Raw genomic sequence first — 72,089 nt, 5'->3', positions numbered from 1 at the left:
TCTAGTTAGTTCTTTAATTTGGTTTTTTATGTCTGCGAATTGAGTAATATTTAAAAAGGGGATATCATTGTACTCTGCTGCTTTCTTAGCTTCTTGATCTGCCTTTTCATTGCCCTCTATGTCACTGTGCCCCGGGATCCATATTAGTGAAATTTTGATTCCTGCATTATTTGCTAGGTTAATTTTTTGCAGTAAAAGTTTTGCTATATCTGTGGAGTTGGAAGTGTTTTTGAGGCTCATGAGTGTTGAAAGTGAGTCTGACAAGATAAGATTGCTTTTATGGAAGTTACCATGACCTTCATTAAGTAAAATGTGTTCTACTGTTTTAAGAATTGCTATGGCTTCTGCCGTATATATAGAGCAAATTTTGGGGAGTTTGAATTTGATAGTGAAGTCTTGGTTGATAATTGCGATTCCTACACCTTTTTCTGATTTAGAGGCATCAGTGTAGTATCGATTTGCATTTTTGTGATCCTGGAGTATTTCGTTTAAGGTATTCTTATAGATCATAGGGAGAGTCAGCTCTTTTTTGAATTTAGTTAATTCCAGGTTTATATCGAAATTGTAGGACCATGGGGGGAAATCGGGGGGTTGAACTTTAATTATCGCATTGAAATCTATGCCATGATCTTTGGCGTACTTGTTGGTTTCTGTAATACATTTGTTTGCTGGGTTGCTAGAGTTTCTTGTGATGCTAGCTGCGTAGAGTAGTGATTTTTCTTTGTGTCTGAGCTCAGAGGGGGGTTCGAGTGCTAGGTTCCGAATGCTTTCAATGGGACTAGATCGGAAAGCTCCAATGGCGAATCTTAAGCTGGCGTTTAAAGAAGTATCAATTATTTTTTTGTGGAGGGGTTTGGCAGATTGATAGATTGTTGAACCGTAGTCCATTTTCGCTCTGATGAGGTGTCTGTGAATTTTTATGAGCGTATCTTCGTCTCCTCCCCACGTGGTGTGACTTAACATTTTCATGATGTTGAGACTTCTTGTCAGTGATATTTTGAGTTGTTTTAGGTGTTGTAACCAATTGATTTTTATGTCGAAATGAACTCCGAGAATTTTAATTGTGTTTACATTTGGGATGTAGTTGTTATTTAGCTGGATGTTGATGTGCTTTTGACTTCTTTTGTTGGAAAATATAATACATTGAGATTTTAGACTGGAGATCTTGAAACCGGTTAATGTTGACCATTTTGCGATGTTGTTTGCTGTATTTTGTAAGAAGTAATGTACTGTTTTGAGATTTGGGCTTTTGCACCAGAAATTGAAGTCATCTGCGAAAAGATTGGCTTTGACAGGAAATGTTATGGTGTTAGTTATGTCGTTTATTGCTAAAAGAAAGAGGGTGACCGATAATGACGAGCCTTGAGGAATTCCATTTTGCTGAGTGTAATTTTTTGATTGGGCATTTGTAAGTGTGATTGAGAATTGTCTTGAGTTAAGAAAGCATTTTATGTAGTTGAACATGTTGCCGTCCGTAAGTATTTTTGAAAGAATTTCTAACACTCTATATCTCCATACCGAATCATAGGCTTTGGCGATGTCTATGCTTATCAATCCAAGATACTGATTAGAGTTGAGTGCATCGTTTACTTCTGACTTAATGATGGTAAGGCTGTCAATTGTGGATCTATGTTTGCGGAAGCCGCTTTGTAGGTCAGATAGAATTTTTGCTTTTTCCAGGAACCAAATCAGACGAGTGTTCACTATTTTTTCAAGTATTTTAGCCATCGTGTTTAGGAGGGAAATAGGCCTGTATCCTTCAGGTGAGTGTTTGTCTTTTCCTGGCTTTAAGATAGGTATTATATTGGCTGTTTTCCAATTTACGGGGATTTGCCCTTTTCTCCATATGTGGTTGTATATGTTGAGTAGGTGTTGTTTAGTCGATATACCCGAGTTATGTAAGAAGCTATAAGGAATTGTGTCGGGGCCCGGGCTTTTACTATTGCATACTCTCAGAGTTTGTTCTAACTCATCCATTGTGATTTTGAGGTTTAGGTTTATCTGGTCTAGGTTATTTGGTTCGATGGTTGACTTGATTTGTATGCTCTCGTTAGGGATCTTTATTTCGTTTATAAATTTTTCTTCGTATAATTTATCGCTAAAGTTTTCATAAAAGAAGTTTCCTATTGTATCTGCTACTACTGTTTGATCGGTTATGGTACTCTGGTTGGCTTTTATAACTATGTCGTTGTAACTTGATAAGCCTTTTAAAGATTTTATTTTTCTCCATACCTGTGCTGGGTTTGTTTTTGCATTGATGGTGGATGTGTATATGTTCCATGATTCTTTTTTACTTTTTTTAATGAGGAACTTGCTTTTGGCTCTGAGTCTTTTGAGTTCGATGAGATTTTCGGGGGTTTTATTTTTTTTGAAATTTAATAGTGCTTTATTTTTATTGGATACTGCTTCTTTTATTTTGTCATTCCACCAGGGTACTCTGGGTTTTTTTGTTTGATTAGTTGTGCCTATTGTCTTTTTTGCAATGTCAGTTATGAGGTTTGTAAAGGTTTGGGTAGTTTCTTCTATATCAATGATGTTGTGTTCAATAATTTTGTTGATTTCTTCTTCTAGCAGGTCAGTGTAAAGGTTCCAATTTGGCTTTTTTAAATTCCATCTATATTTATTTAATTGTTTATTATTTATTTGTCTTTGTGTTATTTTAATTTTGATTGGAATGTGGTCGCTACTATATATTTCTGATAAAACTTCCCATTCAAGCCTCTGCGCGATTGATGGTGAGCTTAAAGATAGGTCTATACAAGAAAAGTTGCCATTTCCAAGATTAATGTGTGTGGGGGTTGTGTCATTTAAAAGTACTAAATCTTCATTATGTATAAGTTTTTCAACAGTTTTTCCTCTCGAATCGGTAGTGTTTGAGCCCCAAACCATATTATGTGAGTTGAAGTCTCCTACTAATATAAAGGGCTTAGGAAGTTGACGTGTGATATTTTCCAGATCTGATAATGAAAATTCAGTTTGGTTCGGTAAGTAAATGTTGCATAATGAGAATTTTTCGTTGAGTTCAATGGATACCGCTAATGTTTCAAGGTTGCTATTTATTTTTAATTCTTTGGTTGGGATGTTTGATTTTGTGTATATTGTGACTCCTCCACTGGCTCTAACCGATGTTATTCTATTTTTGCTGAAACCTACGAAATTTTTGAGGAGGGCGGTGTAGTTGTCTTTGAAATTAGTTTCTTGGAGGCATATAATTTGGGGATCATGGTTTTGGATGATGAGTTTTAGCTCTTCTTGTTTCTTGAAGAAGCCATTTAGGTTCCACTGAATAATTTTAACCATTTTTTTTTTTTTTTTTTTTTTTTTTTTGTTTTTTTTTTTTTTGCTAATTGTGTATTGTGTGTATTAATAAGAAAGTATCAGAGAGAATTAGATTCAATTGCTGAAGCATCCATGGAGGCTTCATTTTCTATTGTTTTAAAGAGTTTGCTCGTTATCCGGGATATATTGTTTTTAGCTTTAACAGTTAAAAGTGAGGGTCTGATTTTTTCAAGTAATTCCAATATGTGGTTTCCTGTTGTTTCGTATTCATGGATTGTATTTAAAAAGTGATCCTGGGTTGCAATAATTTCTATTATATGTTTAAATTGAGGGAAGTTTAAACAAGTATGATTTAGCTCTTTGAAAATTTGGCTGATGGGGTCTAGATGGGTGTCCAAGTCCTCTGAAAAACGTTTGCGCGAATTTGAGCGGGAGCGATTTTTTGGTTTATTTGTTGATTCTGGTTGAGTGAAAGGTGATTCATGATTCGTAGGCTTGTTCTCAGATGTAGGTGTTTGTTCGGTTGTTCTAATTTTTTTGTGTTGGTTTATTCGCTCCAGGAGGGGTGACTCTTGAGTAGTTGAATATAGAGGGCTAGTGGGGGCTGAGGATATTGTTGTTGACGGGGCCTGTCGTTTGAGAGCTGAGAATTCGGAGATATCATTCAATATAGGGTGAGTTTCATCTGTAGTATTATGCATTGTAGAATTGTAAGGAGGTAGAGGGATATCAGTTTTGTCGATTATTTGGTTTTCTGATGTAGGATTTGGTTCGATTGTATTAATCTGGTGTGGAGTGGGAGAGATTTCCATATTATTAAGAGTCGATTTTTTGCAAGTCGAGGAAGTATGTCCCGTGGATTTGCAAACAAAACATGTTATTTTGTCATCCGTGAAAAATATGCGAAATTGTGAATCATTTGCAGAGATTAAAAGTGAACTGGGAATTCTTGGCAAGTCGTCATATTTAATATACATCTGTCGGCGAAAACTAAGAATGTGATCATAACCTTCTGCAAATATTCCAGCTTTGAGGTGGCTTATTTGAGAGACTGGGGTTATATTGATCATTTTGAGTTGGTCAAGGATGCTCTGGTTGTTGATAGAAGGGCAAACATTAGATATTACTATCCTTTTGGCTGGGTTGTTGAGTCTGCGAATTTGTAATTCTTGATTGTTTATTATTATGAATGGATGGGTTTCTATTAATTTATCTAAGACTTGTTTGCTAGATAAGAATATGCAGAAACGGTTGTTGGAAATTCTAGACACAAAAGTGATATTTTTGGGGGACACTATTTTCCCAACTGCTAACACATATTCTTTTTGTGGGATGCCGTCAATGGAGTTGAAGACTATCGCCTGGTCTCTCGACGGAGTTTTATCGTTTGCCGTGATTGTTGCAAATGTGATTTCGTTTTTATTGTGTTGTGGAATATACATGTTTTGTGAATTATCTGAAGTAGTCGGTACCGGTGGATAATTAAATATGGTGTGGTTGTTATCGATATTGCTGATGAGTTCATTAGCGATAGAGGCATTATGTGATGTAGATAGTGGGACGGAGGTACTGAGATTAGCGACTACGTTATCGCTCGCTAATGATGTACTCGGACTGGATTGTTGTTTTGTGGTTTGATTGTTGAGTTTAATTGGCGAGGTGGTATTTTTTACAGTATTATTTGCGGGTCTGTTTGTTGTATTTTTTTGAGGTTTTTGGGTTGTTGCACCTATGTTTGGAAGTTTCATCCTAGGTGAGTGCCCTTTGGGAGGGTTGGTGGACATATTTGGGGGTTTTTGGGTCAAATAATGTTCATATTACCTGAAGTATCGAAACGATTTGGATATGCTATCGGAAGCTTGATAAAAGCGCACTCGCGATACACACGTGTTAAACGTTCGAAGGTTGAACACGTACTGCTATTTATTATTATTATACTAATATAATGTGCATTGAGCACATTTATTTTAATCGTAAATCATATTATATATGATACACCTATATTATGCTACTTGTTCTAAGGTTAACTAAGTTAGGTTATTAACTCTTGAATTAAAGACGATTTTATTTGTATTATTTTTTCCTTTTATATTTGAGTTTCATATTAAATTATGTTTAAAATTTCAGTATACATATAACATATAAGTAGGCTGTGATTGCTGTGAATGACGTGGGTGATCAGTTAGTAGTTGCTAGTTTATCATAATTTTTAATGCACGTATATTAATGTATATAATTATAAATATGCACACCTCTAAATTAATTATATTATTTTTATAAATTTATAAAATAAAACATGTAATTTATATATATTTACATAAATATGTGTATCATCATTATTATTGTTTTAAATTAAAATTAAATACCTATATAAGATATATTATATAATTATTTAATTGTTTTGTTTATACTTTTTTACATTTACCAATGGTGTATTAAGAATGTTTCTTTATTTTTACAAGAATAATAACATATTAATAATAGTTTTAATATAATATATAGTTTTTTTAATTTTAATATTCTATTAATAATATTATCAGAATATTATTTCATTATACTAACTTTAATATTATATATAAAATATTTACGTAATATTATTTTTCATATAATTATTTGATATCAATATGATGTTTGTTTTAAAACATTATTTTTAAAACAATTATGTTATAACAAATTAATATTTATTTTAAAATATTATAATTTTAATGAAATAATAATATTATTATGATATTATCATTACGAAAATGCTATCTGGGACATAGTTATAATTTTAAAATTTTTTTTCTTATGAATAGTAGTTTTGAGGGTTTTGTGAAGATTTCTTCAAAGTTTATTTTAGGAAATTCTCTCAAATCTATTTTTAAACAGATAATTCCGTGGATAACTGATAACGACGCGCAACGTACCTACGCAGAATAGCTCGCTTAGTCGCAGCTGCCAGCTAGCGCTAATGTAAAACGTATCGTATTAACAGTAATAAATACATTTATTTTACTTTTAGTTTTTGTTAATATTTATTTGATTATTATTCTTAAGTTACTGAAATGGTTATCAATATTTAACGTATGACGACTTATTGACTTATTAACGACTTATTCGACGTATTGACGAGTATAATTGTTAATTTTTATATAATATTGTAGTGCGTTTTTCTGTCCGTTCTATTTTATTCAAAAAAATACTCAATAAGTAAGTAATTAATTAATTGAAGTAATTTTGAATTATATATTATACGTATTATTATATTATTTAATTTTTACTGAAAATAAAAGTGTTTTAATGTTTAATAAATTTGTTATTCGTCATTAAATCATAATTATTCAGTAGTGGTAATTATATTGATACCTAAAATGACATAAAGCTTTTTAATTACTTACTCTAGTTTTTAGTACATGCTTTTTAACAGTAATTATAATATAAACTTCTTTTAGATTAAATTTATGACTCCCCCGACGGGACCCACCTTGACGCGGTGGGGGAGCTTGCGGGTCTTTAACTAGATCTTACCGAGCGGTCCCAGCCCGACTCGGGCTATTCACAGAGCCTTACCTTAACTGGTTGGGCAGGTCCGCTCCACCTGCAAGCACCTGCAAACGGAGATAGGTGAAGGTAACACCGACCTAAAATCCCCCTGGCGGTAGGGTTAAAACGCAAGTGAAGGAAATCACTTTAAAAACCCAATATGGACGCTTTCAACAGAAATATTGTTACCACATCAGGGGATTCGGACCCCCAGATGCCGGCAGTCGGGAGTGAGCAAGTGGGCTCCCGGAGGCCGTCATTCAGCGACCACAGGACTACAGAGGTGGACAGCCAGGCCCCTGCTAGTCTCAAAGTTACTAGTGCTGATGTACCTAACCTGGGTGATCTTCAAGTAGATACTTACCAGAGTTCTTTGAAAGCGCTGAAGCAATCTCTCGCAACGCAGGACGCGGGTTACAAGCTCCTATATCAGAAGGTTCATATCCTGGAAACCTGGGCCGTTAAAGTCCGAAGTCCTGAAGTGAAAATCGCTATCGATGGAGTCATAAGCGTGGTTACAGGGATTAAGAACTGCCGCGAAGAAGTCCACAAATCTTTCAACCAGTTGGCCCTGCGGAATCCTAAGGACGCCGAGCTTCAGTGCAAATTGGAAGTGGGTGGTCGTGGCATCAATTATAGAAGCAAATCCACCCAAACAACGACCGAAGTAGATAACGTACCACAGGATACTATTTCCAGCGAGTCTATAACTGCAAGAAAGACGACTGAGGACGTCGGTACTGATACTCCGTGCTGGTGGGAGGCTCCCCCTCCACGGCAGAGACAACTAACAAAGCAGGCAAGTAGGGTAGAAGAATCGGAACCGCCTATTCACAGTAAGGTAGAACGGAATCCGCGGTCTCCACCTTCGGATTTGGAGAAGGTAAAGGAGGGCGAATTCACGGTTGTCAACAAAAGGAAGCGGAAAAAAGCGAAAGGCAAAAATAAAGAGTTGGTAGCTGAAAGAACAAATGATATCTCACCGAAGCCCCCTAAGCCTCTAGATAGGAACGCAGGAGGCCACCTAAGACGCAGGCGGTCGTACTGGAGAAACCTACGAGCATATCCTACGCTGATGCTGTCAGAGAGGTTAAGGATACTGTTAGACAGGAGCTACTCTCGTTTGAAATTACGACCAGAAGGGCTAAGACTGGGAGTCTGGTTCTGGAAACATCGAGCAAAGATCACGCTGATAACTTAGCCAGCGCTTTGGCGCGTCGCTTCGGTGACACTTGAAGGGTTAGACGACCATCGCCGAGTGTCGCTCTATTACTAATTGGAATAGAAGATTCAGTAGATGAGAGTGAGCTCACGAAGATCCTGGAGGCGCACGACCCCGAACTGAAACCGACCAACGAGGTGCGAATACGGGAAGGCAGGAATGGTGTAAGAACGGTCATTGTTAGAGTACCACTCCAGGCTGGATACAGACTCATCGACGCGAAAAGTTTAAAGGTTGGTTGGGGGTACTGCAGAATCAAAGACTTTGACGCCAAAGTACGAGCATGCAACAAATGCAAAACAGCAGGGCATTCATCTAATTTGTGCCCTGGTCCTGAGAGGCGAAACTGCTTCCGATGCAGGGTTCCTGGCCACTTGATTGCGGCCTGTCCCTGCCCCGCCAACGGCTCGGTGCCCGCCTCTACTGAGGGTGAAGGTAACGCTGCCGGTGCTAAATCTAAGGAACTAGCACACCTACCTGAGAAGCAACCCTCATCATCACAATGACATCCTTTTTACAAATTAATTTGAATCGCTGCAAGGCAGCACAGGCACTGGCGTTGCAACAGTGCAGAGAGAACGACATCAACATCATGCTTGTTAGTGAGCCTTGTCCTGTGAGAGTCCCGTTATGGCATTACGATACCTTGGGCAACGCTGCGATAGCCAACATTAGCGGACTCTCGGTGGACGTCGTCAGCTCGAGTGATGCTGGCTTCGTCTGGATACAACGTGGCTCATTAAGAATATATTCGTGCTATTGGTCCCCTAGGCCTGATCCAAACCTCACGCAGTACAGGGCATTCCTGGTAGACCTAGAGCAAAGTATCCGTACACATACTGAAGAATCTTTAGTATGTGGCGACTTTAACGCGCACCACTCGGACTGGGGAAGCCGATCCAATAACAATAGAGGAGATGCTCTCATGGATGTTATACAGGCCCTTGGCCTTATCATATGCAATACAGGCACAACTGCCACCTTCCAGCGCGCCACAGGCTCATCCGTGATTGACATCACGCTGGCCACACCACGTTTGGCAGCTTGCATTATTAACTGGGCAGTATTAGACCTGGTCACGCTGAGTGACCATTTTTACATACAATTCACGGCTGGAGGTAGTAATGTTAACGCTGTCGGAGAAATCCAAAAACGAAGATTTCATGTACAATCCCTGAAGTCTTACTTCACAGCTGGACGAATCATTGCCCAAGATCACAGCACCGACGTAGATGTTTTATCCGGGAAATTCAACTCCGCGTTGAACGATATATGCGGCCGATCCGGAACATACGCAGGTAGCAAGAGGAAGAGCACTTACTGGTGGTCACCGTCCCTTGGTGAGCTTCGCAAGACAGCCAATCACTTACGTCGGGTCTTCCAACGTAAGCGCCGCCGTCTTGGCCCCATGGCCTGCGCTGAAGAGGAATCCGCCGCCAAATCTGCAAAACTGGCTCTCGTCAAGGGAATAAAGCGTGCCAAAGAGCAGTCATGGAAGCAGCTGTGCGATGAAGTAGAACGCGATCCCTGGGGTAAACCTTACAAAATAGTAATGGGCAAACTTTGTGCGAGGACTCCTATCCCTGGTCTCAATCTCCCAGGTAGACTGCCGGCTATAATTAAGGAGCTCTTCCCAACGCATCCAGTGAGACCCCCCGATACCACGGGCCCCTCGCCTTTTGATCCGGCACAACGATTCGACATACAGGACATACGCTCAGCCTGTGCGAAACTAAAGAGCGGGAAAGCGCCAGGCCCCGACAACGTGACGAACGAAGTTTTAAAGGTATTAGCAGCGCATCAACCAGAAATACTCACGAGGATGTATAACGAATGCCTCCTGCAAGGCCGCTTTCCTACCTCGTGGAAACAAGCCAGATTGGTCTTGCTCAGAAAGGGTGATAAGCCATTGGAGTCTCCTTCGTCATATCGTCCTTTATGTCTGCTCAACTCTACGGGTAAGCTCTTCGAGAAGCTCCTTGAAACCCGTATTAAGGAAGATTTGGCACGAGGTGACGACCTAGCAGACTGCCAGTTCGGGTTTCGGGAAGGCCGCTCTACCATCTGCGCGGTGAACAAACTGTTGTCTCACGTTGAGAGCTCGACAGGCAAAAAGGTCGGTCTGTTGACGTTTGACGTGAAAAACGCGTTAAACTCTGCCTCGTGGGAAAAAATTCTCGACGCCGCAGAAGGGAAAGGTGTTTCCCCTAGCATAATGCGTGTCATACGCGACTACTTTAAAGATCGCACACTTATTGCGGCAATAAACGGAATAGAATCGATTTTACCAGTTACCAGCGGTGTTCCACAGGGCTCTGTTCTCGGTCCAACTCTGTGGAACATCATGTATGACGACCTGCTTCGCGAGCCACTCCCTATGGGAGTCGAATTTCTCGCCTATGCCGATGACGTGGCTCTCGTCGCTAGCGGTAAGGATGTGATTGTGTTGGAGCGTCTACTCACTGAAGGCGCCAACACAGTCGTAAGATGGATGAACAATATGGGGCTCGAACTAGCCATCCAAAAATCAGAAGCTATGGTGATTACCAAGACCAGGACGCACAATGATCTACACATTAATATAGGCGGCGTAGACATAAAGAACGTTAACAAAATAAACTACCTCGGGATCGTCATCGATCAAAGACTAAACTTTACTGCTCACGCTGCACATGTCACCGCCAAGGCTGGGAAAGTGGCCAGAAATCTAGCGAGAATACTCCCGAACATCAGTGCGGCCACTCCGAGGAAGCGCAAGCTACTGGCCGGAGTAACACACTCAATATTATTATACGGCGCCCCAATATGGTCGGGCAAGATGGCAAAATACGGTCTATTTGAGTTAACAAAGTGTCAACGGAGGATGATGCTGAGGGTGGTATCAGCGTATTGCACAGTCTCGGCAGATGCAGCACTGGTGATCGCAGGCATCCCGCCAATTGACCTACTTGGCTCGGAAAGACAGGCACTGTCCAAAGCGAAAGGCGCAGGGGCTCGAGAAACGGACTGTCGTGACAGGACGCTCTCGGAATGGCAAACACGCTGGACCTCCTCTAATACAGGTAGATGGACATTCAGGCTAATCCCCGATATCAGAGCATGGGTACGGAGGACTTTTGGTGAAACTAATTTCCACCTAACTCAGGCACTGACAGGCCATGGATGCTTCGCCCAATATCTTCACCGCTTTGGAAAACTCGAGTCCCCGGAGTGCTGGTACTGCGGTGCGGAAATGGATGACGCGCAACACACCATCTTTGTGTGCGACGCATGGTACAATAGGAAACAGCAACTATGTACCTCTCTCGGAATCACAGAGATGAGTCCACAAACTATGGTCTCTCTGATGCTCGAATCAATCGCAAACTGGTCAGCTGTCAGCGAATTTGTATCCTTCGTTCTATCCAAAAAAGAAGCAGAGGAAAGGCGTAGACAAGCTGAAGCATAATTATCAGAATTTAGTTAAGTAGTATAATATGTGGGCCAAAGGCCAAAACGAGGGGGTTAGAGGCTCCCTATTTTGTTGTAAACTTATAATGCTAATTGTAAATTGTAAATATTTGTCTGATTATCAATAATAAACGATGGACATCAAGGGGTGAAATGACTAGCGTCGGTACCACCCTTGATGTTCGGTTAATAACGTAAAAAAAAAAAAAAAAGATTAAATTTATGAATAGAAAGCTTAGCGGAAGTGCTTATCGGAAATTGAGTAAAATTAATAAAGATAATGTGGAAAAAAGTATTAAAAATAATATGAAACTTGATGTCATGTTTCAAAGTAAGTTTAAATTTGGATAGTATTTAAATTGATTTGTGTATTTTTACTGTTAAAAAATTGTTTTCATTGAATGCATAATATAAAAAATACATTTATTTTATTTGTAGGCATTGTTCTTTAAAGAACATTTTAAGATATTCTAGAAAACAAACTTTTTACATTTTAATATTTTTTTATCGATTTTAACTATAACTTATAAGATTAGTAATAATAAAATTTAGTTGAAAATATAATATCAATTAATAATATTAGTAATAATTTCTACCTTATTTTAGAAGTACAACAAGTAGACACTGTCCATTCTGCTGCCAGTGAAATAATAGATAATGACAGGTAATATATTTTATAGATATTTTACATTGTAATATTTTATAATAATGTATACTGTAATTATTTTTTCTTTGTAAAAGTCATGTTTTTTAAGATTGAAGAAAATAATGTTTATTGATTATTTTGTTTAAGCAATGAATTTAATGATTCAGCAAAAAGTGTGAATTTACCACTTACTAACCAATCTGCAGTGAAATGTTCAATCATTACAGGAGTACAAGATACAAATTTAAGCTTAGAAACTCAAATTAACAATGAAGTAAATATTTTACAAGCACCCAGTTCTTCAGATTTGCCAGGGTAAATAATTAAATTAAGAATTGTACCTAATATTATTAATAATATTTTCTGATAAAAATATCAATTTTTTTTAGAATTTTTGGATTAAAATAATAATTATAATCATTATTATTTATTTTTGAAATTTGTATTTAGTGCTGACCCTGCTTTATGGACATTAAACGAGGAGACCAGAGATTTTATCTGTAGAAATGGATTTAATCAGAACTTAGATGGCAATTTTTCACAATCTAAAACACAATACCAGTATATACGCCAAGGACAATTTAGATCTCATAACAGGTACCTAAGTAAAGATTTATTTAAAACAACATTAATTAATGGAAAAACATATCAAAGAGACTATTTGTGTTACTCAATTAGTACTGGTAAAATATACTGCATCCCATGTTATTTGTTTGAAAATACTTCCAATTTTTCACGTAAGGGATTTTTGGACTGGAAACATCCAAATAAAATTAATAATCATGAAAATTCAACCATGCATAAAACCTGTACGTTTAAAATGAAACATCGTTCATCAGATTTTGGAAGAGTAGACTTACAACTTACTTATAAACTTCAAACGGAGACTGATTATTGGATCAATGTGCTTAGTAGAGTTTGCTCTGTTGTTAAATCATTATCTAGTCATGGTCTATCATTCAGGGGTGGAGATGATAGTTTTGAATCTTCTGGTAAAAATAATGACAATTTTATAATGGCTATGAAACTTATTGCTGAATATGATCCCTTTTTATCAAAACATATTAAAATATGGAAATCCTGGTAAAGGAAATACATCCTATATGTCCTTTTTTACTTACGAACAATTTATTAAAATTATGGCTGAAAAAGTAATAACTACCATAGTAGAAGAATTAAAATCTTCAACATATTTTTCAATTAGCGTTGATTCAACACCTGATATATCGAATATTGACCAGTTGTCATTTGTTGTAAGATATGTTAACAGTGTTGGAGAACCTGTTGAACGTTTTTTGGGATTCATAGAAAATATTGGACACAAAGCTGAACCAATAGCAGAAACTATTTTTTCTACATTAAATAAGCATAATATTGATATTAAATTTCTTAGAGGGCAATCTTATGATAATGCCGCCAATATGTCCGGTGCCTACTAAGGGTTCAGGCTCGAATTAAGTTAATAGCACCACTTGCTGATTTTGTTCCATGTTCTGCCCATTCCCTAAATCTTATTTGATTATGTGCAGCCAGCTGTTGTAGTGTGGCAAATAATTATTTTTTATTTGTTCAAAATTTATATGTTTTTTTTTCATCATCTACACACCGCTGGATGATACTAAATAAACATACAGAGTCAACTCTAAAAGGACTTTCAGTAACTAGATGGTCTGCTAGAAATGATGCATGCCAGAGTCTTAATAAAAATTGGATAGCTGTAACAAATGCATTGCAGGAGCTAGTAGATTCTGATAGTGAAAAACCACTTACATGTAGTGAAGCCAGTGGATTGTTACGGAATATAAATAAATTAAAAACTGCATTTATGACATCGTTATGGTGTGATATTCTTCAAACATTTAATAATGTTAGTAAAAAAATTTCAATCTATTCAAATAGATCTCACTTCTGTTGTTGAATTGTATAATACACTAATTGAATATATTAAAACACTACGAACAATGTTCAACACCTATGAAAAATTGGCACAAGACAAATTTGAAGAAAATGTTCCTTAGTTTGAAACAAAAAATAGAAAAAGAAAAAAACAAATTGACGAATCAAATGAACCAGATATTGTATTTTGTGGCTATCAATACTTTAAAATAAATACTTTCTATCCCATCTGTGATAATTTGTTAAATGAACTATTAAAAAGAAAAGAGGCCTATGATAATTTATTTTCAAAATATTTATTTATTTTGAAGTTAAAAGAATACAGTTCATCTGAAATAAGAAAATCCGCTAAAATGTTACGTACAATTTATAATGAAGATCTAGATGAACCATTTGATAATGAATGTATTCATTTTCAAAGTTTATTGAAGTCATTGGATAATCCGCCAACAACTTTACTTCAAATGAGTTTATTTAAAAAAAAAATTGATCTGGTTACTACTTTTCCATACATTAATATTGCATTACATATGTTTTTATGCACACCAGTCTCAAATTGTTCAACTGAAAGATCATTCTCAGTTTTAAAACGTATCAAGAATTATCTACGATCTACTATGTCATCTTAAGAGCTTGGCAATGCTGAATTGAATCATCAATAACTTGTAAATTAGATTTTAGTGAAATTATAAAAACATTTGCTAAGAAACAAGCAAGAAGAAAAAATATTTAACTATACTTATTTAAGTTTTTTATTACTGTTTTAAACAAATAATGTTATACATATATTATGATAACTTGTTATACTTAACCTTGTGTTAAAATATAATTATACTAATAAATGTTTTAATTTTTGGAATTTATTTTGATATCTATCATCCTGTTTGCTTAGGACATAAATATTTAATATAAATTATAAATTTACATATGTACAGTAAAACCTCTCTATAACAGAATCGTTTGGGACCAATATTTTTTCCGTTATAAAGAGTTTTCCGTCATAGAGAGGTAGAAAATTTTATATTATTTACACCGGGACTATTGACATTTTCCGTTATAAGGAAGATTCCGTTTAATAGAGGATCCGTTATAGAGAGGTTTTACTGTATTTGTATTTTGTATATTAAAATAGACCCTCTAACCCTCCCCCCACACTCTCTAACAAAAAAAAACTGGGTGGAATTTTTTTATGTACCCTAGGGCGGCGTTTCTTAAACTGTGTTGCGCGGAACCCCGGGGTTCCGCGGAGATCACTTCAGGGTTCCGCGAAGCTTAAGTAATTTTTTTCAAAATTTTCAAGAAAATTACTTAAAAATGCCAAACTAAATATTATTAATGGGGAAAAAAATGTTTGTATATTAAATAATATTGTATATGTCATATGGAATATTCTATCTTTACTTCTACAATTATTGTGTACTTATAGAATATTTAAACGTCGTTGAAAAAATACTAATTGGTTATGACTGTTCGAACTCGGTATCTTTTTAATTGCCCGCCGGTTCAGAAAAACGTACATCTTCCCTCCCGCCGCCACAAAACTCCGCTATCGTCTCATAATTATCTCATGTGCGATATAATCGTCGCGAGACAGATATGGAACCGGCTGGTTTTGCCCGTCGACCTTTTTTATATAATATACGTGGTCAGTGTCCTTTTGCAACCACCGGACGGTACATATCTGGGTGTGTTGCCCGTCGCCTTCACGCGTGTTGCGATGTAAAACTTTTTTTTTGGAAGGTAACCTAGTTGGTTGTTCCTCCACATTGTTTTTTTTTTTATATATAATTTTGTGCGTGTCGCCGTGTGCCGCCGCTATAAACCTTGGTGGTTATTTTGGTCGTACCATATACGTGCGGATTCCATTGTTTTTGGACCAGTATCTTCCGTCAGTGGACTGACAATCATCTTTTCATATCCGGAGGGAAGTGCAGAAGTTACCAGGTCGTCCTTTTGGTTGTTTATATTTCTTATATTTTATTATTATTGTGTATCACGCTACGTGAACCTGATTATATACTTTCTCCAATTTTTATTTTATATGTATATATATGTTACGATATTTTCAGTAACTTGTTTTGGGCGCCCTTTTTTTTTTTATTTAATCAATTCTTATATTAATCATTGTGGTGAAATATATGTTTTTTTTTATTACACTGTATTTCTATAATTGTATATATTATACTGCTTAGAGCAGCGTTTCTCAAACTGTGGGTCGCGACCCTCTGGGGGGTCGCGAGTCAATTTTTGGGGGCTCGCGAGAAATTTTTTTAATTATACAAATTGTAAGAAATTTATGTATACACTATAGAACTATAATAGAAGTATAAAGTAATATAAGAATATTATTGCGGGAATTATTATGATGGGTATTTTTGGTACGTCGTTATCGCAAAAATATTTCGATAAAATATGACGATAAAGTCGGTACTCGGCAACTATATAGTTGTCTGTAAAATTTCAGTTAGTCGTTACGGCGTCGTTAGTTGTTACGCTGTATCATCTCCGGCTTGTAATTTTAGTTAATGTGTCGTGCACGTGTATTAGTGTGTTGTACCGCGTGCGTTCGTTTTAGTGCGATCGATTGCTTGGTGTGATTAAAGCTCTATTTCTGAGACAGTATATTTATTTACAAAAATTGTATGATGGACAAATGGTTGGTAAATAAGCGAAAAATTGAAACTGATGAAAACGAACCTTCAACTTCGGTTTTAAAACGTAAAAAAAAGACAAGAAAGTATGATTCAGAGTACCTAAAAATTGGTTTTTCTTGGAAAGAAGATAATGATGAACAACGACCACAGTGTGTAATTTGTTTTGAAGTACTTGCAAACGAGAGTATGCGTCCGAATAAATTACGTCGGCATATTGAGACTAAGCATCCTGATCTCATAGATCATATGTTATTTTGTGAACCAATTATTCGAGGTACTAGTGAGGAAATATTCAATACACTCAATACTTATATCAATAAAAAAGGTTAAAATGTGTTGGATTATGTACGGTGCTAGAGCTATGTGTGGTAAAAATAGTAGTGTTATAACTCGAATGCTTGAAGTTAGTCCGAATGCATCATGGACTCACTGCAACATTCACAGGGAAGTTTTAGTATCAAAAAATCTGCCAGATAACTTGAAAATTGTATTGAACACTTCTGTGAAAATAGTCAATTTCATCAAAACAAGGCCACTGCAATCACGATTATTTGAAAAGTTGTGTGAAGAGATGGGAAGTTCTCACAAATCTCTTCTTTTGCATACTGAAGTACGTTGGCTATCAAGAGGAAAAGTATTAACAAGACTTGTAGAACTCCGCGAAGAAGTTGCACTGTTTCTTAAAGAAAAAACTGATTTGGTAAAATCGTTGCACAATGAAGATTTTATTTTGAAGCTAACGTATTTAGCCGACATATTTGCGAAATTGAACGAACTAAATTTATATTTACAAGGTACAGAAGGAGACGATATATTTGCAGTCCATGAAAAAATTAGAGGTTTTATGAAAAAACTTATTTTATGGCAAAAAAACATTGAAAAACAAAATTATGATTGTTTTGAAACATTTCAAACTTTCATAACCGAAAATAATATAAAAGTTCCTGTTGACATAATTAGCCAAATCACTTTGCATTTAATTTCATTGAAAGATAACTTTAACTTTTACTTCCTTGAAGAAATGGAAAAATGTCAAAAAAATAAATGGGTTGTGAATCTGTTTCAGGACGCTATATTAACAGGGATATCAACAAAAGCTGACGAAGAACTCATTGATATATCTGAAGATACATCATTAAAACTTAAATTTAACCGAAATAATTTGATTGAGTTTTGGCTATCAGCTCAACAGAAATGTCCAACTCTTTCAACTGAAGCTTTAAAGGTATTACTACCTTTCTCATCATCATACTTGTGTGAAGTTGGATTTTCGGCCATGGTGGGCATCAAAAACAAACACAGAAACAAGCTCCAACTATCGCACTCCTTGTGTTTGAAAGTAGCTAAAATTGATGTCGATGTTGGTGCTGTTATTAAAAGTAGCAGGAAACAAGCTCATTCATCTCATACGCCTAATTATTAATTAATAAGTGTCATATTATTATTATAAGTATATTATTATAATTATTATTATTATTTTAAAGTAGTAAATAAATAATAAAAAAATGTATTTTTGAAAATACTTTTTTGATTCTGTAAATGTAAAATTATGGGGGTCGCGATAGATTTTTGGAAAACAATTTGGGTCGTGGTCCTAAAAAGATTGAGAACCACTGGCTTAGAGTAACCCTTTTTATCCTCAGCACACCGCGAGTCGTGGCAGCAAATGGCTCGGAATTGCACGTGCTGTCCCGGCGACAACAATGACCGTCCGCGATAGCGTGAACTTAAGAGAAACAACCGCCGATAACAAAAAGTATATGAGTAACATAGGTACTAGTACTATACATGTCCCAAATACCTCGGTCTGAAATTTGATAGGACCCTAACATATAACCAACACCTGGAGGGAACGAAAAATAAACTAAAATCACGTAACAACATTATGGCTAAGTTAGCTAGCACCACCTGGGGCTGCCTCAACAAAGTACTCCGGACTACAGCGCTAGCGTTGGTTTATAGCGTAGCCGAATACTGTGCACCCGTGTGGGCTAGAAGCGCCCATTGCGCTAAAATTGACGTACAACTAAACCATACCATGCGTATCATATCAGGTACAGTCAGGTCCACTCAGACAATATGGTTACCCACCCTTTCGAATATAGCCCCCCCAGACTTAAGGAGACTATCACACACCACAAAGATATTACATAAGCTAAAAAGCCTGCTACCAGTTTTGCCACTGCAAATTGACATTCTCGAACATCCGCCATTACGCCTTAAGTCTAGAGCTCCCATATGACATGCAGAAACTCAAAGCGAATCAGTTGAGTACCTATGGACGAGACGCTGGGAACAGTCAGAAACCCGTAATAAAGACCTGATCAAAGAACCATTTAAAAAAGTCCCTGGCTGGGATGGCACAAGGGCTATATGGACAACGCTTAATCGAATAAGAACGGAACAAGGAAGATGCAACTACCTACTTCACAAATGGGGAATGGTAGACTCTCCACTTTGCGAATGTGGAGAAACGCAGACAATCAAACATATAGTTGAGTCGTGTCCCACCACAATGTTCAAAGGAGGATTAACAAAACTACACGAGGGCGGATCAACAGCCATAAAATGGCTTGAAGAACTAAATACTCGTCTGTGATTTCAATTGTTATTAGTATTGATGTTATTATAATTTATTATACCTACTATAATCTACCATACTAACATTTTATATATTTTATTACTTGTTTTTAAATAGTTGACTAGTTATCTTAATTATCATATTTATTTATTTGTTTTAATTTTACTAACTTTATCTATAATATTTCTCACGCTATCTAAAGTCGAATATGTCATATGCAAATATAATATAGTACTATACATAAATAATATTTGTATGTCGTTAGTAAAAATACTAATTGGTCACGACCCGCGACCGTCCGCGATAGCGTGAACTTCTGAAAAACAGATAAACAAATAAAATAATGTTTCAATTCAACCTCTCAATACAACGCGACAGTTCACCGCGTGTTTTGTGACCTGTACGTTATATTCGAATGCGTTGTGTTATAAATTTATTTTTTTTCTCAAAGTTAGTTTTGTTTTTTTTGTGTACAATATTATAGAGAGATGGCTTAAAAAAGGAACTCTGAAACGTTACTCTCCAGAACCTGAATATTTTGCGGTGAAATACTTTAATCGAAAGCGTGACGAACTATTAAAATCAATAAACTGTATGGTTCAAACCACAAAAATTATGAATGAAAAAGCAACCGAGGCTTCTTATTTAGTTAATTATCGGATAGCTCAACGCGGTGAGGCTTACACAATTGCCGAAAGTCTTATAAAACCTTGTGCTATGGAGATGGTAAAATGTATGTTAGATGAAAAATTGGCAAAAGAAATATCTAAACTCCCACTATCAAATGACACAGTAGCTAATCGTATCAATGATTTAGCAGCCGATATACAGAATGAACTTATTTTTCGTCTCAAATCGTGCAAATTTGCATTACAAATGGATGAATCTACCGATGTAGCTGGGCTTGCAATATTAATTGTCATCGTTAGGTATCAACACGAAAGCACATTATTGAAAGATCTTCTTTTATGCAAATCTTTACCAACACGTACTACTGGAGTTGAAATATTTGATCTTCTAAATTCATTTCTAGAAGGAAATGAAATACCATGGGAAAACTGCGTTGATATCTGTACCGATGGAGCAAAGGCTATGAGTGGTACAATTAATGAAGCTGTACAGCGTATTAAAAATGTTGCCAAAAACTGTTCTAGTAGCCACTGTATGATACATAGACCAGGCACTCGCTGCAAAAAAGTTATCTATTAGTTTTAAGAAAGCTCTTGATGAAGTCGTAAAAATCATAAACTTCATAAAATCTCGGCCTCTTCAAAATCGTTTATTCAAAATCTTATGTGAGGACATGGGAAGTGTACATACTTCTCTTCTCTTACATACCAAGGTCAGGTGGTTATCTCGAGGAAAGATACTAACTCGTATTTTTGAATTAAGGGACGAGGTACGAGCCTTTTTTTTGGAACACAATTTCGAATTAAAAGATCGATTTCTTGATCAAATGTGGCTACTTAAAGTCGCCTATTTAAGTGATATTTTTACAAAGATCAATGAGCTTAATTTCACGCTTCAAAGCAGACAAGTAAATGTTTTTACTGCACACGAAAAAATTCATGCTTTTAAGAAAAAGTTAGATTTTTGGAAAATTTGTATGAGCTCCAACGAGTTTGATTGCTTTCCAACAATTAAATGCTTTTTGGAAGAGGAAGTGGTCGAAATAAATGAGGTTTTTATTGAGGAAATTATTCAGCACCTCACTGGATTGAGTGAAGAATTTAACCAGTATTTTCCAAATGACCAACAGGTGAAATATAAAAATGAATTGTGGATTAAAAATCCATTTATTGTCAATACACGACCTCCAGGCATGTCAGTAAAAGAATATGAAACCTTTATTGAATTGACATCTGATTCATCACTGCAAAAAAAATTTAAATCAATGCCATTAGTAGAATTTTGGTGCAGTTCAAAATATGAACACAAAATTGTCACAAAAGGCCGTGTTGGCACTTTTACCATTTGCAACCACTTATATGTGTGAAACGGGGTTCTCCACGTATGTATCGACAAAAACAAAATACCGCAACAGACTTGATGCTGAACCTAATATGTTGATACAACTTTCATCAATAAAGCCCAATATTAAGAATATTTGTAATGATAAAAAACAATTTCATGCATCTCATTAAGTAATTATTATTAAAGTAATATTATATACAATTTTTATTACTTTTATTATTTTTTTTAACACATATTTTTTAATTAAATACCTGTAACACAATATTAGTATATGGAATAATTGTATTTATTTTTTTTTTTTGCAAATAATCCTAAAAAAATCTTAAAAGCTAAAAAACAAAGTAGGGGTTCCACGATAAAAGTGGACATCAAAAAGGGTTCCACGGATAAAAAAGTTTAAGAAACGCTGGTTTAGAGTGTTTCCGATGTATTCTTCTACATTATTTAATCGTATACGTCTCAATGACGTACCAAGTCGATTATCACAGATACATATCATGATATCGCCCCAAATGTATGTGATTAAAAGTATTAAAATGACTCGAGAGCAGACTCTCGTGATCTGTTTTTTTTTAATACACGTGAAAAACGGGCGCGGACAAGACAAGAAAGACCTGCTCTCGGCTACAGCGTAGAGAATGCGACGGAAAGAGGTCTCCAAAGGCCGGAAAAACGGGCGAAAAGCTGGGGCCTTAATGAAAGAACAATAAGGATCCTGTACAAATCGGTGTTCTTGCCGCGTATGGGGTATGCGGCCTTGGTATGGCCCGAGCGTTGCATGGCCCAGTACTGACACAAGACACGGGTAAACACCGCTCAAAGACGCCCGTTACTGGCAATGACAGGCACGTGTAAGACCACGTCGACGATGGCGCTCCAGGTCATAGCCGGAGTACCTCCCCTCGACTTAGAACTAGTTCGGCTGGCTAAGATCGAAAGGGATAAGGCGCCGTGAGGAAAGGAAACAAGCCGGCGTCAGACGTTGCTGGAATGGCAAAACAGTATTATGACACTACCATACGCCTCTGGCAGGAAAGATGGGTTGCCAGCGACAAAGGTAGGCGGACGGCGGTTTGGTTCCCGGACATCCGGCACAGACTGGAGAAGCCGTGGTTCGTTCCGGATCACTACATCTCGCAGTTCGTGTCTGTCGTTTCAACCTCCGAGGCGAGGCACGTTGCCGATGCGGTCTCCCAGAGGTAACCGCGGAGCATGTGCTATTCTATTGCTCAATATATAGCCAGAAAAGAGACAAGCTCGCAGCTGCAGCGCAAGCGGAAGGTGTGGACTAGCCGTGCGACTGCGATACCATGACCTCTACGGAGGCCATGTTTCTTGTGTTCAAAACCTTCTCCCGGGAAGTTCTAGAACGTAAAGATGTAGGGGACGACCCGGACCCCTGATTTTAAAACCATAGCGGAATGGGCGTGTGGCTAGAGGGCGTACGTGCAGGACACGGCGCACTGCCAGAGACATGCGGATCGTCTCCCCTTTCCACACGGGCATAAACAGTGCTAGACTTGGCAAAATTAAAGTAGGAGGACTCTGTTAACTTTAAAAAAGAAGAGCGTCCCCATCACTTGTTAAACGTTACTAAGCCGTGGGGCCTACGCCCCCACACCACTTATACCCCTCTTTAAATCATATGAAAAATATTTATAAATAAACAAATTTAAAAAATTGACTATAAATATTATATTTTATATTTTAATTATAACTAATATTTGTTTATAACAAACTCAAAAAAGTAACTAAATAAAAAACAATTGATGATAACTATTTATTTAAATAATTCCATAAATTATCATAAGACGTATCTTTCTTATCTTCCAATTTTAATCTTTTTGGACAACAGTTTTCTGCTGCATCTCTTTTACCTTTTAGTATCCAAGATTTTACGTAGCTAATTGGTATAAAACTATTAGTGGTTGGACCTACACATTGTATTAATAACATTGATGAAATATGGTTAAGCGTTAATGCATTTCTTTTCTAAGTGACCGTATTATTCATGGTATTAAAACTTCTTTCGCATTCAGAAGATGAAATTGCTATTGTGTTATTTGCAACTATTAATGGTCTTAATGAGTGAATTAGTGATAATTTTTTCGTGTCCTAAAACTCTCGAAAACCTCTAATGGTAGATGTTTCATCTACTTGAAATTTTATAGCCAACCTTCTTACATTCTTGTCACCATATTGAATATCATACTTATCCGGTCAATTTTGCACATTCAGTACATTCAAGTCTTTAAGGAGCTTATTATATTTTTCTTTAAATACTTTACCTGCTGTTGTTGAATGAGATGCTTGAAAAGTAAATAGCCTAGAACGCATGTTGTTGGCTAGACTTTTGAAAAACTGTCCTGAGTTAATTTTTGGAACACTATGGTTATTTGTTAACGGAACATCTTTAACCCGTCATAACTCGCACTGTTTCTAATGTTATCTTTGCTCGCACGGGGTATTTTTTTTCCATGTGTTGTTTAAATTAATAGATAAAAGTATTGTTATAGTTATAGTTATAGTAAATGAATAGATTATAATTATTATTACTTTTATTTATACTTAATTTATATTTATATAAACAAAATTTTTTAAAATTATTAAAATAAAATTATTTTTACACATTATTATTTAGATACTTATATGGCGTAACAATCGGGACATACTTCGATTATATGATCACGGCATATTAATTTAACACACGTTGTACAAACCTTTGTTGTTTTGCGATCACGAGTTCTTTCACAAAATGAGCACCGGCCTTTTGAGCGTACATTTTGTATGGTTTCTTGTACATCGAAATATTTTTTTATCATTGATTTGACTTGTAAGCGAACAGCTGGAATTGTAGCACGAATTTTTACATTTTCTTGCATTAACTCTTTACCTAATGCTTTCAGAAACTGGAGACGAGTTATTTTATTCTTGGTATTTTCTTGATATATTATTTGCGCATTTATTCCGCCATTGTTCATCAATGCATAAAATATAGTCAACGGCCAACGTGCACTAGCTCTTGCAACACTGTAGTTTTCTGACATAAAGTCCATGGTGTCCACACCTCCTTTTGTACAATTATATGCAGTTATTATTTCAGGTTTTTTTTTTTCAGCAGTAGTTTCGTCAATTATTTTTCCACTATGCATTGTTGAAAGTAACAATACAGTTTTCTTTTTGTTCGCTTTATAAGATACTAAAGTTTTATTTTTTTGAAATCCAAAATATGATCCAAAAACTGGTCGATTTTTATTACATACAAAAGAAGGCGGTACTTCTCTTTTATTTTTTTTTAGAGTTCCAATAATAGTCAATTTATTATTCAACATATCTTTTGCCAAAGGGATACTAGTAAACCAATTGTCCATTGTTACGTTCCTACCTGTTTTCAAAATTGGGAGTACAAGACGTTTGGTTACAGAAATAGCTGAATTATCTACACGAAATGGTCCGTCAGGTTGAACTCCAGTGTACACTTCCAAGTTCGATGTGTAATAGCTTATACTGTCCACTAGTGCAAATATTTTGATGCCATATTTCGCTGGTTTGTTTGGCATATATTGTCTAAATGGGCAGCGACCTCGAAAAGACTGTAATTTTTCATCTAATGTAGCATACTCAGAAATTTTATAGTTCATTTTACAGTTTTGTACAAAATCATCAAAAACTTTACGTATGTGAGTCATTTTATCGATTTTTTTGCGTTCCTCGCGACTTCGATAATCGTCAAATCTGATTGATCTCAGTAAAAACAAAAATCGATTTTCTGACATAGCACACATAACAATATCAATTCCACAACCATCATTTGACCAAATATCTCGTGTTTTTCGATGTCCGTTTTTTAGAGCCCCTATAAAAAATAAATAAATAAATGAATATTTTTTATAAGTATTAGTTGATATTGAAATCTTGAAAAAAACCCACTTATAAAATGTTTATAACTATATATTACTATCAATAATGCTAACAACACAACTATACTTACCAACAATGAGTTATACAGAAATAAGTACGTAAATTAGTAAGATAAGATAATAGTTCTAATCGTGGTTACATTACTATTATTGTGCAATCAAATAGTATCAGTATATAAAGTGTATACAGTATAATAATAATATATATATATATATATATAAAAATAAAACTTGGGAAATAAATGTGTATAATAGATAATAATAAAAATAATATTTACCTATTGTATATAATATTCCAAAAACTGATTTTATTTCGATGACATTTGTAGGTCTAGCGTCTCTCTCCCTTCCAAATTTTGATCGAATATTTAGGTCTATATAAATATTAGTACATTCAACTATATGTTCAATCATTTCCAATGGGAAAAATAAATTCCATGCTTCTAAAATAGTTTTTGTATTTTTGGCAATTTCTGTCACACCATGTTTTTCAGTTACATGGTTTACTGATGCGACTCGAATTCTTTGGTTTGGTGGTCTACGTGACCATTTAGTTCCATCCTTTCCCACGAAATATTTTTTGCGTAAATTCAAAGGTAATTCATCATCAGATTCATGATAGGACAAATCTGAATTAGAATAATCAATAATACTGTCAGAAGAATTGCTTTCTAAATCTGACTGTTCTGTGTCTGTAATATTTTCACTCATATTTTCTGTTGTTGATTCTTCAGCATCTTCATCATCTGACACACCGCCCCAAACTTCTTCATCACTGAACGTATCAAGAAGATGTTCTATACGTCGTCTTTCAAATTCGTCCATTTTAAATTTTGAAATACGAGTAAGAATAAACAAAAAACTAAGAACAAATTACGTGCACAGGAAAAAATAATTTCACACACTGACACCAATCACTTAAAGACGTTCTAGCAAATTAACGACAAACCAAGATAACCCAAAACCGATAACATTTTATTTATAAACCTATTATAAGAAGCTATAGAAATGTACAAACATTTATTTTCATTCAAACTATCATAATTACATAAGTAAAAATAAGCTGGGGTCATAATTTACCCCGTGCGAGTAACGACGGGTTAAACATTAATTTTGAACATGCATCAACCACATCTTCTGTTTTTGGTCCATATGGTTCAGACATGGAATCAAACACACAAATTGCACGTTCAATATAATTATTTGCTACTGAAAGAGATATATTCCTATTTTGGAGTTGTAAAGATAAGTCTGCCAGTTCTGATAAAGCATCATACATTATGCCTAAATAAATACAATTGTATGTAAAAACATCATACATGTTTTTGTTGTTATTTTTTTTTGACAATAATGTACTGCAAGTTGTGTAATAATAATATTTAATATTCCTATACTACCTAATTATTGTATCATAAATACGTGAACTTCTCAATTTTAAGTATTTAAGTGTATGTGCATGAGTACATTACATTTATTTATTTGTTATAAATCGTTTTTATAATTTAATTATTTTTTAATATATTTAAAAAATATTTAATTGTTTTTTTGATTTTGATTTTTTTTTAGAAGCGTGTAAAGACCAATAAATTCCAAAAAATTGTCTAAATTTTAATGAAAAATATCCAACAGATCGAGGTTTATTTTAAGAAAATATTAATGACATCTTAAAAAGAAGTATACTGAATTTTGGACCTTATAAGCCAACAACAAATTTTCCATCAAATATCCACGGAAGACAGTTTTCTACACAATATTATCAAGTTACTATGAAATCTGGGTTAAAAATGCCTAGACTCTGGTTATGTTACTGAATTGTTCTTGATAAAACTTATTTTGAAATATGCTGGCTCTTCGCTAATAGGACTTATGGAAATTTCAAATCTGAATGGATTAATGGCATTAATGACTGGCAGCACTTGTCTCAATGGTATACGAAGACACGAAACAAGTTGTGAGAGTACGGGATTTTTACGGTCCCAATAAACCACCCATGAGTAAAGGGGAACACTTTACTCACGACCTGTGAGCCGCACCGCGTGATGACCCAAGGGCCAAGTCGTTGGAACTCACAGGCTTTGATACACACAGTGACGAATGAACGTCAAAGATTTATTTAAAGAAGAAAAAAAATATAATATCAATAAATAATGAGAATATAGAATATTAGGGTGATCACGTGGGTATAATTTAATGTTTAACATAATGGAATTAATAATTTAATGTGGCTCTCGCACACAGAATTACAATAGTTTGATAATAAAAGGGAGCATACTGTTTTAGTATAATTCCGGGAGGCACCTGACAAACATTAGGAATAATATAATATGAGGAAACAACGAATCTTCGGATCGGCCCGCGAGGTTCGACGGACTGTGAAGATGATATTTTATTATGTTACCTCGCCGACCGTTGGGTTACCGTCCGGCATATCGCTAAGGACGGTAAATACGGGAGAGAGAAAAAGAAAAAAAAAAACAGGCCTATTAAATAATATGCATATTAGAGAACAATATAATAAGGGTTTTGGGGGGAACATGGATTTTCGGAGAGATATATTACGCAATTGACGTGACCTCCACGCTGATGACTGGAGTTGTTGATGTGATTGATTGACGGCTGTGGTAGGCTGGTCGGGTGACCGTCGACACACATACACGTGATCGACATGGCCCACCGGCGTCAATCACTGGTAGGACGGCGGCTTCTCCCACATCGGGCCCGCGTTAGTGTTTAGCCCCTCATGGCGGACGTTACAGCGTTGATGTAAATGAAAAAATAATAACAATAAAAAAGACTTTGTCTTTTCGGTCGGACGTTCGACCACGAGGGTGAGCGAGCCAAAAAAAAAAGAAACGGTAAACAGCTGAGACGTTGATGTCTGGTTCAGTCAGAAAAAATGAGTGATAACCGCTGGCCGACGGCGTCCGGTCGCTGGTTGGTGTTGTCCAATTGATGTCGTAGTGGGGAAGGTCAGGGTAGGTATATTACGGGACTTTACAATATTTTGGGGTGTACGGTATAATTGCCTGCGGGCCGTACCGGCGGACGCGACGAAAGCGCTGGAGGCGACGGGCGGCGGACAACCGCGGCACGTCGGCGACAATCACTGCATGGTGAAGGGGGGGACGGGGAACATTAATTGCATAATACTGCGGTAATTTCTGCATTAGTGCGCGATAATCATAATAATGTATAAATAAGGTACGCTTATTAGTGGCAATATGGGTACAGGTATGTTTGTATTTATAATAATATTGGTACAAAAAATACTGTGACGTTACAAAGTATTCAACATTTTGATGCACTTAAAGTTCATAATTTGTTGGTCAAAAATCAAACAGTAGATGCAAATTTAGAAAGACAGTATTCAGAAGTAGCTACCAATTGGAGAAATGTTCTTAAACGTTTAATACAAATTATTCTTACAATAACTTAAGGAAATACTTTTTAAGGGCAAATGAGGTAAGTTTAAAAATTCAAAATCCAACTGAAGGGAATTTTTTGAGGATTGTAATATTACTTGCTCAATTTGATCCTATTTTAAACAATTTATTAAGTAATGAATAACAGAAGATAAAGTATTTAAGTTGGGCTATACAAAAGGAATTGATTGACATTTTAGCGATAGATTTGAGGCGTACAATTTGCAATTATATTAAATCTAGTTGTTTTTTCAGTTATATTAGATTCCACCCAGGATATAACAAAAAAAGATCAAGTAAGTCTCGTTATTCGGTACACTAAGGTAGATTTTGAACAAAAGATTGTGGAAGTAAAAGAATCCTTTTTGGGATTTTTTTGTGTTAAAAAAACATGGTGCAGCTGATCAGTGGCGTAACTAGCAGCAAATTTTTGGGGTAGCGAACACTTTTATACATTTTTAACCTTTTTCCATTAGCACAAATAGGTGGCTATGTGGGCTAATAAAAAAAATTACATTATAATTTATTTATAAATTGTATTTATCATATCACATTTCAGTTTTAGTGACTAGTTTAAATAAATATAATAGGAACTCTTACAATACAAAAATTACTAAAAATAATTACTATTCTAAATCTATTTTTCGGTTTTTGTTCTTATTAAAAAGATTGATTATTTGTTCGTTGTTTACTTCTCTTTGTCTTTCGATGTATAATATAGCCATGTTAGAAAGACGTTCTTGACCTATAGTAGTTCTCAAGTAGTTTTTTAGTTTTTTTAAACAAGAAAATGACCTTTCACATGATACGCTGCTAGTGGGAATGGTTAAAAAAATTTGTAACAATTCAACTATAATTGGGAAACCATTTTGAATATCTTTGTTTTTCAAATATAATATTCTATTTTCAATGTTATTTACTTTGCCATAGCCTTTAAACATTTTGTTAAATATTTTTAATTCAGCAGTTAAGTCATCTTCATTTGGTCCATAGAATTTGCACACTTCTTGAATTGAAGATTGACTAGGGCTTTCATTTGTCAGTGTTTCCATCAGTGAGTTTAATATGGAAAGATCATTTTCGTTGAATCTATCTTTGATTTCTTTCATGACAATATCCAAAACTGGAAAATAAATGGAGATCCGGTAATAGGACTTTTCATCATGAAACTCTGGAAAACATGACCACCTCCAAGTTTTTTATAGGAAATCTTTCTATTACGAGGAAGGTTTGGTGGTAGAAATCCATTATTTTTTACCAAATCTTGCGAGGATTCCCAACATTTATTGAAACTTTCATCTGAACGTAAGTCTTGCAATGAGTCGTAAGTTTTGATTGACATTTCCTTAACAAGTGCATAGTTTATTGATGGTGACTGTAAATATTTAGAGAGTATGTTTGTTTGTTTAAGCACAGTTTTTAATAAAAACAAACAAAATATAAATTCAAAATTAAGTATGCAATTCAATAAATTGTTTGCTTCTGATCCATAATTCACATCATTATCAGAAATATTTTGTAGTGTTTGAACAATAACAGGCAAAGTGTTAATAACTGAATTGATTGCTTCAATGCGACAGTTCTACCTTGTATCGCTTAAAGATTTTAATTTAGTTTTTTGAGACACATTTATTGAACTTGTTGATAATATTTTTTCAAAAACACTATTTCTCTTTGATGATGCACCCATAAATGAATATAAAGTTTGTAGAGTTCCAAATGTATTTCTTACAAATAATGTTTGTTTCGAAAGGTCTACAAGACATAAATTTAAAATATGTACATAACAATGCACATAAATAGCAAATTTATTTTCCGATTGGATTCTAGCTTGGACACCTGTATATGAACCTCGCATAGATGCAGCACCATCGTAACACTGTCCTCTGATGTTTTGAATACTTAAATTATTTGTTTGTAAAAACTGTTTTATAAGATTTACTAACGTTTCACCATCAGTTTTATCGGTGCGATAAAAGCCCAAGAAAACTTCATGGGTAATAAATAGTTTTGAAACATATCGAATACATATGGCCACTTGCTCATGCTTAGCCAAGTCCTGTGTTTCATCAACCATAATACTAAAAAATTTGGAATCCTGGATATCTCTAATTATTGATTGTAAAACATCTTTCCTCATGTACTCTATAAACATATTTTAGTATGAAGGAATGTAGGATTTACATATCTAAAACTTTTTTCTTTTTCAATAAAGTATTGTTTAATAATAGTATTATCTTTAGCTCTTAATTCCATAAGTTCCAAGAAATTACCTTTATTTAACGAGTTACATCTTCCCGATGACCCCTAACGGCAATACCTTGTCGACAACAGTACAATAAGCTATCTAACAGGCAATGAAAATATAATCTATTATTTTCAACTTCTATGCTATATTGTTTGTTTACTTGGACGGTCACATCACCAACAATTACAGTTGATTTCAGTCCAGCTATTTTTACTGTAGATTCTTTGTGAGGAATACTAGATTGATGTTTATTAAAACTTCTTATAGCTTTAGGCCAGTTTTTAAAGCCAACATTAACAAATGCTGGTTCAGTATGTTGACCCCTACATGCTTTGTTAGTTAGACTTGGAAACGCTCTACATGAATAACAGTAAGCTGCCTGACTAGTAGGACTGTACTCTAACCATGGATATAAATCATACCAAGAGATAAGAAATGATCGGTTTTTGTTCACTTCAAACTTGATATCCTTTGGTTGAAATGGTCCTTTATTTTGTAGTACTTTTTCATAAGCTCCTTTAATGTCTGATGCTGGATCGTCTTCATGTATGACACTACATCCAGAATATGAAGCACATTCTAAAAAAAAATATGTGTTGAAATTAATTATTGTTGAGAATCTAGAACATTTTATCATTTTATTCAATTAGTAAGTTAATAAAGTTAATTTAATTTTTACATTATTTTACAGTTTATATCTAATCAAAACTACAACACAGTTTATATTTTAAAAATAACATCACACAAAAGACAATTTTTATAACTATTTACCTGGATCTGAATCTGGTAGTAGTGATGATTGCGTTAATTCCGATTTAAATCGTGTTCGTGGATTGTATGAACTACCTGTACTTTCAGTACTGTGATCCCTGTTGGCTTTTGTTTTAGAGCCAGAAAGCCATTTTAATAAGCTCATTTTGACGAAATACTAAGATTTGTCAAGTCAATAAAAATGATAAAAAGTTTTGAAGTAAAACCACAGTCCACGCTACAACAGTACTACAAATAATAATAACAAATCAAAATTCAAAATGATAAAACAAATAACAATTTAAAATGTTAACAAGGATAAACCATTTTCTCGTTAGTCGTTATTGTAATGTAATGTTTTTGAATTATCATAGAATACAGATAATGAGATAACATAAAAATGTTCATGTTATCAATTGTTCTGTGCTACCAGTGCTACCACGACTGTCTGGGTTATATTTTGTAGTTATACTGTTATCACTTATCAGTTACTCTGTGACATGATAATTCACAACTAATTTTTTTTTCATGATACGCTACGATCTATAATACGACGATTTTTTTTTATCAAATTATATAAATATTTTTGGGGTAGCAAAATGATACTCTTGCGACCCCATAATAATTTTGGGGGTCGCGACCGCTACCCCTCGCTACCCCGTAGTTACGCCACTGTATGGAGTATATACCACACGTCGCACTCATCAACATTGAAGACTTGGGCTGTCCTCGTTTGGATCAAATATGCGATGACGAAACTCTACCTTGTTGTATTTTCCATATGGAATTTAATCCTAAACAATGTACATTTTATAAAATTTTTGCTATAAGAAAATGGTTTATCAATAATTCTTAAAAATTGTGAATGTATGTACATTTTATTTAATAAACATAATATTATATTTTAACAATGTTTTTTATTTAAATTTATCTATTATTTTGCATAACTATACAAATATATACATAGTATTTACAAATAAGAAATATAGACAGTTTAAAATCAAATTATTTAGACATGCATTCCTGTAGAAGTAATCTCATCATATCTTTATCAGATTCCTCCCACTCACGCCCAGCAACGTCTACTGTAAACTCACGATCTGGCCATTCAACAGTCTCATCATCATTTTCAGATTCAATTTCGCCTTTCCTATAAAATTATAAATATTATAAGTAAGATAATTTAAAAAAAAAGTACAATCGTATTAACTTACTCTAGACTATAATGTCCATGTGCCAATGTATGTATTTTGTCCTCTAGGATAACTCTCTTATCATCATAGCTGTTGTATGTTAATTTGCTTGATTTTATTGTCATCAGTTGATGTTTGAATGACCTAATTGATACATTATTCTTATACGCCTCCACGCCAGCTTCTCCAAACAAACATTTTTTGTGATCGTCGAACGTCATATGGTTATCGACGACATGCTTCCTAATCCCCTTCGCTTTGATTTTCTCTTTTCCACCCAAAATGAAAGAGTATGATTTGGCTCTCAACGCACAGAATTTAATCATTATAATACCTTTGGTCTCATCAGAAAACAGACCAGGGATCTTTTTACGCTCACCTACATAGCAAGGGTGATCTGTCGATAGGTCAGATGTGTCCATACGATCTAACAAATTCGGGTTGATGGTCAAGTCTCTATAAAAATCTTTCGTTTTGATATGATACACTAGAGAATCTAAAATAATATATATATTACATACACAACAATTTTTTTTTTTAATATTTATTTACCTGTATCGGTGTACATTAGCTTAATATTATCTCCATAGTGTTTTTTCATAACGGTATAATGGTAATCGTACATCAGTGTTTTACTGATGTCTAATACTGAAAAACCTATAAAAATAAAAAAATAAATATTTAAAAAAATTTTTTTTTTTTTTGAAAATGTTGAGTTAATATTAATTACCGATATAGATAGGTTTGCTGAATTCAATAATCTTATTTTCTAGTGACACGGCATTCAAATTTTCGGTATAAGATGTACTATGTTTAAACGTGCTTTTATTTATAAGCTTTTGTAATCGCCTGTCATTGGATACCAATTCCATTTGTATCCTTTTCCTCATGCTCTCCATTGTCTTTCCTTTACGAGTAGATAAATGTTTTCAAGTTAATAAAGTTATATACATACATATATTTTGTTAACATACCAAATACAGCGTTATTCATAAGTTTAAAAAACTCCCTCTCAAAGTCATTCGTAGCGTTCTTCCTCATTTCAGTATTCAAACTGATATATTCGGCTAACCAAGGAGATTGATCGAATTGTACGACTCTATGTACCTATATATAGATATTTTATAAATGTTAAATTAACAAAAAAGAAAAAATTTACTTTTTCCACTACCTATCAGCCCATTAGCTATAGCCTGCTGAAGATTACGATAGTGTATTATATAGTTTGTCTTCCTCTCGAATGTCGCCATCAGTTTCTTTACCTTTGAGCTCGCAGGTATTCCGTTTTGAGGGAGGAATGGTAAGTAGTTATGCTCGTCATGTAGGTTTACAGGATATGACACATCTACCTCGTATATCCGGCCTATGGGTGAAGCCTCATCTAAATCGTCGAGTCCATCCAACTCTGGCTTCACCCATTTAAAATTAGCATAAGGCATACTTTGTGACATCGCCCAGCCGTACAGGTTATTACCTAAAATAATATCCTTGAGAAAAAATTAATGTATACTTACAATCCTGATACACCAACCACGAATCTTCCTTCGAATTATCATAATCGGATACTTTCTCGTTATTCACTTTAGCATAACGCATACTTGCCTGCACCAGTCCACCTCGTATACCTATTAAAAAATTATTTATTTATTTTAATAATAATAATAATAAAATAATTTTAATACCAACCATTTTCAAACATCAACAACATATCATAATCTGACAACAGTTCCAGCTTCATTGAGGTGTATTAAAGCATACAGTCGAATGAAAACCCTGGAGCGGTGTAATAGTATGCAGGATCTAAGTTGTAGGCCTTCATACACACATTACGGAAATTTTCGAAAATGTCAGCCAGTAGCAGCATATCGATTTTCAAATACAAATCTGAATATTCACCAATCGTATTACAACCAAAATGTTCCCATACTTTTAACGCGTGCTCGTATTCTTTATCTTCAACCGCCGACTCGGTTAGAATACTATAGAATTCAGCTTTATCCGGTAACGCATTTTCATTAAGCTTACTCCACGCGTCTGTATATTCGTAAGGGAAGACACCTTTACGGGTTACAAGATTCATATCATCGGTGGAAAAATGCTTCCCCGTCTCACGGAACTTAGAAAAGTCAGGAGTTAGCAAATTTTTAGCAAGCGTTGAAAGTTTTGAGGCCATAAATCTGCAGGTGTCTATGAATCTGATTGTGAAGGTGTTTGATACGTATTTGGAAGAGGAAATAAACTTTTCCTCACTGTTGGGTATAACCGTAATTCTTTGCGTATCATATCCTAACTCTGTCACTATGAAATGAGCATCATAGTTTGAAAGGTTATGTAGAAAACATGGGACAAAAACGGGTGTTTGTAGTTTTTGGTTACACGCATTGCAAAGAGCCTGTCGATATTTCCCAGAAAGATGGCAGTGGTCGGCTGTTTTTCGATGTTGTATCTCATGAGGTGGTGTAAACTTTATACAACACAGATTACAGTGTGTTGCCGCCTCATGAACCTCTCTGTCGAGTGCACTCATATTTATCAATACATTTGTTTTCAACAATTTCTCTATCTTTAACGAAATTTCAGTAACCATTTCCACGAAACGTCCCGCTACATCCTCACGTTCCTCACTACCACGATAAATAATAGGTTTAGTCGGTATGTCATAATCTTCGAGTAGACTCAATGGAACGTCATCAGAAGCCTTAACGAAAATACCGAAACTCATAGGCTCATTTTTATAAATTATGTCTGTGTTTTTCCCCTTCTTTTCACCATCGGCTTTCAATAGTAGGGCTTCGAAGTCAGCATATATAACGATTGGATGTCGTACCATGTTTCTCCACGCATCAAACTCGAGACAATCCCCTTCTGCCGGCATAACTGGTAATATTGGTTTATGTAAACCACATATCAGCTTATACTGGTCTAACGCAGCCTGTTCACTCAATTGATATTTTCGAGGTCTGTCATCAAAACTCGTAAAACATCGTTTACAAAAAAATAATTTGCCTTCATATCTAGTTTTTTGAGATCGAACGAGTCTTGAAAAATTAGATATGTATATGTAATGCGTATTATCATTTTCTGTCACTAATAATAGATCAAAGTGATCTCGTTTTTCATGATCTACAACTCTGAGTGGGAAAACCTCATATGTTGGGAACTTTTTCGGTGGTTTAAATTGTTTTTCAATTCCAAAAATATTGATGGATACGAATGGGTTGTTTCTTTCAAAGATTTTTATATCAGATAACGATGTTTGAAATGAGATACCATCGAAAATATATTTCCCTTCGTGTTTGTGATAATTTTCACCAATACGGTTCGTATAATCCGTCACATGCTTAGCTAATATAGCCCACTTGAAGCATTGTTGATCTGTATTTTGTGGATTGATTGTACCCTTTTTTCTTTAGATACTATCTGGTAAGGATATATAAGATGAGCCTGACATTGGCGTATATTTATACACTCTTAACAATAATCCATCTATAGCTTCTAACGTGAATCCACTTCCTCTACCCGTATAAGTCTCTTCTTCCGTTAATAATTTTGTAAAAGATTCCTCGACAAGAGTCTAATATGACTCTCTAAACAACTCGAGTGAAGATGTTTTGAATGCGCGATTTTCTGAGGAATTTTCCACACGTGGTCTATTATAAGTGGCTTCTAGTTTTAAATTAAATTTGATAGCGTTTTTCTTAACATGAGTTTTCAGTATATCGATTAGATCGGATTTTAATGAGTGTAGAAAGCCCTCATAATTTTGAAAATTATTCAAATTTTTTGCGAAATACCACACTATTTTACGGCTCGCGGACGATGAAATTTCCGTAAACCCGGAGGTCTTCACCATATCCATGCGTGCCTTTTTCGCCCTAGCAGCCGACATGGTGTTGGCGGTGGAAACACGTTTACCGTTAACGCTAGTGGTGTAATCTTTAAAATAAAATACATGATCCTAATTAAATAAAATGTGATTACGAATCTTTTTGAAAATCTATTGACCTATCTATTAAAAAAAAATTTGTTATGAAAAAATCTTTTATTTCGGGCCCCAATAAAAAAAAAAAAAATAAAAAAAACTAACCTGAATTATCGTTTTGAACTTCTTCATTTTCAAATTCGTCCATTGCTGCTATGCAAATCTCGTCCTCTGACATGATGTTCGAACCACCAGCAGGGATATCGGGGATGAAAATTTGAGGGGTAATCTGTATGTCGCCCTGTGGGGCAACGCGAGGTGCGTACTGTATAACACTCTGTCGAGTGGGTTGAGCAACAACCGGTGTAGGCTGACGATGAGCCGGAACGATGCCTTGGAAAAACATTAGATATAAATTAATAATAAAAATAAATAAGTATACATACCATGAGCATTTTTCTCATGCCTCTTAAGATTTGACATGACACTGAACGATGACGCGCAGATAGTGCACGTGAGACGAACACCATCGTGAGTTTTCCCATGTCTGACTAAATTATCTTTACGTGTGAAAACCGACGGACACTGTTCGCATTTAAACATATTGTTTAAGAAAATGAAAATAATAATATTTAAAAATTAAAAATTAAACACGAAGACGCATATATGACGGTTTAAAACGTACTGGAGGACTGTTGACTATTTTCAGGATTTATATATACGAATGGGAATATTGATACTTAATTGATATTATACTGTATACGTCCGGCAGAAGGTACTAATATCGGTCATTAATGTGTGTTATTCACTAATAGGCATTTTAATATCTTTAGTGTGCGACATTCGTTCTTAATTGATTATCGATGAATTGAATATGGATATGTGAGAGGTGGTGTAGGGATATACATTATAAGTCGGCGACATCCTGGTGACACGAGTTAGCGACGTTTGCGTCGTACGACGTACTTACACGTCTTGTACTCAGCGAATTTTTTTAGCTGTCACTCAAAATTCAGGTAATTACCGTCAATATTATTTTAATATAATGAATAACATTTTAATGTATTCAAATAAGTCATTTTACAACCGTCAGAAAGCTTAATAATCTTAACCCTTTGAAGAGGAAAGACGTCTTTCGACGTTTTTCCTTAGTATGCCCTGTAGAGTAAGCACGTCAATTGACGTATTTCTGTTGTTTCTGTCTTTAACGAATTTTTAAGAAAAGCATGTTGATATTAGCAATATATACGTTATAATGAAATAGATACTAGTATCTATTGGCTATCTACAGAAAAAAAATAATATTTATTTACAGTGCTCACTTTATAATAAAATAAAAATTAATTTATGGTGTTCATGATGCGTATTTTTGTTGCCTATACTGCATGTGATATATAATCACGTGTTTATTTATCACATCGGAATCATCGGATTTTGACTAAAACTGTGTTAGCCGCCAAAATACTTTATGATTATTTATCAGTTATCACAATACAACAATAATAATTATTATTTATTACAATATCATAATTAATTCGACTTTCGACTACTTTCCGTAATATTATAATTTTATATTAGATATTCAATGTATATGTACTCGAATTTATAATAAATAATTATTAGTTATATTGTTACCTTTAGTTTTAAAACATGTCTACAAATCTTTCTCAAGATCAAATATGTGAGTTAATTACAAATATTGAATCGGCTGACGAAGAAAGTGATAGGTTTTCGGATGGTGATACATCAGATTCTGAATTGGAAAGTGATAGTTTTTTGAAAATAATCAGAGAAAAATTGGCTTCTAAATTGTGCAGTACTCCAGTAAATACTATTGATTCAAACACTCTTTCTAGTCAGGTTAGCAATTCTCAAATATCATCAGAACCAATTTCAAGTATTCAAAACAATATTTCTAATGATGACCCATATTGTTTTACTACTTCTCCTGAAATTTCAATTAGTTCTGATTTAGATCTTATAGATATTGATAATTTACCTATATTTTTTAATGACAATGGTGAAACTCAACTACTGTTGTCAACTGAAAGGAACGATATTGACAATCATCAAAATATTTCAAATATTTTTAATGTTCCTATGGATGTTGATGAAAGTTTAAAAATTATAAGTAGCAATAATAGTAACAATACACCTATAAGAAATAAAAATAATTTCACTAAAAAAAATGTAAATAAAAACCCACCAAAACAAGTTTTTTCTGGTCAGTGGAACTTTGATGAAATTGCATGTTCTGAATATATTCCAAAACAAATGAAATTCAATGACACTTCTGGTGTAAATTTAGATGTTCTTGATGATTTATCACCTGAGTTTTGTGAGATGGATATTTTTAAAATTATTTTTGATGAACACTTAGTCCAGCATATTGTGGATGAAACAAACAAATTTTTTCATTATGTAATGAAAAATTTAGTTACAAAACAACACTCTAAACTAAACAAATGGCAGGAAACCAATATAAATGAAATGTATAGTTTTTTTGCACTAACCTTTTTGATGGCACACCAAAAAAAAAATAATATAAAGGATTATTGGTCTACATCACCACTGCTATATACTCCTATATTTGGTAAAATAATGACCCAAGATAGGTATCTTATACTACTTAGATTGTTACATTTTTGTGATAACCAAAATCAAATACCAGATAACAGACTTTTTAAAATTGAAACGATTGTCGAATCTCTTCGAATGAAATTTCGTTCAGTTTTTCGACCATACCAGAAGATATGTGTTGATGAGAGTATAGTTGAGTGGAAAGGGAGGCTTAAGTTCAAACAATACATTCCTTCTAAGAGGCATCGTTTTGGAATCAAATTATTTGTCCTTTGTGATTGCAAAACAGGATTTGTTTTGGATTTTTTAGTTTATACAGGTAATGATCAACATATAAATTTTAATGAATCTTTGCAACAGTCAGGTTCAGTTATATCAACTTTGGTGGAACCATATTTAAATAAAGGACACATAATTTATATGGACAATTGGTATTCTTCTCCATTATTATACCAATATTTGTTAGAAAATAACACTGGTGCTTGTGGTACAGTTAGGAATAAAAGAAAAGGTATGCCTACTTTCCCAACAAAGTTAGCTCCTGGTCAATGTGTATCAGCTACTACAAAAGACATGATGACTTGTAAATGGAAGGATAAAAGAGATGTCCATATGTTATCAACTGTACACAAACCAAAAATGACTGTAACAAATAAAACTGACAGGTTAGGAAATAATGTTAAAAAACCACAATGTATATTAGATTACAATGCAAACATGGGCCTAATTGATAAATCTGATATGCAGATGTCTTTTAACAATACGTGCAGAAAGTCTTTGAAATGGTATAAGAAGTTTTTTTTTCATTTACTTGATCTATCTGTCCTCAATTCTGGTATTCTTTATAATTCTCTAAAAGAAACTAAATTAAAACTACCTGAATATCGATTGAAATTAATTCAACAGTTACTTCAGACTCATAGTTTTTCTGATATGAATACAAGTCCTAGTCGTCCAGGAAGAAAAATTAAAGGAGATTTTCCAACTCGTCTCACAGATCGTCATTTCTTATCACGTATACAACCACTTGAAGGTAAAAGTAGAATTCAAAAAAAGTGCCATGTTCATTCTCAAACTAAATTAGGTGTGCAGTGTAGAAAAGACACAGCATTTGAGTGCAAAGAATGTGGAAAGGCACTATGTTTAGAACCATGTTTTAAAGATTACCATACAAAACTTAAATATTAACTTAATTTTATTTTTGTAAATTGATAATTAAAAATTTAAACTGTTTTAATTTGATTTTAATTTTGAAAAGTTATATTGTATTATGTTTTTAAGAAAGAGAAATTTGTTAATTGTTAACGTTTTGTTTTAGAAAAGGTGATTTTTAATTTGAATTTATTTACTGTTTTTATTTAAACAATAATTTTGTTACATTTAGTTTTTGAAAAAGGTTATTTTTTATTTAAGTTTATTATAACTAATTTAATTCGATTAGTTCTGTTATAATATTCTGAAATACAAATGTATTAGTGTATTGTTTTACAAAAAGTGATTCTTTGTTTAAGATAATTAAATTTTGTTTTTCAAAAAGGCGTAATTATTTTTTGTTAAATCGAATTAGCTTAATTCTAAAATAAAATCCAAAACAATACAATATTAAGTTATAAAAAAAAAAATGTCATTAACGTCAATAGACGTCCTTACTACTTTATTAAAAAAAAACAGGAACGTCAATTGACGTTTTTACTATTTTAACACAAATATCTAAAACGTAAAATGACGTCTTTACTTTCGGAAATTTTCGAAATTTTTATGAAAACAATTCACTCTCTGAGTTATCCACGCAATATTTAATTCACTCTTCAAAGGGTTAATATATCTTTTTTTTTTTTTTTTGTAGATACGTGTTGTTGTGTAAATTGTACTGATGGAGATACGTAATATTACAAACTTGTAAGTTCTAGACAAGTGTTTTATTTTATTATATTATAGTTTTATTTAATACAATATTATAAATCAATTAAATAAGGATTAATACCTAAAATATAGTACTTTATAACTACGTCATACAATGTCTAAACGCCGTGTGCAGTCAATGTTAGATATGGCAAAAAAAAAATGTATTGAAACAGCTCCTGTAGTTGAATATTGTTAAAATGAACTTACAAGACAGGATATTTTAGAGGCTGATGTTGTTTATTTAGAATCATCTTTAAATATCAAAGAACTATTTACCATTTGATGCTCATAATGATAATGCAATGAGAACAAATAATTTAGAAGAAAACATTGCTGATTTAGGAAATGAAACAAACTCAAATGAAGAATCAAAAATGTATAATGTTATAAAATATATTGATACACTACAATATTATGAAGATTATGAAGAAAATACAAGTCTTGTTGAACTCAATCATCCAATACCTAACAGTAGTGAAATAAATACTGTTGACATTGATGAAATAGTGATTGATGATGTGCTTAGTAAAAAAAATAAAATTAAAACTAAAAAATATAATAAAGTATCCCGTGAAGAATCAAAATTAAAAAGAATGGCTGGGCAAGAGTACATGGGTTATAGTAGAAAAGGAAAAAATGTTAGCCAAGATCAACTAAGGAATAAAAGAAAAATGAAAGAAACATGTAACTCAAAAGTATGCAAAAAATCTGCATTTCGTCATTGTCAACTTTTTACAGAGACTCAAAGAAAAGAAATATTCCAGCAGTTTTGGAAAATTAATTGGGATGAAAAGAGAACTTATATCTCAAATGCAGTCATAAAAAAAAATCCTGATCGTTCTAGAGTATTGGAAGAAACTAGTAGGAGAAACAATACATTATGTTATTATCTTAAATATGAAAACTGTGATCGTTTGCAAGTATGCAAGAAAATGTTCATAGCTACTTTAGGAGTTAACGAGTGGATGATTCATAATTGGATTAAAGAATCCATTCATGGTATGCATAATCAAAAATCAAAAATAATGCAAGATAAAAGTGACAATGAAACAATTAAAAAAAGTGAAAGTTATATTCGTACATCAAAGGATAAAAGGAAGTTTCATCTTGATGCATGGGTTGAAAGTCTACCTATTATGCCATCGCATTATTGCCGTGCACGTTCCAATAGATTATATTTAGAAGGACCTTTTGAATCAAAACAAGAAGTGTATAATTTGTATGTTAAGCATTGTGCTGAGGAAAATGTTAGGCCTCTAAGTAAATCATATATATTTGAATTCCTTAAAGAAAAAAATTTTTCTATTTTTCATCCAAGAAAAGATCAGTGTGACACTTGTACATCATTTAAGATGAGACAAATAAATGAAAAGGAGTATGAAAATCATAAAAATATGAAAGACCGCGCACAAGATGAAAAAAAAAATGATAAAATGACTGCTGAAAACGATAGTCAATATCTTGTACTTACAATGGATTTGCAATCGGTTAAACTGTGCCCAATACTTAAAACAAGTGCACTTTACTATTCTATGAAATTAAAGGTACACAATTTCACCTTATATAATCTTGCAAATCATAAAAGTATTAACCACTGGTGGAATGAAACTGAAGGCGAGCTTGAAGCCTCAATTTTCTGTTCAATTATTACAGATTATTTAACTTCATACTTGGCTAAACATGAACAAGAAGGTTTGAATCAAAAACCAAATAAAATTATAATATATTCTGATGGATGTGGATACCAAAATCGTAACGTTATAATGGCTAATGCTTTATTCAATTTTTCTATTCAACATCAGGTACAAATCGAACAAAAATTTTTAGTGAAAGGGCATACACAGATGGAATGTGATGCAGTACATAGTGTTATAGAAAGAAAACTTAAAAATAAAGAAATTTACCTTCCATCTGAGTTTATTAGATTAACAAAAGAACCTAGAAAGCATCCAGAACCTTATGAAGCTAAATATTTGTCACATGATAATTTTTTAGATTTTAAAAATCATCATCACTATAAATCCATTCGCCCTGGACGAACAAAAGGAGACCCTGAGGTTAAGGATATAAGATCTCTAAAATATGATCCTAAAGCACAAAAAATTCAATACAAATTATCGTTTGATGATGATTATAAAGATTTACCACAACGAAAATCACAAATCAAAGACCTACCGTTAATCTACCCTAAGTTATACAAAGAACCGATTCCACTTACTAAATCTAAATGGGATGATCTTCAAAAGTTGAAACCATTTTTACCTATAGACACACATCCGTTTTATGAATCGTTACCTCATGCCAATGAACACAAACCAAAGACTGTTAAAATATGACATTTTTATATTATTATTATTATTATTATTAATTTATTATTTATATATTATATTGTTGGTTATGACAATTTATATTACATTTTATTGTTATTTTATTTTAAAGTACTAAATAATTATTATTTAATTTTTATACTGTTTAATATAAGTTACAAGATGTTAACTATTTTAAACTAAATTTATAACTATTTTTTTTTTTAAATACTTTTATTAAAAGACTTAAGTTTCTAGTGAAAAGTCATGAATTTCATTTTATTTGTTATACTGTTTTTATTATATTGTTATACTGTTTTTATTGTATTATTATAATGATAATAGCTATATATTTTTAATTCGTTAAAAAACAATAAAGAATGTTTGATTTATAGCCGTACTTACTAAATTAATTAGGTACCTAACCAATTAAGATATCATACAATTTACAAAATAAATATAGCAGGTTATAAGAAAAATAAAAAATAAATATGGACAGAAATAACTCGTATTACCAAAAAGGAGTGAAACAATAGCTTGTATCTCCAAAAGCAATTCCACGTATATCCAAAACAATTTACTAATAACACGTAAGTACCAGATATCTAGAAATTTTTACAGAAATTGGTTTTTTTCTGTTGAGTAGTCATATAACACGTAGTACTAACTTTAACTATCAAAATTAATTTTACATATAATGTGCAGTCAACATAAAATAGTTTTTTCACTCTCCTGAAAAATGTTCAAAATGGAGATACGTGTTGTTTACGTGTAGGTAACGATATGTCGCGCACGTACGTGATCGGGCGGTGGGTGGTGGCGGCGGCCAATTGATATGGAAGAGCGGGGTAGCGGGGTATATCGTATACGTCACGGATCGGGCGATGGCTCAGTTAACACGTTGACTGCCAGACGGCAGCCGGCGGTCGCATCGCTATCTTTCCTACAAAGCCACGTTCTATTTTCGATGTTATTCCATAATTGTACATTTGGATATTTATAGAACAAATAATCGAAAAAAATAATTCCGATATTATTATCTTTGTTATGTCTATCTGCATAAGAATATGATATTTAAAGTGTATGGTAGCCGGCGGTCGCATGGCGTTGTCATTATAATATAAATAGTCAGTTGCCATATGACCGCCGGCGGTCCTATATAATAAAATTTTGTGTGATTTTTTATTGTAATTTTATTTTTAATTATGGCGTCACGTCCAAAGAGACTTAAAGTTAATGACGATACAGTACGTCAATTATTAGATACTGATGATAGTGGAAGTTCATTAAGTGATTTTGATGACACAGATGAAGACCAAACCTACAACCCAATTATAACTTCTGATTCAGATGAACAAAGTGAAACCAGCGATACCGAACATTCACAAGACACAATATTACCGGTTTTAAATCCTAGTGTTCAAATTTGGTCCAATGTAACAGGTAATAATCAAAAACAGCTAGTTTTTAATGGTTTTCCGGGATTAAAAGTTAATATATCAGCTAGTGTTAATACTAGCTGACTGTTTTAATTTATTTTTTACTGATGACATTATTGAACTTATTGTTATTGAAACGAACAGAAATGCGGAACAGTTTTTATCAAATAATAGAATTTCCAAGTCTAGTAGGTTTACAAAATAGGTTCCTACAGATTCAATAGAAATTAAATTATTTTCTGGTTTATTAATATGGATGGGACTCGTTCAAATGCCAAATTTAGGTAGTTACTGGAGCACCAAACTTAGATATAAAAACAATGTGGCACAAAAAACGATGTATAGAAATCGCTTCGAATTACTTCTAAGATTTTGGCATTTTTCAGACAATAAAAAAGCCCCTGAAGGTGATCGTATTTATAAAATACGTAATATAATCGATAAAATTGTAAATCGTTTTCAAGATGTAATGGAACCAGACGAGTTATTGCCCGTCGATGAAACTATGGTACCTTTTCGTGGCAGATTATTATTTAGACAATATATACCGGGAAAAGCCCATAAGTACGGTGTAAAATTGTTTAAACTTTGCGGAACAAATGGTTATACTTATAACGTTCAAGTTTATGCTGGAAAGAGTCAAGTGGATGGAAAGGGATTGGGTTGTAGAGTTGTTCTAGACCTAAGTAGAAGATATTTAAACATGGGACGTACAATGGTAACGGATAATTTTTATACTTCAATTACACTTGCAAACGAACTTTTAACTAATGATACACACCTTGTTGGAACTCTGCGATCAAATAGAGTAAAATTATCTGAAATAACAAAAAAAAAGTTAAATCCCGGGGAAATAATCGGAAAGGAAAATTCAGATGGTATTATTGTTGCGAAATGGCGTGATAAAAGGGATGTAACTATGTTGTCGATCAAACATAATATTGATATGATTGACACAGGAAAAAAGAACAAAAAAAAAAGAATCGATAGTTAAGCCTAAAATAATTGTCGACTACAACTCCAGAAAAGCGGGAATTGATCTATCCGATCAACTGTCTAGCTATAGTAGAGCTGTTCGTAAGTCTATACGTTGGTACCATAAGGTGGCAACAGAAATATTGCTTGGAATTGCTATGGTAAATGCTTTAATTGTTTACAATACAATTAATTCTGATAAAAAAATGAAGATAACACAATTTCGAGAAACATTAGTTGATACAATACTTGGATTAGACAATCAAGGATCACAAGAAGTACAACAAGCAAGAGTTAACAGCAAACACATATTCCAAGAAACAACAGAAAAATGTAGTAGAAATAGAAAAATCAGAAAGAGATGTTTCCAATGTTATCAAAGTAGAACGGTAATAGTTGGATCGAAACAGGCATCGAAGGAAGTAAAAAAGATCACTACATTCTGCGCACCATGTAAATCTTACACATGTATAAGTTGTTTCAATCTACATCACACAGGCTAAGGATTTTCATTATTTTTTACATATATTATTTATAAATACGTCTTGATATTTATGTTTTGTATTAAATTTATAATTTGTATTATGTTTATATTTAAGAATTGAAGTTGGAAACATATTATTTGAATAAAAAAAGTGATTGCATTTTTTTTTTATGCTTATTGTAGTGATATTTTACGTATATTAATAAGTGTATATAAAATAATCGGTTTGCGACGAATAATATATCACTATACGCGAAATTTTCTCCTATCATTTAAACATTATCTTCATAACTTTGACGCCACGAAAAATATTCCCCTTTACAAATAAGTGTGTTTATGGCAGCCCGCGGTCATATGGCGTATAAACAGGGGCGGACTGGGAATAAAAATCGGCCCCGGGGAAACAGAAAATTCGACCCAAAATTTTGAAAATTACTATTTTACTTTTTTAAATTAATTAATAAAGAAATACAAATAATAATATACTAGTATATATAATTAACCATAACAAAATTACATGTTTTAAAATCAAAAAAATTTAAATGTTTATAATAATATATGAAAACTAATTGTTAAGAAAAAAATACATATACATGCATATTATATTATTTTATATACCTACTCGTACATAATATATAAATTTATTAAACAATATTTTTTTTTAAATAAAATATGATTTTACTTAATTAACCTTTAATGTAATAAAAGTTTAGACATCAAAGGGCTATTCTTAGCAAGTATATCTTTGACTTCTTCATTTCCGACTTCCATGAGAGTTTTTTTTTTCGATAGCCATGAACAAAAATGCTTGAAGATGATCTTGATTCATTGAATTGCGAATTCTAGATTTTATTATTTTTAGCTTAGAAAAGCTTCTTTCACAAGCTACTTGAGTCACTGAAAGTGTTAACAAAAACTTATACGCAGTATAAAGTGATTTGTATGTATTTGTATGCATATTATACCTAGAAATAACTATATAACAACAGACTGGACAGTTTTTACAAAACTGTTTAGAATTTGTACATTTCTCTCTATCTGTACCTTGTAAAATAAATTGGTTGTTTATAGATTCAGAGCCAGATTCATTAGAACTTTCACCAGAATAATCGTCTACATTTTTATCATAACTCTCAGGCACAGTATATTTTATGGATGGCCAGTTTTCTTTAAAGTCAAACAATTCATGTCGTAAATTTTCTGGCGTAGCAGTTTTGTCAAAGAAAATGATTAAATCACTTAAACGTGTAAATGCTTCTTTAGATATAGTATCATTTATATCTTTAAAGTTGGTTGGATCTAAAATAGATAAATCTGAGTATAATGAGCCATGTTTTGTAAATCGTTCATTTAGTTTGTTGATAATTGTATCCATAACTATATTGTGAACAGTTATTTTGTATTTTTCAAGTGGATTAATTATAGGTTGGTCTCTTGTTACCTCACCTGGAAATTTTTTTTTAATTTTACGACGAACCGTACTTTCATCTGGGAACTGTGATTCAAGAATTTCGTCACAATCAACTTTTTCCAACTCTTTTTCTGCCCACATAATAAATGAATCAGTAGCTTCTTTTACTTTTTGAAAATCTCTAGATATTTCTTGTAAATATGTTATAGTATTAGAAACCATCCTATACGCTTGAACTAAGTCCATTCCACTTGTTTGCAAATATTTTGACAATAGTGACATACGTTCAAATATCTGTAAGTATAGTTGTGATGTCATGACAAAACTATATTTTAAAAATGAGTCCTTTAATGTAATAGCTTTATATCGTGTTTCTCGATTAAACTTATCAGAATTTGCAATTTTAGACATAACTGAAACTAAAACAACATATAACGCACTTTCAGGCATACCAAAGTGCCCAAAAATAGTTGTAATTGACGATTCTTTAGACCACCACCTTGTATCTCCTGCTTTTGCTAATCGTTTGTTGTTTCCACATAATTCTTTCCATACATCCATTCTTTTATACGATTCTCTTAAAAAAATGGCACATTCATTAAGAAGACTAAAAAACTTGACACTTTCAATAGTTATTTCTGTCACATCAATCATAACTAAATTTAAACAATGTGCATAGCACCATACATGCAACTGAGATGGATTTTCATCTGACAAATATTTAGAAAATCCTTTATAGCGCCCTTGAATGTTTGATGCACCATCTGTAGAAGATCCAATACAATACTTTAAATCAACACCATTTGCTTCCAAAGTTTCTTTGACTAATTGGAACATAGATTCTCCTGTAGATGATTTTACATTTGTCACAGCTATAAGTTTTTCTTTAACTGAGTCGGTTAAATACCTTATTATAATTGAGCATTGATCTTCAACTTTCACATCTTGCGTTGTATCAATTTGTATAGAAAACATTCCAGCACTTTTAATTTCATTAGCAATGTTTTGTCTCATTATTTGACAAATTATTTGTATAATTGAATTGATGGTGGTTTTAGAAAAAAATGTTACTAAACTACCTCTGCCAGTTTTGTTTTTTTGATGGGCTTTTTTACTTTTTAAAACTACATAATCCAAATGATTTTTCAATATGGGATCGAATTTACCCAAGAGTATAAGCATTTCAATGAAAGTACCATGGTCTAAAGTTTCATCTGTTAAGCTATACGCAGCTTCGTGCCGTTTACCACGAAAACTTAATCCTCTTTTTCCTATTGTTTTTATAATTTCTATAATTCGTTCCAATATTTCCCTATTTTTTTGTACTTCAAGCTGTTTCAATGTTATTTGCTTTATAAAAATTAGATTTTTTACATCTGCTTTATTTAGATTCAAAAAGTAAGCCTCAGTATTATTTTTATGCTGTTGACTATTTTCATGTCGTTCTAAAGTAGAGTACAAATGTTTTGGATTAAATTCAGATACACCCGTAACAAGACAGATTTTATCATTTGCATCACCATACACTAAGCAACACGTACAAAAAAGTGTTTTTTTTTCATGAGAAAAAGTCAACCATTGATGATTTGAACCATCTTTACGTTGAAAAACTAGCATCGGGTTGAATGGTAAAATACCTTGATATGGCTGAATAGGATGGTATTCGAAAAATTGATTTCTTTCATTTGGTAATGGAGTACAAAAAAAATTAATTGATGAATTATCATAAGTTTTCTCAATGTTTTTAGATAAATCAGAAATATCTATTTCATTTTTGGTATTACATTTAACAGGCTTAACAATGGTATCGAGGTTTATGTCGGATGATGTACTTGCTTGTAATTTTAAAGATTGATCTACGGTTATACTAGAAATATTTTTAAAATTGTCATTTAAAATAATTTCGGTGTTTTGATTTAAATGAGAATTATTTAAGGCTAGAGAGAATTATTGGACGTAATATTGATATTTTTTGAAGAAATAAAAAATGAATCTAGATTTTTGCATTTAGATGCTTCTGAAATTAGTAATTTGTTTTTCTTTTCTCTTTGTTTTTGTGCACCACCTTTACGTTTTTTGTCCATCTTGTTTTGGAACTAGACAAACACTAAAATCAATTATTTTCAATTTATTTTTCGCTGATTAAATTAAAATTAAAATAAAAAAATTGTGCCTGGCGTAGATATTTAAAAATAATTTTTAAATGCATATCGCATATGGTAACAAAGATGTGTCATGAAACGCATTTAACATTTTTAGCTTAGCGTATTTGAGGGGTAGTCAAAACGTACTATTATCAAAATTGACAAAGTTGAGTTAGATATCGATTTTTATGAGAAAAAAAACGTTGATAAATCAATTAGTGTCACAAGAATAGACCAAAACGTACCAGACAAATCAGCTATTTAAAATGACTAGTTAATCCAAAACGATCCTTTTCCATGCATAAAAATTATATTTAAATAACCAAAATGTATTTTTAAATTTTTTTTTTATATTATGCTAAAACGTACCTACTATTTCCTGTGTTGTAAGTGTAGGAAAATAAAATAGTTATTCCTAAACTTAGGTACTGAAATATAATTTATAATTTAAATATTAAATTACTATCACAATCATTTATTTGTTTGGAATTAAATTTAAAAAATAATCCTACGTTATTAAACTTATTTGAATCATTTTAAATAATAAATAGAAATAATGCATTGTAAAATAATTTAAAAAAAATACCTCGTCTTCAAAATGACTTATCTATTTTATATGTCTATTTATATGTGTTTTGTTTATATTGATAATAAGTATGTTCCCGTGAATATTTACTACGACCACAATGCAATCATTGTTTGTTTCTCTTTTAGTTGCATACGTGTTTTATAATAATAATATATATATTTTTATTGAATTTATTATTTAAGAATTAATAATAAATCAAATTAGCAAAATCGCAATATTTCGTGTTTAACTGTCTTTTTTCTATAAGTTTCAGGAGATGCAAAAAAAGTTAAAAATGTTAAGCTTTACAATTCTAAATTACCAATTTTATTAAACATTTTTTAGAAAAAATAAGAAATTTAAAAAACTTTTGTAATAAATAATAACTAATATCTATTCATATCGTCGATATACCAATTACTAGTTATTATAGTAACTAATACATTTACAGCACTAATTTGTATGTACAAATAAGTAATAATTCTGTTTTAAAATTTTTTATTTAATATTAGTATATAGTATAAATAGTATAAAGAATTTAAATAACTGTCAGTAGTTTTTTAATAATATAAAATTATAATTTTTACGCAGCTTATTGCTTAAATGTTATGTGTCATATAATTTCTACATCTTAGGAAATAGGAATATGTACACTACGTGTTTAGTAAAAGTCCGAATAAAATTAAGAATTTCAACATATTTACTGAGTAGGTATAAACAGTAAAACATTGTTATTTGTTAACTATTAGATCTAGGTTTATCTAGTGATCGGGTTAGTCGTTCTGTTACATTTGTTGCGTCCGTTATGTCAACGTCGATACATATATCAACGTAGAAATAGAAATACTAATGTTTGCAAGTTAAAAGATTAAGTCTTTATTTAATACAATTAACTCGTACAAGAATACAATTTTATAAGCACAAGATGGTGTGAGTGGTGTTACGACCTGCCTCTGAAATACTGATAGACGAGACCGTGAGTGGTGTTACGACCTGCCTCTGAGCGTCTCGAATATCCCTAACCGTCTGCTGAGCTCTTGCCCTGATCTCCCTTATATATGGTTAACCGTCAAGAGTGGTGACTGAGGAGGTGGTGACTTCCGATGACCTAAAGGAGCTCTCTAAATTAAATGTATTATTCAGTTGGGTGCCTTTCCTGCGATTTCATCGGTTCTAAGAATTACAAGACGTGTGATCAAGTCTTAATTGTCATATTAAATAGTACAATGTTAACACTATCGTTTACTCATCATTTCTGAGAAGTCCAGGACGTGTGATCATGTCTTATTCATTATATTAAATATCACGATGTGCAGGTGATCGCCATAGCCGTTCGATACTACACTGTTTGAATATGTTATTCCATCGGTATACACATCACCTCTTCGTATAATATATATGTGTAAAATAACACGGTACGTAACACATTACTGTACAAGTACAAACTTATTAATTAATATTAATTATTCAATATACAAGTAAATAATTACTTACTAAATACTGAATATCAAAAAGCCACAAAAAAAAAAAATGATTCTGGCGTACAGCAATAACCCAGTGAACAAAGTATTATCCAAAAAATAAAATACAATTCGGCGGCAGTCGACGAAATGTCACTTATCACTATATTGTCTTGATGTTGTTGTGTTGTGCGATGACTGCGATGTAATAAGATTTATAAATTATAAGCATTTATAATCATACAACCACGGATTTTTTCTAAAATTAACTTTGGTCTATCATGACCATGGGTAAAATTTACAGCGATAAGAAATCATTTGTTACATTTACATGCAATAGAGTTCTCTCGTGGCGCAGACTATTATAAATTATAATAGTCATTACTCATTAATATAATATTATTTTATTATAACAATATCAATTATTCTATATTACAATTTTTACGTTTATTCAGTTTTAATTTTATCGGCCCAAAATAATTTAAGCAGCCCAAAATTTTACCGGCCCAAGCGGGGATCGCCCACTTGCCGCCCTAGCCAGTCCGCCCCTGCGTATAAATAATACAAAGGTGCGACCGCCGGCGTCCGTAAAAATACTGTTGTATGCTAGTAGTCTGCGGACGCCGGCGGCCGCATGGCAGTCAACGTGTTAACCCTACAATGCATGGTGTTGCTTCTCGGCAACAACCGATAAAAACGGTTATAATCAGATATTTATCTATGTCAGTTATTGTATATTAGCTTTAATCACAATCAACTATGATAATATATTACGTGATTTACTTTCAAATCGATAGATGGTAGTATATAATTAGAAAAATTAAACTATTTATCGATAGACCGGTACATACAAATGTGACAATATTCTGGGTTTTTTTTTAATAATTTTTAATTGTTAAATATGTCTATGGATAACAATAAAAATATAACAGTGTTGATATATATCTAAATTTTAGATAATTTCCAACGTTATACAGATAAGTCAAATATTTTATTTGTAAATCAATAATGAACGGTTGTTGCTCATACGCAACAGTATGCATTTAGCACTTCACGGGACGTACATTTTTTTTGACGTAATTCAGAGCCGTATTTTTGCGTGTTTTATTATTTAACTTTTTACATCATAAATTTGTACTTTTTTTCATTATGTGTAGAAGACATTTATTTGACAGAGAAATCGTACAATTGTTGGAAAATGAACCTCCATCTGATTCCGAAGATGATTTGGAATCTAGCGACGAACAAAATATATATATAGATAATAATATAGTTGATTTAGAGGCACTCGATAAATATTTAGAAAATATTGATGACGATGAATTAGACCCGTTTCTTAATTCTATAAATTTATTAGATAGTAATTTAGATATTAATGTTGTCATGGAAGATGTTGAATGTGAACCTGACAAGGACAGCTCATCGATACCTCTTCCAAATTATATTTCTGTACAGACGCATACAAAAAATAAAATATATAAAACTCCAGACTTCAAAATTAAAAATTTAAGAAAAAAAGTTAAATTTGATATACCCACTCCTCCTTTTGTTGCTAAGCCTCAGTCTAAAATAAAAAACAAAAAAAAGCAAAAATTGGATATTTCATGGAAACATGAAAAATTGTCTACCCAAAATGTAGACTTCTCTGGTAACTCTGAACTTTCAGATGAAATTTTAAATTTAAGTACTCCTTATCAAATATTTGGTTACTTTTTCCAAGATGATCTAATTAGATGATCTAATATTGTGTATGAAACATTGATATATAGTGTACAAATAGACCCAAATAAAAATTTTAAAATAATTTCAAATGACGTAAAAAAATATTTAGGAGTTTGTCTATTAATGGGCTTAGTAAATATTTCTAATATTCGAAAATACTGGTCTCCAAATTTAGGAAATAAAATTATTCAAGAAACGATGAGCATTAACCAATTTGAACAAATTCGACAATTCATACATTTTAATAATAATGATAATATGTTACCTAAAGGCCATATTGGCCATGACAGATTACATAAAATTAGGCCAGTTATGGAAACTTTGAAAAAACGATTTGCATCTATACCTTTAGAAGAAGCTGTATCTATAGATGAGCAATTATGCTCAACTAAAGCTCGTTATTTCCTTAAGCAATATCTACCGATGAAACCCCATAAGTGGGGGTACAAATTTTTTGTATTATGCGGTGTATCTGGTTTTTCTTATAATTTTGAAATGTATAGTGGTCAGGAAAACAATGATGATAATAGGTATTCATGGGAACCAGATTTTGGCGCTTCGGGAAATGTAGTCGTTCGACTATGTAGAATAATTCCGAAAAATATGAATTATAAAGTTTATTTCGATAATTACTACACATCTGTACCATTGATGGTGTATCTGAAAAACCGTCAAATATGTTCTTTGGGAACGGTTCGAAGAAATCGCTTAAATAATGTCTGTTGCGTCCCTTATGTCAACGTCGATTCATATATCAACGTAGAAATAGAAATACTAATGTTTGCAAGTTAAAAGATTAAGTCTTTATTTAATACAATTAACTCGTACAAGAATACAATTTTATAAGCACAAGATGGTGTGAGTGGTGTTACGACCTGCCTCTGAAATACTGATAGACGACACCGTGAGTGGTGTTACGACCTGCCTCTGAGCGTCTCGAATATCCCTAACCGTCTGCTGAGCTCTTGCCCTGGTCTCCCATATATATGGTTAACCGTCAAGAGTGGTGACTGGGGAGGTGGTGACTTCCGATGACCCTAAGGAGCTCTCTAAATTAAATGTATTATTCAGTTGGGTGCCTTTCCTGCGATTTCATCGGTTCTAAGAATTACAAGACGTGTGATCAAGTCTTAATTGTCAAATTAAATAGTACAATGTTAACACTATCGTTTACTCATCATTTCTGAGAAGTCCAGGACGTGTGACCATGTCTTATTCATTATATTAAATATCACGATGTGCAGGTGTTCGCCCTATCCGTTGGTGCTACACTGTTTGAATATATTATCCCATCGGTATACACATCACCTCTTCGTATAATATATATGTGTAAAATAACACGGTACGTAACACCTCCCTTCCAAAAAAAAGATTTATGTTTTGTAAGAAACAGAAATCTTAAAAATTTGCGTATTATCTTAATTTTTAAGTGTTAGTGGTTTCACATTTTTTCCTTTTCTTTTGTTACATTTTCTCTTAATATTAGTATTAGTATTTTGGTTTATGATAAAATATTATTTTGCTACTTATTAGCAATTACAATTAAAAAAAATTTCTTAATAACTAACACGATTTTAATCAATCATGTTTACACCTATTTCATACATGGAAGTTAATATCATATTTTCCTATTCCTGAAAATACAAATTTTTGTTAATAATATTAATAATACATTATTAAAACAGCTTTTATAACTGTTTCATGATTTCACTTAATCATGTTTTACAAATTTTTTTTCTGCTATAAAATAATTATACAAAACTGAAATTAATTTAAATATAAATACATAAATTATATATTTTCTTTAGTCATAGTGTTCTTATGGAAATTTTACGTTAATGTAAGTTAAATTATTATAAAATATATTATTTTTCTCTTTTTTTTTTTTTATATGTCCTTATTTTTTACGTCCGTTGCAGCTATAGGTATAGATACAATGGTTTCTGTTCTAGGTTTTAAAACTATATTTTTATTATTAACGTTTATTTCTAATGTCTTATTTGCTAAATTTATTATCGAATTATTTTCCGTTAGGAAACTATTACCTATTATACCGTTTCTCTTTATTGGAAAATTCTTACTAACTAAATTAAACTCTGTATATACGCTTTGCCCATGAAATATTAATGGTATTGTCACTTTCCCTAAAGTTTGTATTATTTGGTCATTTATTACCCTAAGATATACTTTTTGTGTTTCGTCTATTGTTAATCCGTCGCATATAATATCATTTTTTATTACGTTCACTTCACTACCTGTATCGATAAGAAATTCTAACTCTTTAATTTTACAAGCAGGTGAAATGCATTTTACATGGTTAATACTATTTATTGTTGTGAGTACTGTTGGAAGGCAATCTCTGATGGATCCACGGTTATCGTTTGTATCGCACGCGCCCCGTGTGTCGCGAGAGAGTTCGGCCCGTTTCCCGAGTTATTACGACGTTCGTCGTTTTGTTTTTTATAACATACCGCGATTGTATGCCCCGTCTTATTACAATACGTGCAGGTGTCGCGTGAATTTATGAGCATTGCATGGTAGTATGGTACATAAAAAGCTTTAGAATTTAATTCAAGAATTCTTGCTTGGACACCACTGTTTTCCGCGCATATTCGCGCCGTTGTCATAACCTTGACCTCTCATATCTTCAAGGTCAACTTCAAATTCTATTAATTTATCCAAGAGGACTTTTGTCATATTAAATCCGGATGTATCATATAGTTGGATAAAATCTACAAAGTGTTCATTTATGGTGACTTCACCAGTATCCTTTGAAATTGTCACGAATCTGAAAATCATGGTCATTTGTTCCTTATTGCTAATATCTGGCGTACAATCGAGAACAATTGAATAATATTTCGCTTCTTTCAAACATTTTAATATATGAAGTCTAATTTTTTTTGCCAATAAATAAATTATCTCATTTTGTATCTCTTTTCCAAGATAATGAGTATGTATTTCATCGGAGGTTATTCTTCTTATATGTTCCTTCATAACTGGATCAAATTGACCTAAAAACTCAATGAATTTTAAAAAATTTCCATTATTTTCTACATTAAGTTTATCGTAAGTTCCCCGTAGAGCTAAGTTTTGATTTCCAAGTACTTATTAAAGATATTATTCTTTCTATAACTTGTCTCCAATGTTGAATTTCCGTTTTTATCATTTTTTCATTTATATTGTCTATGGTTTTTGAATTATTTATTCTTATTTCTAGTTCTTTCCATTTAAGAAATGATGTTTCATGGTTTGGAGATCGTTCATGTTGTTTTAAAGTTTCAGCAATGTTCTTCCAATCATGATATCCCTCTTTGCCTAAAGATGATTTTGTCTCATTAAATAACTTGCAGCAATAACAAAATATAGAATCACCCGTACTAGAATATACTATCTATGATCGTTTTACCTCTATTTCATTACTTAATTTTCTAAAAAAATGATTAATTGTAAATCTTCGACCTGTATCATCTTTTGGGTACGATTTCGAATATATTTGATAGGGGCCCTTTTGAACTAATAACACCCGTATTTTATCACAAATAGCTGGCCACCTCTTTGGATCTTTTAATAATTCAAGGTCAAATGAATCTGCATGTGTACCTGTTACTAGACTAAAATCTTGATCATTTTGTTCAACCATTTCACAATCAGAATTATTGAGTAACGATACATCTTTTACAATGGAAAGTGTTAAGTTATTCGCTTCATTACCCATAATCAACATATTTTTCATGGCATTCAATACTTTCATAATAATCGTCTTTAGTATTTATTGAAGATACACTAAAACTATTTTTCTTATCTGGGGAATAATTAGATTTTACAGTTAAATTACCATCTTTTTCTAAGTTAGATTCTGAAACATGCGTTTCTATTTCCACAATAGCCTGCACATTATCATTTACACCAGTATTGTCACTTTCAATTTCTGAATTTTCTGAAGAAATATTATTATTTTTTTTATTTTGGGAATTACTAGTCGGCGCTTGTTGAAAAAAATTTAAAATACATTCTTTTTGTTTAGATATTTCTAATTCACGTGCTACACGTTTTTTCTTGTATTCTGCTCCTGACAACCGAGTACGTTTAGACATTTCAGATTTTAGATTTAGACTTTTCTTTTTTTCGAAATTCTAAGAAAAAATGTATATCAGTAAATAAAATGTATTGTTAACTAATAATATCATATTTAAATTATTGATTAATTATTATTTTATTTCATTAATGAATTGAATAAATACAAATATACAATAGATACTTATTAAGGGAATATCAAATGTACCGTTTTTTTCAGACTAATAGATCAATTTGAATTTTTTATATAGATTAAGGTACAATAAAATAATATATACAATAACACAAACATCTTATTAATATTGTTTAAACATAAGATTTGGCGCCGCGACATTTTGCTCGGGTGCGCTTGCGCGAATATCGGCCGGAATCGCCAGCACCGGTTCCGACGACTTTTGTCATCGCTGAGCTTTAGTTCTTTTTCCGCCGTCGTCCGGACCTTTGTCGACGTATCGGTGTGCGCACCCTTTGTTTTTACAACATCGTGTTCAGCGCGTGTGTTACCAGTTCTCGGGTGTGAGACTAATTGCAGTAATAGCGCAATACGCTACGCAAGTACAGGGTGCGTACGACGTCTCAATATATTATATTATAGAAAGCTGGGCGGAGTTCAACGACCGTTGTCGCCGCCGTCAAAAGTGACATTTGCTGATATAATTTATGTTGGGCAATCTAGGTTTTGTCACCATACTCCACCGTCAATTGATGTGACCAGCGGTATCGTTACCTATATTATTATATTACTATTTGTATTTACTACTAAGTAACCATTTTATATATTGTTTACTTATTACTGTATTATTTTCACTCTTGTCTTGTTATTATTATTATTATTATTATTATTATTACTACTGTTTATATTAATCTTGATATTGTATAACTACCCCCAAAGAGACGTCTTTGCCCGGTAGATAAAATTATTTTGTTTTGCTATAATATAATAAGTATTTTTTACGATATACAACATTCCGTTGTTATATGTGAATTTCCCAAACATCCCGCAAGTCGTGTTGCAAACTACACCAGCAAGTGCATACGGCGTAACAAATATTAAAAATAATAATCTTTGTAATTACTAATAAATTAGCATCGCATAAAAAAGTTAAGATTTACTATATTTCATTATAATTCAATAAAAGTATATTATTATGAATAGACAGAAATATACCCTACGTTTAATTTTCATACAGTCAATAGTCTACAATACAAATTCGTGAGAACGAATAACTTTAATACTATTCATGCTAATATATTATGTTTGATAAAACTTTGTCATTACTTATTATCATCTTATCATGTACTTGATATCAGTTTTATTAACCATATATTTTTAAGGTTATGGTTGTATTTTATAGTAGCTAGTACGCGCTCATTTTGGTTAGACGCAACACTGTTTTTTTTCATATACAAAAAAGAAAATACAGTCCATTCTCGACATTCAATAGAAAAACCTCATGTTCTTTTTTTACACTCATATACTTAATTTTCTAATACATTAATGGTCCTTCGAGCCGGATGCATCAGTTTTTTACATCCATTCGCATCGACTCGTACACAAGTGCGTTCGATACCTGCACAATTACACAAGTAAATTTACATGCGGCGTACGAAATGTTTAGTTCCGTACGTCTAGTTACGCTCGCGTAGTTATCGTTTCCTTCGCCTATAACACATTCGCATCGTGGTAATATACATTCACAATGGATCTTAAGACGCTCAAAAACAAAGACAAACTCATTCTGAATAAACGAGAGAAGCTGACCGAAGACGTAGTTAATCGCTATACAGATGAGGAAGCTCAACTTCAGTTGAACTTACTGGAAGATGCTTTCAGTAAGTACAACGAAGCCTACGATTTGAAAATAGTGGAAGCCAACGATGAGGAGATGGACTAGCTCATAGAGGATTTAGAAACGGTCAGTGACTACTATGTTAAATCTAAGGGTAAATTAACAGGTCGGTTACATGAGCGGACAGCTGCGACAAGCATGTCTGAAAAAAGTGAAAACTCTAACAATACACTTAGACTGCCACCGATTAATATACCTACATTTGAAGGGGATTTCAATGATTGGTATCCATTTAAGGACCAATTCATCTCCATCATCCATTCTAACACCTCTATCGACAACACACGTAAGATGTACTACCTCAAGTCGAGCTTGAAAGGTGCAGCAGCTCAAATCATCGAATCAATGCCAACTATTGGGGACAATTACCTAGAAGCGTGGGCACTCTTACTAAATAGGTACGACAACGAACGCCTAATTGTACAGAGCCATGTTCAACAACTACTGACACAAACCGTTCATCAAACGGAAACCGCCGTGGGCCTAAAGTCATTACTTGACAGCACAAACAAACATTTAAGAGCACTATCAGTACTACAACAACCAGTAGACAAGTGGGATGCTATCATTATCGGCATCGTTGCGACACGTTTGCCTACAGAAGTGAGAAGATGTTGGGAAATCGAGTCTGCGTCTTATCCTGAAATACCTACATGGACAAAACTTAAGAGATTTATTGAGAATCGATTACAAGCCTTGAATATGTTACAATACAAACCTAGCACTGTAAGTAATGTTATCAATGCTGGTAAGACAAAACAGTTCGTTAGAACTACAGCGCATTTGGCTACTGATAGTCAAACCATCAATCAGTGTTCAATATGTACACAGAATCACATCATTTACAAGTGCAATACGTTCATGAAGTCGAAACCCAGTGAAAGATTGAATTTAGCAAAAAAGGCAAAAATATGTTTTAATTGTTTGCGCACAACACATGGTGCGAATCAGTGCACAAATGAAAAGACTTGTAAAAACTGTGGTTTAAAACACCATACACTATTACATTTGGACATAAAAAAGGTCAATACACCAGAGGGTGAAAATACTACAAGTGAACAGGAAAAGGAGCATGGATTTCAAAGTACAACATCTCATCTAGGAGCGGCATACCCTACCACGTCTCAGAACATCATATTATCAACAGTATTAGTACATGTGAGTGGCAAGAATGGTCGAACAGTGTTATGCCGAGCACTACTAGATTCTGGATCACAATCACATTTTGTTACATCGTCTTTGATAACAGAACTAGGTATTAACAGAACAAAAACACGTTATGATTGTCAACGGTATCTCTTCAGCAGAGACGACTGTTACCGAGATGGCCGAGTGCACAGTGACGTCACGCTTAAACCACAAGCAGTATCAAATCACTGGCTTGGTAACACCAAGTATTACTGTTAAATTACCTGTCAACAAACTGGACACATCAAACTGGCATCATTTACAAGGCATACAATTGGCTGACCCTACATTCCATTTACCAGGAAAAATTGACATGCTCATAGGAGCTGAATTCTTTTATGACATTCTTCAAGATGGCAAACATGTTGGACCAAAGGGTACTCCTATATTACAGAATTCAAGGTTTGGTTGGATCGTGGCAGGTTGCAGTAACAACATAATAAAAGATGATCTCGCACATATTACTACAAATGTTATTACATGTTGTGCCACGTATCAGCAACTTGAGAAACAAATTGAAAATTTCTGGAATATAGAAGAAGTGCCCAGAGTGACAATTATGTCAAAGGAAGATCAAATCTGTGAAGACCACTTTATTAAAACATTTAAACGCAACGAAAATGGACGTTATGTTGTTCGATTGCCGTTTAAGGAAACTCCACATTCTATGAACAGTTCATATGACATTGCTGTACGAAGACTAGCTCAGGTGGAGAGGTCTCTCATTCGAAATCCGTCGGTGTACAACCAGTATCGTGAGTTCATGATTGACTATCTTCGACAAAATCACATGGAACCTGTGCAACCCACTGAAGACAGTCCGGTCATCTTTCTACCTCATCATCATGTTTCACGTCCCTCAAGCGTCACTACCAAATTGAGAGTTGTATTCGATGGATCTGCTCTCATCTATAATGGAAAATCATTAAATGACATGTTACATCGAGGTCCTAAGCTACAAAGAGACATTGTAAGAATTATCACTAGATTTCGAATGCACAGATATGTTTACACTGCTGACATACGTCAGATGTTTCGACAAATAAATATACACTCCGATGATCAGTGTTATCAAGGCATTGTGTGGCGAAATCACCCATCAGAACCAATAGAACAGTTCAAATTGAAAACTGTCACCTATGGTTTAATAACTTCTCCGTATCATGCTCTCCGTACACTAGCTCAACTAGCTGTTGATGAACAAGTGAATTATCCAGAAGGATCCACAATACTTAAGAATGACTTCTACGTTGATGAAGTCATGTCAGGATGTAACGACATCAATGATGCTAAAGCCCAAATACAGCAGTTGATTGACCTTCTTCACCAAGGTGGATTTGATTTGAGAAAGTGGGCCAGCAATACACTAACCCTTTTAGAAAATATTCCAGCTGAACACCAAACGTTGCAGATCTCAATGCCCGAGCAAAACAGTGTGTCTGTGTTGGGAGTTTCATGGAACACTACAAGAGGTACCTTTTCATTAAAAAGTAAAACCTCTACCATCTTTGGAACGCATCACTAAACGCGAATTATTAAGTGAAATTGCACGCACTTATGACCCATGTGGATGGCTTGCGCCACTTATAATCGTCGCCAAGATACTCATGCAGCAATTGTGGCAGACTGGCACCGAGTGGGATGATCCTGTGCCTAACCAACTACTTGAACATTGGATCGCTCATCGGACATCATATAACCATTTACAACATTTTGAAATCCCACGCCATGTTGGTAACATCATAGATTGCCAACAAGGTTGCTTCTTACATGGATTCTCCGACAGCTCTGAACGTGCCTATGCCGCTGCTATCTATATCGTTTCAAACAACACTGGACATTTACTGGTGTCAAAAACAAGGGTTGCACCATTAAAAAGGATTACCATACCTAGACTGGAATTATGTGGTGCTACACTATTAGCACAACTGATGCACTCATTGATGGAATCACTCCAATTAAAAATTGATACAATAACAATGTGGACAGACTCCACAGTCACATTACAGTGGATACAAAGTGATGCCAACAAATGGACCACTTTTGTATCCAACCGAGTGAGTCAGATACAGTCATTAGTTCCGAGAGCTGAATGGCGACATGTACGTTCTGCGGATAACCCTGCTGACCTGGCATCCAGAGGAGCTTCTGGTGATCAACTCGTAAATAACCATTTGTGGTGGCATGGACCCAGCTGGCTGTCTGAAAAGGACAAGTGGCCAGATGTCAATTCAAAAACTAAGACGGTTTCAGATGCAACTGAAGAGTTAAAACATTCACCTACTATCACTGTAGTTTTTAATCCTTTAATAATTATGGTTGGCCAAACTTTTAATGCACCAAGATGAATAGATAATTCAAAATCCGCAAATATATATTCAGGAGAACAACATAAATTTAATTTAAAACATTCAGTTTTTAATATATTAAAACATTTTGCATATGATTCGCATTCTTTATTATTAAGTAAAAAATACACTAAAGGTATGTAATGACCATTACTTAAGCCGTGTATTGTAAATAATTGTAAAAAAAATTTAGTACAATACTTAAATGTACCATCTACATATATAGTCTTAACAGTACTTAAAGTATTTAAATTTTTTTCACATGAAAACATTACTATATTTTGATTACTGTCATTTACCATGAGAAATTGTTCGTCGTCATAAGTTTTGATTTCTAACGAATCCAATACTTCATGTACATTTTGAATATTACATGGTCTTGCTGGTAGTTTTGATCGTCTTGCCAAATATATACTTTTGCGAAAGCAATTCATATCAGTTTTATTTAATGTATCGGTGTTAATTTTCTTAAGTTCATGATGTATTAATTTAAGTGGCCGTTCACAAATTTCATCCTGTGCTTTTCTTTTTAATGAATTACGAATAACTTGTCTAACCATAATGTCTTTTACGTCTTTTTCATGGTTATGATCTAATTTATTCTCTATAACAGTATCTCCACTTTCATCGGTTTTAAAATATGCTTTACACTTTTTGTTTGTACAATTCCATCGTTTAACATTATTATTTAATATTTTATGAAATCTTAATTTATACCCTTCAATAATTTTTATTTCCTTACCGTGTTGACTTAGCATGTTTTCGGGCAATGACATTTTTAAAATTTGCAAATTGATAATTTGTATTATATAATATTACGGCGTTACTTCGCACACAATTTCACTATAGCACTTATTGACCGTAACTGAGTATGTTTTAACTTGTAATCGAGCAAAATTATTATCGGAGCTAAAATTAATTTCCCCACCGTTTCCAGTATTTTACAGTCATAAATGTACAAATGAAAGTATTATAGTTGTACATTTTAACCACCATATCGATCGTTAAACATGTAGATATCTTAAAAGTTCGATTATTTTATCTTAAATAAATACCTATAGCAACTGTGGACCGAGGACGCACTCGGGCTATTCATCATAATTTGTCGATAAGACGGCGGACGCACTCGGGTACTGTAATATAATTTGTCGATAAGACTGCGGACGCACTCGGGCTATAAAAAAGGTAAAAATTAAAAACGGGACGCACTCGGGATATCCCCGCACACGAGCAACTTTTTGTTGTGTAACTGTTTTGTCTTTTCTACAAATTCCACTAAGTCAAATGTAGTCCCGCACACAGAGCAACGCAACTTTTTAATTGCTCGACCCGCCGACAAAAGGGCGACGAAATTGTCTCCGTGTAGTTTCCTCGTCTATAGTTTGGTATCTACGTGCGCACACGGGCGACAATATAGTTGCCGTTTCATTTTTTCAGTGACGTCCGAGCAAGTCATATCGATTTCATTAGTACAAAATGGCCACAGTAGCTCGTCCACGAGATGAAGACATTGACAGTGAATTGTTAATAAATGAAGTAGAAAAGAGACCGGCATTGTTCAATAAAAATTTAAAAGATTATTCAGATGCTAATTTAAAAAGTAAACTATGGGAAGAAGTGTGCTTAAATGTGCTGTGTACGACCTGGGGACAACTCAATGCAGAACAAAAAAAACAAGCAGGTTCGTGCTTTTAAATCTTGTAAACGTATGAGTAGAATTAATTGTGCTAGAAATATATATAATATATGTATACAAATTACAAAACTAATATAAATGTTCAATATATAATATATATTGATAAGCTAGCTGCACGTGGACGTCGTTAAGATAAACGTACAGTGTATCTTAACTGCGACCGCACGTGTGGGCCGTGGTATTTTACGCATTGTTAACGTTCGAATAATAATAAATAGAGCATGGATTTATATTATCTTAACAATTTTATTCTCTACAAATATAAGTAATATTTACAAAAATATAACAGGTGTTCCAATGTCATTTACCGTATTCGTATTAATAGTAAAATAATATTAACAAGGTATTATAATTTTATTAATATTATAAAGACATTATTTATTATTAAAAAAATTGAATTTGTATATTAAATATATAATTATTAAATTTATTATTCACATCAGAGTTCATTGTACTGCCATGGAACAGATCCTTGAGGGGATGTAAAATAGGTTGCAAAATAGTTACGTATATTGGCAGCAGATATAGTTCTATCGTGGGGTTCAATGTTAACACTCTGCAGTGGGCATTCATAAGCTGTGTCTGTAAAATTAATTCCATCTCTTTTGCGTACGAAATTATGGAGCACACAACATGATTTGATTATCGTGTCACAGAAATCGATGCTAACATCAATAGGTCTATGGAAAATACGCCATTTGTTTGCTAATATGCTAAATGTGCATTCAACCATTCGACGAGCTGTTGTTTGCCTTCGATTGTAAATTTTTTTTATTGGGGTAAGCGTTTTTTTCCCAAATGGACGCAAAATGTGTCTCGATAAACCAAAAGCTTCATCAGCAACCAAACAAAAAGGCATTGGTTTACCTTCTGGATCGTTGGGCAATGTTCGGTCTTTTGGTATATTCAAAAGGTTTTGTCGTAACTTTGTGCCCATATTTGAATTATTAAAGACTGAAGAATCACCTGCTGCTCCATTTGCGCCAACATCTATGTAGACAAATTGATAATCAGCATCAATCCATGCCATCAGCACTACAGAAAAGAATTTTTTATAATTAAAAAATTCTGAGCCAGTCATTTGTGGTTGGATTATTCTGATATGTTTGCCGTCTATAGCACCAATGATGTTAGGAAAATGGGTATTTTTATAAAATTGTTCAGATATGTGTAACCACCCTCCTTCGCTTATCTCTGGCATAAAAATAGGCTGCAAAATATTCCAAATTTCCGTGCATGTTGTTTTCACTATCTTACGAATTGTGCTGGCGCCAATCAAATAATTGTATGATAGTTCGTTGAAACTTGAGCCACTTGCTAGATACCTAAAGAAAAGTACCATTTAAGTACTATTATTTAAGCTTTTAATATAGCTAATATTACTACAAATTTAATACCTAGTTGTAATCTCTATTATTATATTATTATTTATAAATGGTTTTTAGGAATAATGATACAACGAAGATGGAAAAATCTAAGGACGTGCTTTGCAAGAGAATTGCGTGAACAAAAATCGGTGAAGTCAGGGCAATCTGCCAGTAAGCGACGAAAATACAAATATTACGATCAACTTTTATTTCTTATACCAACCGTACAAGTTCGCGAAACAAGTGGAAATGCTGAACTAAACGTAAGCGATGAAGAACGTGAGGAAACAGAGGATTTATAAAGCCCGCCTGTCATTCCTTTCATTCCTTCTCCACATACCACATCAAATTCAATGAAGAATAATAAAATGAGTTATGAAGAAAAACTAATCCATATACTTGAAGAAAAAAAAAATGAAACTGCTCCAAGCGTGGTTGACTCAGACACAAATTTTGCACTGTCTCTTGTACCTATGCTGAGAGCAATACCCACACACCAAAAGATCGATGCACAAATTCAAATTCTTCAGTTACTAAAAAATTTTCAGAACAATTCGCTACCAACGAACACACTTGATTTCAGTAGAAACTTTGCTAATTACTCCACTCCTTTGCATTTAATAACTGGTACATCTACATCTATGAATCAACCCACCACTTTGAACTAAAACATACAACTTATTTCACCTCAAACTACCGACAGTTTACAGTCATATATATCAAATTTTTCAGCGTCTTCAGATGGATTAGAAACCACAAATGATATAAATGAACACTATTACTATACTTAATTCAATATTTATCTAATTTCATATAAAAAGTTATCTTTACTTTTAATAATAAATAATGAAAAAAAAGAAAAGAAATTGTATTTATTTATACATCTCACCTCAATGTAACAGCGAGCCTCTCTTCTGATGGAATCGCCAGTCGCATGTTTGTATTTTGGTAGGTGATGGCAGGTTCCAGAAATGTAATTAGCTCGTCAAATGAAGTTACACTCATGCGGAAATAACCAACAAATTTCTCTGGGTAACTTCTTAACTCTTCGAACATCAAAGTAAATTTCCCTTTATTCATTCTTTCAGATATTAGCGGGTGAACCCAATATTTCCTTTTCCGTTGATTTTTCCTGTGTCGAATGATAAGAGCACAAACTACTGCAGTATCCAAAAAATCCATAATAGGTTAGGTGTACGTAATTGATGTTGAAGATTGAAAATGGACGATTGAGATGTACGTATGCATATGATAACGTATGATAACGATGTGCACGCGTATTTATCGAATGCATAGTTGATCGTCGTGTGCGCACTCTCACACTCCGAAGCAACTAGACAGCGACAAAGACAAAAAAGTTGCGCAACAAATAGTTGCTCGTGTGCGGCCGCCCTAATATTATAGTACATCACTTGCCACAGAATAATTATTCTAAGATATTATATTATGTCTGTTATCAGCGTTCGATGACCGCAACGTCGCGTGTCGTCATTTCGTAAAAAAATGAAATACGTTATCTTAAGTTTAATTTCAGTGTATTATATATATATTTACATAACCGTGACGGTTTAACCGTCCCAACCAAAACAAAATTTAGTTAGTTGTCACTTGTCAGATATCAGCTATTATTTTTAAAATAATAAAAATGTAATAATTTCTATTTTACTCATCATTGTTTCAAAAAATGGTTTTCGGTTTTTGCGTTAGCCCAAGTATCAACATATTATCCTAAATACGACTCTGCCTATCACCAAGGAAATGCCGCCCTAGGCATAGACCTGTGTTGCCTGTGCCTTCCGCCGGGCCTGCATATACATATATAAAACAAAAAAAATAATACATTTTAACTATGACAAAAGTCATAGTTATACATATATGTACATATCTATTTATATTGAAACATTCAATTTAAAGTATAGAGATTTTCATATTTTCTACACATTTTTTAATAATTTATATACTCAAAATATAATTTAGAACTTGTGTAATTAAAAGTATAACACTTCTATAAATACATTCCATTCTTATTTTTTAATAAAGGCATATTTAACTCCACCAAGAGACATTATAGAACTTAAGCAGAGAATTATAACTGAATGCAAGAATATTCCACCAGAAATAATAAAAGAATCCAGTATAAGTAATTTACAAAAAAGATTAAATATATGTTTCAATCAAAGAGGAAAACAATTTGAACATTTATTATAAATACATAGTAACTTATATGTGATAATAAATTGTATAACAAATAATTTTACCTTATATTTATAATTCATTTTCTCTAATAGAAAAAGTACTTGTACTTTTACCTTAAATTATGTAAACACCAACAATTTATTATTATTCACAGCAATATGCTTTCAATCTAAAATTAACGTGTTTATAGTCATTAACAAAAAAGTATGTTTCAGAAAAAATGTAGAAGTCCTTTTTTAACTGTTAAAACTGTTAACAATTCATGTGAGAATTGTGTTACTATTATTATTATACCACAGTAGTAAAGTAACATAAGATAATAGTATAACATGTCTAGTTATCTTCTGGTTCAGGATATAATCATACAAAATAATATTATTGAAATATTTAATTGTAAAAAAGTCAATGTATGATATCTTAACTTCTAGCAAAGATAAAACACTGTCAACAGCATGTGGTTTTTCCATATGACAATGAACGATATTACGATAGACGATATTACGATAGACTATTACTATAAATTAATTTGTTAACCCATATTTGTTTACGAAAAAAATTTCAAAAACAAACAGAAATATTTGACCAAAAATCATATGATATTATTTTGTTTTATCTCTCCTATAAAATTTGTTTTTGTATTTACATAATTGCATTCCTTTACTTCTGTGGTAGGTATCATCAAAATAAATAAATGATAATTAATTTCTAAAAACTGCAAGAGGATCACATTTTTACTAAAAATTGAATGATTAAACTTTGCGTAAAACATAACGTTAAATGATGCTATAAAATCAAACAATGTTTGCAAAAACATAACCATTTCACAGCATAAAGATTTGATATTACCAAATATTAAAATCGCAATAATAATAATAATAAATAGGGCTTGGATTTTGTAAACTTTACTATTATTTATTGTTTTTCAAATTTATTGTTAGTTAACAATATTTACAATGTATTTATTCCATAAATATTTTAGTAGTATAATAATTGAATCTCATGTTAGGATGTATTTATATGACATTTTTTTCTTTTTCAAATTTACTGAATATACTTAATTCTGTTTTTCAACTTAAAACTTATGTATAATTTTGAAAGGAAATTGGAAAAATTGATTGAATTACCCATCATTTATTTTGTTTGATTATGCTTATCAAACTTAAAATTGTTTCTATACAATATAAGTATGTACCTATATGTATATGTATAGTCTTATTAGATAGCTATAACACTGTAACAAACTATAGGTAATATGAATAAAAAATATACTTTGTAAAATTTAGTCTAAGAAATTTAATAGTATATTGCAAATTTGCAACAACATCCAAACCCCAAGAAATAAAAATGTTACATTATAAATAATCCGGTACATCTACATTCAATTTTAAACATTTTATTTTATTATATTCCCTAACGAACATTACTGAATTTTGATTTTGACTACTATCAAATATTACACATTACATTTATACCACTAACTTAAAATATAATAAAATAGCATGTACTTACAATTATTCAGAAACCTATATGTATAATCACAAAATTTAAATACATGTAATACATGTATGTATAATATAAGCTGCAATATTTTGATAAAAATTTTTTTTATAAACCGGATATTTTACATCTAATATTACTAAGGTGATAACTATTGTGAACACTTGGAAATATTTTGATTTATAATAAATAATAATACATATAATATGAAGTTTTGACAATTCTAAAATTAAAAATGTATGTTTGCTAATATTACTGAAATTACAAAAATATTAATTAGACAATAAGATTACTCATAATTTTAAATTTTCTAACAGGAATTAGTTAGGTAGGAAAATTAAGAATAATATTAAATTTTTAAAGTTGTTTCAAAGCAAAGTGAAATTCATTAGATAGGTTTAGTATTTATATCATTAGCTATTCTAACTTTAAATGTATAAAGACATTTTAATTAATAAAATGTGTTAAATTGTTTCAATAATTGATTGAAAAACGATAGTTTTGCTTGTTTATCACATCACATAAATGAAAATGTGCTCCATCTGACATAATCAATTTTTTTTTTTTATTTATTTTTTTTTAATTTATTGAACAAAACATAATATTTACAATCTGTATTTACAAGTTATACAATAAGTAAATGTGATGGGAATTGATTTACAGGAGGGGGGGAAGTTGCCCATTGGCGACACCCCGTGGTAAGCGGTTTAAGGAGAGAGTAGGTCCCTACACCAGTTCCTTTTCAGGCGCCTGGGTGGATTACCTGGAATTTGATTGGATGATAGTTGGGTAATTATAGGATTAGAGTGAGTACTGAATGTTTTGTGTGTTTTTTTGTAGGTGGTTTTGGCAAGGCTGTTTAAGGTTGGAATGCAGATGTCTTTATGAAGTGATTCATTGGTAATATACCAAGGGGCACCAGATATTAGACGTAGACAAATGGACTGAAGTGCCTGAATAGTTCTAGTATTTGAGGGTTTGGCTGACCCCCAAAGTTGTATGCCATAGTACCACATGGGTCTTAGAAGAGCCATGTATATTGATCTTTTGGTTTTTAATGAGAGCTTTGAGCGGAGTAAGGGTCTGAGAAGGTGGAGTCTTGAATTGAGAGCTTTACGCTTTTTTTTTAAGTGTGGACCCCATGTAAGGCGTTTGTCAAGAATTAAGCCCAAATAATTAGTTTGTGTGGAAGATGGAATTTGTGCATTGCCGATAAAGGTTGCGGGACATTCTAGAGATCGAAGTGTGAAGGTAATTTGTGAGGATTTTGATGGGTTTACTTGGATTTTCCAGTCATGAAACCTGGTGTTTAGCACAGTTAGGTGGTTTTGGATTTTTTGGGCAGCTTGGATGGGATCATAGTCAGTAGCAAGGATAGCAGTGTCATCCGCGAACGTACCAAGTAGTGTGTTTTCGTTTAGAGGTAGGTCACTGGTGAAGACATTGAATAGGAAGGGAGCTATGTCGCTGCCTTGGGGAACACCGGCAGTTGCTATTTGAGAGTTGGATAAGGCGCCGTTAATTTTTATGACAAATGTTCGTTGGTTTAGATAAGATTTAATTAGTAGGTAGTACGGAGCAGGCAAGAAAGATTTTAATTTAAAGAGTAGGCCAGGGTGCCAAACTCGGTCAAAAGCCTGTGCGATATCTAGAAAAATACCAATGCAGATTTTTTTGCTCTCGAATGCTGATGAGATTTGATCGACGACTCGATGCAGTTGGTGGATTGTGTTGTGTTTAGATTTGAAGCCAAATTGGAAATCAGGTATAATTTTATTATCTGCGGCAATTTTTGTAATTCTTTTTAGTAGTATTTTTTCAAATAGTTTTCCTACGATAGACAGAAGGCTTATAGGACGGTAAGAGTATGGGTTTTCGGGAGGTTTGCCTGGTTTGTGGATGAGTATTATTTGAGCATTTTTCCAGATAGATGGCATGTAAGAAAGGCGGAGTATAGAAATTAATATATAAGATAGAAGTATTATTGTCTTGGGTGGTAATTGTTTTAAAAATGGAGCAGTTATCAAATCATGACCATGAGCTTTGCCAGCCTTTAAATGTTTTTTATAGAAGAAAACTTCATTTGGGGTAGTGGGTTTGGCAGGCATAGAGACTGGTAGTGGACTATCTAAGAACTCGAACACTCTGGCAGAGTGCTGCGGATTTGTTTGTATAATGTTTGGTTTGAAAACTGTAGCAA

General features: G+C 33.0%; 10 protein-coding genes and 2 pseudogenes across 10 annotated transcripts in view; 6 read left to right on the top strand and 6 right to left on the bottom strand.

Annotated features, from left to right (window-relative positions):
• LOC112594861 overlaps positions 1–3,300 on the bottom strand; it is an 8,688-nt gene extending 5,388 nt beyond the window's left edge. Inside the window, exons 1-3 of the mRNA XM_025339872.1 lie at positions 2,720–3,300; positions 2,404–2,614; positions 1–2,232 (exon numbers count right to left, since the gene is read on the bottom strand). The exon at positions 1–2,232 is cut by the window's left edge and continues 324 nt beyond it. Coding sequence (XP_025195657.1) covers positions 1–2,232; positions 2,404–2,614; positions 2,720–3,300 — 3,024 coding nt within the window. The remainder of the gene's footprint in view (positions 2,233–2,403; positions 2,615–2,719) is intronic.
• Positions 3,301–11,695: 8,395 nt separating this feature from the next.
• On the top strand, positions 11,696–12,943 carry LOC112594860. The gene is made up of 5 exons (XM_025339871.1): positions 11,696–11,804; positions 12,080–12,137; positions 12,267–12,434; positions 12,570–12,782; positions 12,862–12,943. The coding sequence occupies exons 1-5, from the start codon at positions 11,696–11,698 to the stop codon at positions 12,941–12,943; spliced, it is 630 nt and encodes a 209-aa protein (XP_025195656.1).
• A 216-nt stretch (positions 12,944–13,159) lies between these two features.
• LOC112594859 (zinc finger MYM-type protein 1-like) lies at positions 13,160–13,558 on the top strand. The gene has a single exon (XM_025339870.1). It carries the CDS (start codon positions 13,160–13,162, stop codon positions 13,556–13,558), a length of 399 nt encoding a protein of 132 aa, XP_025195655.1.
• A 3,102-nt stretch (positions 13,559–16,660) lies between these two features.
• LOC112594858 (zinc finger BED domain-containing protein 5-like) lies at positions 16,661–18,092 on the top strand. The gene is given in 3 exon segments (XM_025339868.1): positions 16,661–16,991; positions 16,994–17,014; positions 17,017–18,092. Coding segments are annotated over 3 exon segments (1,428 nt in total).
• Positions 18,093–23,869: 5,777 nt separating this feature from the next.
• Positions 23,870–25,969, bottom strand: LOC112594857 (piggyBac transposable element-derived protein 4-like). The gene is made up of 3 exons (XM_025339867.1): positions 25,537–25,969; positions 24,610–25,080; positions 23,870–24,423 (listed from the first exon to the last, which is right to left on the bottom strand). Exons 1-3 carry the CDS (start codon positions 25,967–25,969, stop codon positions 23,870–23,872), a joined length of 1,458 nt encoding a protein of 485 aa, XP_025195652.1.
• A 4,179-nt stretch (positions 25,970–30,148) lies between these two features.
• LOC112594856 (zinc finger MYM-type protein 1-like) lies at positions 30,149–30,706 on the bottom strand. The gene has a single exon (XM_025339866.1). The coding sequence runs from the start codon at positions 30,704–30,706 to the stop codon at positions 30,149–30,151; it is 558 nt and encodes a 185-aa protein (XP_025195651.1).
• Positions 30,707–32,774: 2,068 nt separating this feature from the next.
• On the bottom strand, positions 32,775–34,837 carry LOC112594849 (annotated as a pseudogene).
• Positions 34,838–34,944: 107 nt separating this feature from the next.
• Positions 34,945–37,282, bottom strand: LOC112594855 (annotated as a pseudogene).
• Positions 37,283–44,675: 7,393 nt separating this feature from the next.
• Positions 44,676–46,387, top strand: LOC112594854 (piggyBac transposable element-derived protein 4-like). Its single transcript, XM_025339865.1, has 3 exons — positions 44,676–44,913; positions 45,296–45,717; positions 45,869–46,387. Exons 1-3 carry the CDS (start codon positions 44,676–44,678, stop codon positions 46,385–46,387), a joined length of 1,179 nt encoding a protein of 392 aa, XP_025195650.1.
• A 735-nt stretch (positions 46,388–47,122) lies between these two features.
• LOC112594853 lies at positions 47,123–49,863 on the bottom strand. The gene is made up of 4 exons (XM_025339864.1): positions 49,736–49,863; positions 48,946–49,646; positions 47,413–48,885; positions 47,123–47,265 (listed from the first exon to the last, which is right to left on the bottom strand). The coding sequence occupies exons 1-4, from the start codon at positions 49,861–49,863 to the stop codon at positions 47,123–47,125; spliced, it is 2,445 nt and encodes an 814-aa protein (XP_025195649.1).
• Positions 49,864–59,735: 9,872 nt separating this feature from the next.
• On the top strand, positions 59,736–62,310 carry LOC112594852. Its single transcript, XM_025339862.1, has 2 exons — positions 59,736–60,755; positions 60,853–62,310. Exons 1-2 carry the CDS (start codon positions 59,736–59,738, stop codon positions 62,308–62,310), a joined length of 2,478 nt encoding a protein of 825 aa, XP_025195647.1.
• Positions 62,311–64,609: 2,299 nt separating this feature from the next.
• LOC112594851 lies at positions 64,610–66,864 on the top strand. The gene is made up of 3 exons (XM_025339861.1): positions 64,610–64,814; positions 66,275–66,459; positions 66,556–66,864. The coding sequence occupies exons 1-3, from the start codon at positions 64,610–64,612 to the stop codon at positions 66,862–66,864; spliced, it is 699 nt and encodes a 232-aa protein (XP_025195646.1).
• Positions 66,865–72,089: the final 5,225 nt, after the last annotated feature.

The sequence above is a fragment of the Melanaphis sacchari genome, unplaced genomic scaffold, assembly GCF_002803265.2.
Source record: "Melanaphis sacchari strain LSU unplaced genomic scaffold, SCAv2.0 Contig242_pilon_pilon, whole genome shotgun sequence".
Classification (NCBI taxonomy): domain Eukaryota; kingdom Metazoa; phylum Arthropoda; class Insecta; order Hemiptera; family Aphididae; genus Melanaphis; species Melanaphis sacchari.
Note: the sequence above shows the minus strand (reverse complement) of the source record. Positions and strands in the feature narration are given on the sequence as shown.

Coding starts and splice junctions, on each gene's coding strand:
- LOC112594857 (XM_025339867.1), bottom strand. CDS start 25,969: ATGGACGAATTTGAAAGACGACGTATAGAACATCTTCTTGATACGTTC. Junction 25,081..25,536: donor GATTGAACATATAGTTGAAT/GTACTAATATTT, acceptor TATTTTTTATAG/GGGCTCTAAAAAACGGACAT. Junction 24,424..24,609: donor ACTCCCAATTTTGAAAACAG/GTAGGAACGTAA, acceptor ATAAAACTTTAG/TATCTTATAAAGCGAACAAA.
- LOC112594853 (XM_025339864.1), bottom strand. CDS start 49,863: ATGGACAAAAAACGTAAAGGTGGTGCACAAAAACAAAGAGAAAAGAAA. Junction 49,647..49,735: donor TCAAAAAATATCAATATTAC/GTCCAATAATTC, acceptor AAATATTTCTAG/TATAACCGTAGATCAATCTT. Junction 47,266..47,412: donor CAACCAATTTATTTTACAAG/GTACAGATAGAG, acceptor TAACACTTTCAG/TGACTCAAGTAGCTTGTGAA.
- LOC112594856 (XM_025339866.1), bottom strand. CDS start 30,706: ATGAGGAAAGATGTTTTACAATCAATAATTAGAGATATCCAGGATTCC.
- LOC112594859 (XM_025339870.1), top strand. CDS start 13,160: ATGATCCCTTTTTATCAAAACATATTAAAATATGGAAATCCTGGTAAA.
- LOC112594860 (XM_025339871.1), top strand. CDS start 11,696: ATGAATAGAAAGCTTAGCGGAAGTGCTTATCGGAAATTGAGTAAAATT. Junction 12,435..12,569: donor AGTTCTTCAGATTTGCCAGG/GTAAATAATTAA, acceptor ATTTGTATTTAG/TGCTGACCCTGCTTTATGGA. Junction 12,783..12,861: donor ACATATCAAAGAGACTATTT/GTGTTACTCAAT, acceptor TTTTCACGTAAG/GGATTTTTGGACTGGAAACA.
- LOC112594852 (XM_025339862.1), top strand. CDS start 59,736: ATGTCTGAAAAAAGTGAAAACTCTAACAATACACTTAGACTGCCACCG. Junction 60,756..60,852: donor TATCAACAGTATTAGTACAT/GTGAGTGGCAAG, acceptor TAACAGAACTAG/GTATTAACAGAACAAAAACA.
- LOC112594854 (XM_025339865.1), top strand. CDS start 44,676: ATGGCGTCACGTCCAAAGAGACTTAAAGTTAATGACGATACAGTACGT. Junction 44,914..45,295: donor AATTTGGTCCAATGTAACAG/GTAATAATCAAA, acceptor GGCATTTTTCAG/ACAATAAAAAAGCCCCTGAA. Junction 45,718..45,868: donor GAACTCTGCGATCAAATAGA/GTAAAATTATCT, acceptor TGATTGACACAG/GAAAAAAGAACAAAAAAAAA.
- LOC112594851 (XM_025339861.1), top strand. CDS start 64,610: ATGGCCACAGTAGCTCGTCCACGAGATGAAGACATTGACAGTGAATTG. Junction 64,815..66,274: donor AGAACAAAAAAAACAAGCAG/GTTCGTGCTTTT, acceptor AATGGTTTTTAG/GAATAATGATACAACGAAGA. Junction 66,460..66,555: donor GTGGAAATGCTGAACTAAAC/GTAAGCGATGAA, acceptor AATTCAATGAAG/AATAATAAAATGAGTTATGA.